This window comes from Amaranthus tricolor, chromosome 4 (assembly GCF_026212465.1).
Source record: "Amaranthus tricolor cultivar Red isolate AtriRed21 chromosome 4, ASM2621246v1, whole genome shotgun sequence".
NCBI classification, from domain to species: domain Eukaryota; kingdom Viridiplantae; phylum Streptophyta; class Magnoliopsida; order Caryophyllales; family Amaranthaceae; genus Amaranthus; species Amaranthus tricolor.
In genome coordinates, this window is record NC_080050.1 from 16,855,517 (window position 1) to 16,913,016 (window position 57,500).

The 57,500-nt window shown below is 34.6% G+C and overlaps 3 protein-coding genes across 4 annotated transcripts; all 3 read right to left on the reverse strand.

Annotated features, from left to right (window-relative positions):
* Positions 1–17,942: 17,942 nt before the first annotated feature.
* On the reverse strand, positions 17,943–37,931 carry LOC130809685 (uncharacterized). Of its 2 annotated transcripts, none has more exons than XM_057675452.1 (10): positions 37,553–37,931; positions 37,357–37,462; positions 23,548–23,608; positions 23,141–23,436; positions 20,229–20,368; positions 19,736–19,810; positions 19,325–19,415; positions 18,859–19,062; positions 18,686–18,730; positions 17,943–18,581 (listed from the first exon to the last, which is right to left on the reverse strand). In XM_057675452.1, the coding sequence occupies exons 1-10, from the start codon at positions 37,766–37,768 to the stop codon at positions 18,499–18,501; spliced, it is 1,317 nt and encodes a 438-aa protein (XP_057531435.1). In that variant the 5' UTR covers positions 37,769–37,931; the 3' UTR covers positions 17,943–18,498. The 2 variants fall into 2 exon arrangements, with proteins under 2 accessions (XP_057531435.1, XP_057531434.1); XM_057675451.1 differs by having other exon boundaries at positions 17,943–18,593; positions 37,553–37,915.
* Positions 37,932–38,774: 843 nt separating this feature from the next.
* Positions 38,775–41,026, reverse strand: LOC130810792 (uncharacterized). The gene is made up of 2 exons (XM_057676918.1): positions 40,085–41,026; positions 38,775–39,011 (listed from the first exon to the last, which is right to left on the reverse strand). The coding sequence occupies exons 1-2, from the start codon at positions 41,024–41,026 to the stop codon at positions 38,775–38,777; spliced, it is 1,179 nt and encodes a 392-aa protein (XP_057532901.1).
* Positions 41,027–43,851: 2,825 nt separating this feature from the next.
* LOC130810793 (uncharacterized) lies at positions 43,852–47,173 on the reverse strand. The gene is made up of 4 exons (XM_057676919.1): positions 46,524–47,173; positions 45,954–46,382; positions 45,557–45,681; positions 43,852–44,015 (listed from the first exon to the last, which is right to left on the reverse strand). Exons 1-4 carry the CDS (start codon positions 47,171–47,173, stop codon positions 43,852–43,854), a joined length of 1,368 nt encoding a protein of 455 aa, XP_057532902.1.
* Positions 47,174–57,500: the final 10,327 nt, after the last annotated feature.

Below are 57,500 nucleotides of genomic sequence, written 5' to 3' on the forward strand. Positions count from 1 at the left end.
TCCGCGAAATTAGGTGCAGCTGGGGTTCAGTGTCACAAGGCGGTGGAATGCCCTGTACCAACCCATATTGACGCATTATGCACTCTGGTAGATGTACTTCGACAATATCGAAGCATATGAGTGGCACAGAAGCCCTCCACGCCCCTAAATGAATCCCCGAGTGTTCGGGTACAGCTGCGTAGGCTTCCGCAGGGTATGGGTCCCACAAAAACTAAAATACATGTTATGAAAATGTAAATGATGTGTTAATTAAATTGCAATAATGTTAATGAGTACTGAAATGTTTACCTGGTTGGGTCGTAGCAGGTCTAATTGATCTCGGTAGAATCCTAGACCACTGCCGGTGTGCTTGCGCTTCCGGCATGCAAAATTCCACCTCGAACCGTATGCAACATCTGGTTCGGGTTGCGGTGGAGGAGCATTATCACCACGACCAACAGTTTTGTAAGGTTGGCCGCTAAGAGTATGCTCCCACGCCCACAGCTGAACATTTGAAATGTAATTGGTATATAATTCAACTACACCGGATTAAAGTTAAATGTTAATTTTATTACCTGTAATATTACTATTGGCCCCGCAATCTCCTTGACGTTCTTTTGGGAAGCACCACATAGTCTCCTATATAGGTATTCAAGGGCTGCTGATCCCCAGCTATACTCGCCAATGCGCTCCCACGTGTCGTCAAGTAAGGTTAAGTACAGAAGTTGTATTTGGTTATTTGTTTTATCGGCAAACAACACAGCTCCTATCAAGTATAAGAGGTAAGCCTTCACGTACCTCAAAATGGTGCCTTCATCAGCATCTCCGGGGAGTTGCGAGAAGGTCTGAACCAACCATGTGCATCGCAAATAGCTCCCTCTGATCACTTCCGGTGGAGGGCGCACTCCCAATATGTGATGCACCATGTCACGCCAGCCTGATAGCTGGCATCCGCTTGTACACACGGCACGTCCCTCTATGGGAAGCCGCGTTAGTAAGGCTACATCAAGCAATGTGATGGTAGCCTCACCGAGAGAGAGATGAAATGTATGCGTCTCCTGACGCCATCTCTCGACCAGTGCTGTGATAATGGCACGGTCGACTCTGCCGTATGCAACAAGGTGAAAGTCGTATAACCTCGCGTTAGCTCTAAGTATGGGATGATTCTATCATAGATCACCCATGGAACGGAATCTGGATGCCTGGTGCCCAGCGTTTCCGCAACAAACACCTATGAATATTGAAATATAAATAAGTTATTAGTTGTATGTTAGCAATAGTAAAATGTAAATCATAACTATCATAAACCCAACCTGGGCATCCCAAAGAGGAGTACTCCGGTGCTGATGTTGCATGGTCAAGACACTAGGATCTAGGGGTCCTGGAGCTGTTGGATTCATCTCCTCTACTGCTGTGTTCGTGTTTGTTTTAATTAATATTACTATTATGTAATAATATAAAATATATATAACATATTACCTTGAGTTACAGATTATCATTCTAGTATAATATATTTAACATATTACCTTGAGTTATAGGTTCTAGTGTTGTGACCTTCGCTCCCACAACGACGACAATTAGATCGTTTTGTTCTACCCTCATCCATTTCGTTGGCAATTCTCCTAGACTTAGGCCTCCCTTTACCCCGAATTTGATCGAGATCATGTCTAAGTTCAAAGCCCGTATATTGCGGCCATGACCTCTTATCGATCATTGGCATGAAGTACTGTTCGTATGTACTTGCATAACTTTGACTAGTATAGCACGGATCCACGAACCTCTCATATGAAAGGTGTCGTTTGATGCAAACAGCAAGTATGTGTGAACAAGGAAGGTGGTATATCTCAAGTTTGTTACATGTGCACTTCACTTGATTCAAGTCAACACGTTGAATCTTCCCCCCCTTGGACGATCCTCTAGTACCCCTCCCAGTCTTAACTTCGAATACACCACTTCTATAACCTAATGCGATTATATCATGCCAATTTGCCTTCTCCGTAATTCTATTGATAATCTTAGTGGCATGCGCTGTGTACATGTGTCCTTCAAGTAACCATGCGCTAGCACGTTCACGCCTTTGAACAAAGTAGTCGTTTACCCGATAGAAGGTGAATTCAACAAGTGTAGTCAAAGGTAAGAAACGTACACCCTTCATCACAAAGTTGAAAACTTCAGCTAGGTTCGTGTTAGTAACGTCATACCTATGACCTCCATCATGACACAATGACCACCTAGACATATCACCCACGTTATCAATCCTGAAAATTGCCTCTCGTTTTGCAGTCGCAATTGCCTTTAGACCATTCATTACCTTAACTTGTTGTCTTTGCTCAGCTGTTTTACCGAACAACTTCTTCAACTGAACATTACCCATAGCACGATTGAAGTTGCTAAGCAAATGGCGTAAGCAAAACCTGTGATAAGCATTAGGTGGTTGCCACTCCGGCTCTTCCATGGTTGCTAAAATACCAGCGTGCCTATCAGAAATAACGCATAAACCCATCCTTTGTGTGATATGCTTACGAATACAAGCCATGAACCAGGACCATGCACTTATATTCTCCTTCTCTACCAATGCAAAGGCCAACGGAAAGATTCTCTTATCACCATCTTGGGCAATGGCAGTCAATAAGGTATGACGATATTTACCATACAAGTGTGTGCCGTCAATGGCGATAAGAGGTTTACAATAATTGAAGCCTTCAATGTAAGGTTTAAAGGCCCAAAAGACGTGTTGGAAGGTCCTAATATTAGGTCTCACATATACACCCATGTCATTATCCTCCTTAAAATACCACTCAACTACTAACCCCGGGTTAGAATATTGCAAAGCTTCTAGAAAGCGGGGAAGGAGTGAGCAAGAACCTTCCCAGGTCCCGTAAATGGATAACAACGCTTGTTGCTTTGCACACCACGCTCTCTTATAATTCACATCCACACCAAAACGATCTTTAACCATCTGCCGTACGACAGATACCTTAATAGATGGGTCTTTAGAAACACAATTTCTAATAACATTGTTAATGACAGAAGATGTCAGGTGAATGTGTCCAGCCGTAACACTGTCACTACCCAATACACAAGAACCGTGCTTACCCTTATAGGTAACAATACGCCATGAAGATAAATAAGAGTTAAACGTAGCCCTAGGTTTCCACGAACAACCCCGCTTGCACTTCAAGGAAAAGACAGTTTAGTTCGAGGTCTCCGTTCTGTACTCGACATTTCTCCCAATATGATACACTCTGATAGCTTCCAACAACGATTCCTTGCTATCAAAAATCATACCCTTCTCAAACTCTCCCTGTTCGGTGTATGTGGTATCACAAGCCCAAGTCCTCCATGACTTGTCCTCCGCATACTCGTCTAAAGGTGGACAGAGGGCATAAGGTGTAGGAGGAATGATTGTAGGATTGTTGCCTAGAGTCATGTCATTTGCTAGCGCATCCTCTTCGACATCCACACCGTCCTCAGAAGGATCGTCAATGAGTCCATTACTGTCATTTCCATCATCCCAAGGTCCATCTCAGGAATTTCTCCTAAGTTAACCATTGAATCAATTGGAACTTGATTCGTAGGGGGTTGAGAAAAAACACAAGATGCAGAATAAACGGCGGGATTTAAAGTTTTCTGAGTTAATATAGACATAGGGGTAGGAGTAAGATTAGAAGCAACTACATTCCCTGATGGTACTTCTTCTACGTATAACTCCAAAGAAGGAATTTGGGTGGACTTTGAATGCTCCCACATCGCATCTATAGTGTAACAGGCTCAAATTTTTTAATCTTAATCTTTCGATTAATTATTACGAAATTTCTTTTCGAATTCCTAATCCTTTGGTTATCTAATTCAAATCACCTTTAATTCCTAAACCTTATTCCGATTTTTGTAATTTCTTCCAAATATTAAACTTAAAAATATATTTATATTCTTAAATTTCTTTATAAGGACTAAAATATTATTTTATTATTTTATACTACGAAAAGTAAAATTTTAAATATTATATTTATGATTTTATTAAAATGTTACGTTTCAATTTCGTTTCCTTAAACTAACTTTACTACTTATCATTTTAACTTTACAACTTTGATTTAATTATTTTATACTTAAAAATTAACTATATTTTTCTTATTAACTTTAAGTATAGTTTTAACTAAAGTTTTCTAAGTAAACTATCATATTTTCATAATCAAACCTTAGTCATAGTTTCCATTAATCTAAAACATTTCACTAGTATAAACTAGAACAAAAATTTGATAAACCAAAATCCTTTCTACATCAATCCATAATATTCATCACTTACACAAGCTATCACCATTTCCTTACACAAGTTAACCTTCTTCTACACTCCAAACTCTTACACATCCACTTACACACTCCAACTCTTACACATTCACTTACACACTCTAAATCATTTACACAAGTTAACCTTCTTTTTCATACAATCTTATGAACTAAAAAGTTGCCCAAAACTCATTATAAATACCCCTCCTTAGCCATGAGATCACTTGCACCCCCATAATCAAATCTTTCTACCATTCTTTCTTATATCTTCACTTCATTAACATCTTACTAACTTTATACCTTTTTTATTTGTTGAAGAATCAAATGAAGATTGAGCTTGATCTTATCACTTCTTAAGCCAATAATCATCAACTTTTAAAAAGTCAAGTATTATCTTTTGGAGCTTGGATATCATTTTCTTTTGGGTAATTGAAGATCTACTTCTTTGAAGCTTGGAACCTTGAAGACTTTCTCTTTTGGAGCTTATTTCTTTAAAGTTCTTATTTTCCTATTATTATTCTCTTACTTGGTTTAGCACCACCTTCGGAGTAAAATGGTACACATTTTCTTAACTCTCTCGTTATGTGATATTTATTTATGGTTACTTGATAATATAAAAGCATGATCAACATGATTTTATTTTAGTCATTTAAACTTTACATGGTAATATTGAAGTCATATCCAGTTTAGTGATATTTTCGTCAAAACAATAATACTTTTGGGACACTCGATACAAAAGTCATATATGGAAATTTTTGATTAATATGATAATATAGATATATATGAATTTTACTAATTAAATAAACTTATGTGTTTAAAATGATTCCATATCATCTTGGTGTTTTGATAATTTTTTTTTGATTTAAGTAATTATAAAGAATTATAAATCGGTTTATCAGTAAAATAGTCAAACAAATTTGTTAAAATGCTTAGCATTGTTTTTCTTGAAAACTCATTTCATATAGATTTTGGACCCTTAATAACTTGTCGGATTATGTTATTTTTATAGTGATGATAGATCCGTTTTACTATTTTACTGGTTATTTGATAAAATATGTTATTAAGTACTTAGAAATATTACCCTTGACTGTTATGATTATTTATGACACAATAATGACTTAGTTTAGCCTCAGGAATCTTAGTATAGCTATGAAAATTTGTTATTTAATTAATATCAATTTATTAGATACTAGTAATTTGTTTCTATTAAAAGGGTAGAATTGTCAAAAATTTGACTAGTGGAAGTTTGACTTATAAGAATGTAAACTATTTCGGTTTAGAGTCTTGTTTGATATTGCATGATATTGATTGTATGACTCTTATAGTAAGGTAACGTCGAACCATGGACCGGCATGTAAAATCCCGGCGTCCGTGTTAGCCGGCACGTAAAATGCGGTGTCAGACAGGGGGTTCGAGAAAAACCCATCCTGTGAAGTCTCGAGCATAACAGTATTGAGAGGAGTGACGACTCCCACCACAGTTAGGGTTTAGGACTACGGTCCTCACCTAACCAGACCCTTACATATATCAGTTGTCATTATTGTTGTGATCTTGTGATGTGCTATGATGGTAAAGCTATGAGGCTTAATTGAACATGATTAAATAAGCATTAAGGTTACCAAGTATTTATTAGCAGTAATGAACTTCTGCAAGTATTGAGAATGTAACTTAATAGCTTAGTAAAGGTCGATAATGAGTAATAACCTTCGATATTGTGCTTGATGATTATTCTGCAAACATGATTTAACTATCGCATCATAAGCTTGTTGAGAAAATTGTACTCGGCTTTATCGCTGACTGATTTAATCGGCTGTCATCCATATTATGGATGACAGTATTTTGCAAGAAAATTTAGCTCAGGTTTCGATCCAGGCCGCAACTTTAATTATTCTATCGAGGACTTAGCTTTAATGATTTTACTTGATGACTATATTGTACTTATGTTTTTTTTATCGTATTTAAGTAAACCTTATTTTATATTTTCTCAGTTGTAAAATTTTTTTTTTTTACTTATGTTTTGAACAATTAGTTTAAATGGTTTTTAGCAGTTCGGCGTTTTACACTTCCGCATTATTTATCTTAAATATAGTTATTAATATTAATTATGTATCGAGAGTGCCGCTCCTGCTACACGTGGTATCAGAGCTAAAGTTACTCGAATCTTGGAATTTTAGTTCCATGTGAAAGGCTCGATAGCTGACTAAAAAAAATTAAAAAAAAAAAAAAAGAATTTCAAATGATTATCAAAACTAGTCTTTTTAAAAATTCTATTTTTTTTCTATGTGCTTATGTGACTATGTGTAAAATTACGTGCCAGATTAATTAAGTTAATGTGAAAGTCAATCACATGTTTAAAAAAAATTTTTTAGGTAAGAAATGGCGTAACTTCATCTGATCACGAAGCTAGAGTTCGAGAGTTAGAAGCACAACTAGCTCGGATGGAAAGGACAAATGAGCGACTGATCACCCTCATGGAGAATCAGGCTCAAGAGGCCAATGACGACGGGAAATACTTTAAGAATATGGCATATCATCGTCCGCCGCAATACGACGGAGAAGCTGATCCGGTTCGCTTCGAGAATTGGCTCGCAGAGATGGAGAAACTTTTAGAGGTCATTAATTGTCCAGCGCACCTAAAAGTAAAGCTGGCTTCCTTCTACCTATCTGGTCCAGCAGAGTTATGGCGGCGTTCTATCAAGGCCACTATGACTGATACCTTTTGGGATGATTTCCTTATAACTCTTCGTCAACAATTCTATCCGCCATCACTCCAACGGAAAAAGGAGAATGAGTTCTTACATCTTCGTTAGGGTCTTATGACCGTGATTAGTTGTAAGTTCAATGAGCTATCTCGATTTGCTTCTGACATTGTAAGCAAAGAAAGTGTTCGTGCATCCCGCTTCTTCGAGGGTCTTAATCTTAAGATCCAAAAGGGGATTGGGAAGTATTCTGACTTCCGAGATCTCTACGACCGAGCGCTTGAGTATGAGAGGATCCTTGACAAGGAGGACAACACCAACAAAAGAAAATTTGGTGGAGGCAACAACAACAGGAACAAGAGGCCAACCAATTGGAATCGCAAGCCGTTCCAACCAACAACTTCAACAAGTGTCACAGTTTGGAAGTGTCGCTTATGTGGTAAGGATCCCCGAGGTCGTTCATGCACTGGGAAGATCATCTGCTTCAATTGCAAAAAGGAGGGTCATGTTTCCACTAACTGTCGAGAAGGGATCCAGTTGGGAGCTAGTAGTACTGGTAATTATGGAGCTCCTAGTTCTTCAGGAAATGTTCAGAGTATTGCAGCTAGGAGGACTGCCGGTTTGCACGCTATTAGCAACCATGTAGACAATCTTCATCAGGCGTTTGAGGGTAAGGTCATTTCTGGTCACTTTGTCGTAGGAGACTCTTTGGCTCATATTCTTTTTGATTCGGGAGCTGACCGATCTTTTATCTCTTCTTCTTTCCTTCATAAATCCTCTATCTCTCTTGAACCTCAAAAATTTAATCTCCAAATTCTATTACCTGACGGTTCACCATTCCTATGTGACCGTATCTTTCCTAATTTCCCTCTTAAGATTTCGGACAACCATCTACCTGCCGATTTAATAGTGTTTGAGTTGGGTACATATGATATTATTTTGGGGATGGACTGGTTGGGACGTCATCATGCGGAGATTTTGTGTAAAGAGAAGATCGTTCGGGTTAAGGCTCTAGGTGGAGAATGTTTGATTAGGAAGAATTCTGTGTTTCCCATTCAAACAATTTCTGCAGTTCAAGCCATTGAGATGATTAAACATGGAGATAAGGGATATTTGTGTTTTATTGCTTGTAATGAGGAGAAAATCAAGTTAAGTCTTGAGGAAACCCCAATTGTTTGTGATTACCCTGATGTTTTCCCTGAGGATCTACCTGGTTTACCTCCAAGGAGAGAGGTTGACTTTCATATAGATCTAATTCCTGATGCTACCCTTATCTCTAGGACTCCGTATCGTTTTGCTCCAGCTGAGTTAGCCGAATTGAAAAAGCAATTAGATGAGTTATTGGAGAAAGGTTTTATCCGACCTAGTGTGTCACCCTGGGGAGCCCCTGTTCTGTATGTGAAGAAGAAGGATGGAACGATGAGATTGTGTATTGATTATAGGGAGATTAATAAGATCACCATTAAGAACCGTTACCCTTTGCCCAGGATAGATGATTTGTTTGATCAGCTAAGAGGCGCTCAGGTGTTCTCGAAGATTGATTTAAGGTCTGGATATCATCAATTGAGGATAGCCAAGGAGGATGTTTCTAAAACAGCATTTCGGACCCGATATGAACATTATGAGTTTTTGGTGATGCCATTTGGGTTAACAAATGCACCTGCAGCTTTTATGGATTTGATGCAGAGGTATGTTCGTCCTTATTTAGATAAATTCGTGGTTGTTTTTATCGATGATATTTTGGTATATTCAAGGAGTAGGGAAGAACATGAAGAACACTTGAGAATGATTCTAGAGCTTTTGAGAAAAGAGAAATTTGTATGGGAAGTTTAGTAAGTGTGAGTTTTGGCTTGAGCAAATTTGTTTTCTAGGTCATATGGTGTCTAAGGGTGGAATTTCTGTAGATCCTGAGAAGATTAAAGCAATAACGGACTGGCCTATTCCTAGAAATGTGACTGAAGTTCGGAGCTTTTTAGGATTAGCTGGGTACTATAGGAAATATGTTGAAAACTTTTCTAAGGTTGCTCGTCCCATGTTTAAGTTGTTGAAGAAAGGGATACGATTTCAGTGGAATGAGAGGCACACAATTGCTTTCGTGGAATTAAAGAAAAGACTTACTACCGCCCCTGTTTTAGCAATGCCTGATTGTAGCAAGCCATTCGAGGTCTATTGTGATTCTTCATTCGAAGGTTTAGGTTGTGTACTTATGCATGAAGGAAAGGTTATAGCTTATGCATCGAGGCAGTTAAGGCCACATGAGGTGAATTACCCCGTGCATCACATTGAACTTGCTGCAGTGATCTTTTCTTTGAAGTTGTGGAGACATTATTTGTATGGGTTACCGTGTAAGATCTACACTGATCATCAAAATTTGAGGTATGTCTTCAACCAAAAGGAATTGAACATGCGCTAAAGGCGGTGGCTTGAGGTTATTAAGGATTATGATCTCGAAATTGTGTACCACCCTGGAAAAGCGAATAAGGTAGCTGATGCCTTGAGTAGGAGACCGAGAGTGTCTGTGAATGCCATTATGTCTGTAACATGGGAGTTGTATCGTGAGATGCAGAGTTTGGGATTAGAGATTTGTAGTCGACACGAGGTTGGTCAGTATTTGGGAGCAATGACTATACAACCCACTTTGTTTGATCGTATAATTGAGGCACAACTTGAGGATCCAGAGATTGTTGAGTTGATCCATAGAGTTGAGAAAAATGAGACTGATGCTTTTGAGTTAGGAGAAAGAGGAGAGTTGAGGTTGAACGGTAGATTGTGTGTTCCAAATCAATTTGAATTGAAGAATGAGATTCTGAAGGAAGGTCATCAAAGTTTATTTCATTTGCATCCAGGTCGAGATAAGATGATTGAGGAGATAAGAGAGATATTTTTGTGGAAAGGTCTAAGGAAAGATGTCTCTGATTTTGCGTCTAAGTGCCTAGTCTGCCAGAGGGTAAAGTTTGAGAGACAAAAGAATTCAGGGTTGCTTCAACCGTTGCCTGTCCCAGATTGGAAGTGGGACTCGATTTCTATGGACTTTGTGGTAGGGCTACCAAGGACCGAGCGAGGGAATGATGTTATTTGGGTCATTGTTGATAGATTGACCAAGGTCGCTAGATTTGTGCCAATGAAGAATACTTGGGGGGCCAAGCAATTAGCAGATGCCTATGTCCGAGAGATTGTCAGACTTCATGGTGTTCCGAGGACTATTGTTTCGGATAGGGATCCGAAGTTTTTCTCGAGGTTTTGGGAAAAGTTGCAGGAAGCTTTTGGGAGTAAGTTGTGCTTGAGTACTGCTTTTCATCCTGCAACTGATGGTCAGACTGAGAGAACTATTCAGACTTTAGAGGATCTTTTGAGATGTTGTGTGTTGGACTTTGAGGGTTCTTGGGAAGATAAATTACCGATGGTGGAGTTCGCCTACAACAACAGTTTCCAATCTAGTATTAGGATGGCACCGTATGAAGCTCTTTATGGAAGGAAGTGTCGAGTACCTTTGTGTTGGGATTTGATGGATAGGACCATTCCCGAAGTTCCAGATGTGATTCAGGAATCCATTGATGCGCTGAAGATTGTTCAACAGAACATGAGAGCAGCACAGAGCCGACAAAAGAGTTATGCTGATAATCGTCGAAAGATGTTGCAATTTGAGGTTGGCGACAAGGTTTTCCTAAAGGTTTCACCTACAAGAGGTGTCCAGCGTTTTGGAGTTCGAGGAAAGTTGAGTCCAAAATTTATTGGACCTTTTGAGATCCTAAGGAGAGTCGGGGAAGTTTCTTATGAGTTGGCTTTACCTCCAAGTTTAGCAAAAGTTCATAATGTGTTCCATGTTTCACAGTTGAGGAAGTATGTTCATGATCCGTCTCATGTTCTAGCTCACGAGCCGCTTTTGATTAAGGAGTCTTTGGTGTATGAGGAACGACCAATTAGGATCTTAGATACCCGAGTAAAAGAGTTGAGAAATTCGAGGATTCCATTGGTCAAGGTTTTGTGGTCAAACCACGGGGTTGAAGAGGCGACTTGGGAAAAAGAGGTCGACATGAGAGAGCGTTATCCTAACCTTTTTGGTAAGTCCTAGTTTCGGGACGAAACTATCTAAAGAGGGAAAGAGTTGTAACAGGCTCAAATTTCTTAATCTTAATCTTTCTATTAATTATTCCGAAATTTCTTTTCGAATTCCTAATCCTTTGGTTATCTAATTCAAATCACCTTTAATTCCTAAACCTTATTCCGATTTTTGTAATTTCTTCCAAATATTAAACTTAAAAATATATTTATATTCTTAAATTTCTTTATAAGCACTAAAATATTATTTTATTATTTTATACTACGAAAAGTAAAATTTTAAATATTATATTTATGGTTTTATTAAAACGTTACGTTTCAATTTCGTTTCCTTAAACTAACTTTACTACTTATCATTTTAACTTTACAACTTTGATTTAATTATTTTATACTTAAAGATTAACTATATTTTTCTTATTAACTTTAAGTATAGTTTTAACTAAAATTTTCTAAGTAAACTATCATATTTTCATAATCAAACCTTAATCATAGTTTCCATTAATCTAAAACATTTCACTAGTATAAACTAGAACAAAAATTTGATAAACCAAAATCCTTTCTACATCAATCCATAATGTTCATCACTTACACAAGCTATCACCATTTTCTTACACAAGTTAACCTTTTTCTACACTCCAAACTCTTACACATCCACTTACACACTCCAACTCTTACACATTCACTTACACACTCTAAATCACTTACACATGTTAACCTTCTTTTTCATACAATCTTATGAACTAAAAAGTTGCCCAAAACTCATTATAAATACCCCTCCTTAGCCATGAGATCACTTGCACCCCCATAATCAAATATTTCTACCATTCTTTCTTATATCTTCACTTCATTAACATCTTACTAACTTTATACCCTTTTTATTTGTTGAAGAATCAAATGAAGATGGAGCTTGATCTTATCACTTCTTAAGCCAATAATCATCAACTTTTAAAAAGTCAAGTATTATCTTTTGGAGCTTGGATATCATTTTCTTTTGGGTAATTGAAGATCTACTTCTTTGAAGCTTGGAACCTTGAAGACTTTCTCTTTTGGAGCTAATTTCTTTAAAGTTCTTATTTTCCTATTATTATTCTCTTACTTGGTTTAGCACCACCTTCGGAGTAAAATGGTACACATTTTCTTAACTCTCTCGTTATGTGATATTTATTTATGGTTACTTGATAATATAAAAGTATGATCAACATGATTTTATTTTAGTCATTTAAACTTTACATGGTAATATTAAAGTCATATCCAGTTTAGTGATATTTTCGTCAAAACAATAATACTTTTGGGACACTCGATAAAAAAGTCATATATGGAAATTTTTGATTATTATGATAATATAGATATATATGAATTTTACTAGTTAAATAAACTTATGTGTTTAAAATGATTCCATATCGTCTTGGTGTTTTGATAATTTTTTTTTTGATTCAAGTAATTATAAAGAATTATAAATCGGTTTATCGGTAAAATAGTCAAACAAATTTGTTAAAATGCTTAGCATTGTATTTCTTGAAAACTCATTTCATATAGATTTTGGACCCTTAATAACTTGTCGGATTATGTTATTTTTATAGTGATGATAGATCCATTTTACTATTTTACTGGTTATTTGATAAAATATGTTATTAAGTACTTAGAAATATTACCCTTGACTGTTATGATTATTTATGACACAATAATGACTTAGTTTAGCCTCAGGAATCTTAGTATAGCTACGAAAATTTGTTATTTAAATAATATCAATTTATTAGATACTAGTAATTTGTTTCTATTAAAAGGGTAGAATTATCAAAAATTTGACTAGTGGAAGTTTGACTTATAAGAATGTAAACTATTTCGGTTTAGAGTCTTGTTTGATATTGCATGATATTGATTGTATGACTCTGATAGTAAGGTAACGTCGAACCATGGACCGGCATGTAAAATCCCGGCGTCAGTGTTAGCCGGCACGTAAAATGCGGTGTCAGACAGGGGGTCTGAGAAAAACCCATCCTGTGAAGTCTCGAGCATAACAGTATTGAGAGGAGTGACGACTCCCACCACAGTTAGGGTTTAGGACTACGGTCCTCACCTAACCAGACCCTTACATATATCAGTTGTCATTATTATTGTGATCTTGTGATGTGCTATGATGGTAAAGCTATGAGGCTTAATTGAACTTGATTAAATAAGCATTAAGGTTACCAAGTATTTAGTAGCAGTAATGCACTTCTGCAAGTATTGATAATGTAACTTAATGGCTTAGTAAAGGTCGATAATGAGTAATAACCTTCTATATTGTGCTTGATGATTATTCTGTAAGCATGATTTAACTATCGCATCATAAGCTTGTTGAGAAAATTGTACTCGGCTTTATCGCTGACCGATTTAATCGGCTGTCATCCATATTATGGATGACAGTATTTTGCAGGAAAATTTAGCTCAGGTTTCGATCCAGGCCGCAACTTTAATTATTCTATCGAGGACTTAGCTTCAATGATTTTACTTGATGACTATATTGTACTTATGTTTTTTTTATCGTATTTAAGTATACCTTATTTTATATTTTCTCAGTTGTAAGATATTTTTTTTTACTTATGTTTTGAACAATTTTAGTTTAAATGGTTTTTAGCAGTTCGGCGTTTTACACTTCCGCATTATTTATCTTAAGTATAATTATTAATGTTAATTATGTATCGAGAGTGCCGCTCCTGCTACATATAGCCTCATCATCCTCAACAGGAAAGACAATAAATTCTCCACTCAAGGCATATTTAAAGCTTATATTTACGGTACTTCTAGTATGGTCCAATCCAATCTTAATTAGAACATATAAAACGTCTAAAGTGGTTCAAATCCATGTTCGAATTGCGAGCAAACAACTTACGTCTTACCCCAACATAATGAACTTTGCCATTATTTTCTCTAATACAACCATTCCAAAAACATACTATAGTCATACAAAATGATGTCATTTTCTACATTAATACAAAGAAAATCAGCATTAACATCAACTCATGCCCATACAAGTACATTATATTCATTTAATTATAAACTTTTTTGGTCTAAAAATTATTCAAATCCATAATGTAGCTAAGTTCATACATATATAATACACATAAAATCCAAATAATAAATCAATTCATAAGTTCACAAATAATATTTCTAATACCAACATCAACATTTCTAATAATATTCAAATAATTCAACAACATTACTTCAAAATCCAACATAAAGCTATATAAACAACTAAAAATTACCTTCAATGCTTATGGATTATTAAGAATAGTCTTGATTTAACAACTAGAAACCTACATTTGAAAAAAATAAACAAATTTGGTTAAAAACCTAAAAACAAAAATATACACAAAAAACACAAAAAAATTTACCTTTGAACAAGCTAGAGAATCCCACACTAATTTTGAAGTGTCAAATTGAAAGAGGGATGCAAGAATTGATAGAATGAATCAATGGTTTTAGAGGGAGAATGTCGAATGAAGTTAGGGTTTTGCGAATGGGTAGAATGCGTGAAAACAGAAACTGATCTGGAATTTGTAGAACAGGTCTGTTCGCAGTTAGTAACTGAGAACAGCAAATAAGACAAATTAGCAGTTCGCAGTTACTAACTGCGAACAGCAATTTTGTCTTATTTGCTGTTCGCAGTTACTAATTGCGAACAGCCCCAAACCATAGGTTTGAGATTTTCACGCTTACTTTTGGGATTTTTTTTAAAGTTGGTTTATTTAATAATTATTTTTTTTTTGGCTTAAGAATTTCAAATTTTCACTAAAGCACACAGATGACATTGCAGTAAAGTAATAAACAAAAATAAATTGTTTGAGTTTCTTTCATCGATTACCTTAACCTCTCCTCTTCCCCATCTTCTCTTATAAATTAAATATCATGTCATGAGAAGCCCAAGTACTCCTCAACACTAATAGTATTTCCATTACAATAATAGTAGAATTCTTAGTAATATTTAGAGCAATAGTAGTCACGACATTGGATTGACCACTTGTTGGATTAAGAGTAAGAGTTTATTCTGGTGGCTTATTCCATCTCTTTTCCTTACATCTATAGTCTCGGTTATAGTAATAATTCATAACTCTTTTGTTTATCAAGCTTTCAGATTTAATTTCATTTTCTGTTAGACATTTTCTCAAAGCTTATAATACTATGTTTTAATGAAAATAATAAATTGGGTATTTCTCTTCACTAGTTAACGAAATTTAGCAACCTTTTAAGAAAGGTATGGGATGAAGGGATTTATGTGTTCGATCCAATTCTAATGAGTTGTTCACATTGTGTGCAATGTTTTTATGCAGCATTAATGATTTTCCACCACACGACAACTTATCGAGGTATAAGAAGAAAGGGAAGAAAACATGCCCAATGTATCGATGAAATGGAACTCACGCAGATTCCTAATTGCAAACATGTATTCATGCCCTATCAAAAGATTTTCCCACATAATCCCCCTATCGTAAGAAGAAAAACACGTTCAACGGGGAGGTTGAAATGCTTGCCACTTGATTGACCATTTATTGGTTATGAGGTTTACGAGCTGGTTAAGTATGTTGAAATAGTATTTTGTAAAACATGGCACAAGCCAGGTGGCCAGGTGGTGAAGACTGACCTTGGAAGAAATAATTAATCTTTTGAAAACTTCCATATTGGAGAAAGCTATAAGTCAGACATCAACTTGACATTATGCTTAAAGAGAAAAATATATGTGATACCATACCCGAGACTCTCATAAATATTTCGGGTAAGACGAAGGATACTTTGAATATAAGATCTTTGGCCATAGTTGTGACCACATGTTAAGGTGAGTAAGAATAGAGTTGAAGAAGGCAACAATAACAAGGGAAATGATAAAGAAAAAGTTATGGGAAAAAAAGATAAGTGAAGATGCTGAAAAGAATTATTTGCCTTCAGCTACTCATTGTCTAAAGACTAGAAGTGAGTCATTAGTGAATCTTTGTATGACATTATGGTTCTCGTGGGTTACTCATCCAACATGAAAATATTTGTGTCTCTAAATGGTGACTTGGAGTTGGGAAGCATTAAATCTCACGATGTCATGCCATGATGCAAGTGTTATTACCAATTGCAATCTGTGGAATACAGTCAAAACATGTGAAATATGATATTACTGAACTATAATGCTCTCTTCCCACGCTTCCTTAAAGAAATACAATAAGCTAACTCTGACACAATAATTCAGCGATTTTTCAAAGATGACACAATGATTTTGATTTGTATGTTCGCAATACGATGAAATCTTCCAACATGTTTTTTGGGCGTTCCGACCTATCATTAAGAGATTCAAGCATTGCAAATCTCATATGGCCATCGACAACACACATTTGTTTGGTAAGTATTGTTATATGTATGGGTGTTAAAAAAAACTCGACCCGGCCTTTTGACCCGCTGACCCTCAATATAATGGCGAATTAAATTTTAAAAAAAAAAAAGAAACATCTTAACCTGCTTAAAAAGGATACTTAGTTTTTTTTTATGGTTTTCACTCTCACATAGTCACATGTGCCCTTCTTTATCAGTATTTCAAAATTCACTCTCAAGTCAACTCTCATTCTCAAAGGCATTGTTTGTGCTCTGCCTTTCAACTCTCATCTTCCTTTTTTTAGGATTTCATCTATGAAAGAAAATAGGTAGCTATAAAGGTCTTTCCTACCTGCTGTTGGGCTACTTTAACATCAGACCCACTACACGATCCACTCTCCTTCATAGGTGTATTCTTCCACGAGTCACTTTTAACTAATCACTACCCCTTGATTTCCAGCTACATTGCAATTGGGAGCATCTGAATGAATAAGAACAGAAGTAAGAAAGTTAGAAATAGGATCCCGACCATTGATGTCCTGTAAGTGCAATCCATTATGTTCATCGTTCATTTCTGAAGTGAAAATCTCATCTATACATCTAAACCCCTGGTTCTCGTGCATCGAGTTGAAATTGAAGTAGAGTTTGGAAAGATCAGCACCATAATGAACACCCCACCCCTACTCAGCAAACATCTTCTTCATGGGTTTCACTTAAAACACCATCTTTTCATTTCTCTTTCTTTTTTGATGATTCTAATTTTATTTGTATTAGTGTTTATGTGTCATATTTGATAGATTGCGGGCATACGTGAACACAAAGGAGCCATAATGGCAGTCACGTAAAAGTGAAATGGTGAATGAAATCAAAAAGGAGGCATTCAAATGAAATGGTGAAATGAAATCGATAAGCACAAGATCATCTCCAAAGTCCAAACACTTTTTCTTTTGCAAAAGTCCGATGTATATCAGGAAAAGAGACAAAAGCACTGAATTTGATGAAAATGCAGCAAACCAACATTAAAAAAAACTCTAGAAAATGCCCAAATTAAGACAGGCCACCCAAAACAATAAAGAATTGGACTGTGCTCAAAATACCAGTATCAACAAAATAAAAACTTACAAATCCAAAACACCAAAGCAACCCCACAAAAACCCCAAACCAAAACCCAAATAAATCATACCATACACAATCCAATCTAGGCAAGAATAAACCACTACAATTCAAAGGAGCAACATCCAGGGCTGATTCAAATTCTTTATTTTTACATCTTGGGTAAAACTTAAAACCTTTACTCTTACAAGTAAAACCCTATAAATGACAAAATATTCCATACTGATGATAAATAATATCGAAGACTTATTATTATTATTATTATATTATTATTATTATTTGAAATGGGTAAATTGAAAATTGGCCAAAATAGTAAAAGGAGACTTTGAATTTGTTATTCAACTAACTTTAAATTTGTTATTAAATCTTTACTTTATGCAATTTCTAGTTATTTACTTGCTTAGTTTAGTGAGTATCCAAAAAACAAAATTTAGTAACAACAAAGAAATGAAAGACAATTTTGTTTTATTAACTTTCCTTTGTTCGATGTTAGTAAAGAGCAAAGAAGATGTTGACTATTTTGATTAGCTTGTATCTTGTTCCTTGTTAGTAGCATCAAAAAATCCCTAACAATATGCTCTGACAAAAAAAATGCTTATTTTAAAAATTAATTTCTAACTTAATCTTGTATTTTAATTTTTCTACTAAAAGACTTGTTTAATTCAAAAGTTCCATACAGTGAAGCACAATGTCCATAACCAAAACTCAATTTACTCTTTAGAGTATCCTAAATCTTGAGTGAGATCCCTGTAAATTTCAGACATTTCCAATTTCTAGTATGTGAAACTATTTTGAAAGTTATCATTAACCCATAAAAGCTAATTCTCTGATATTCTGGTCCATATCACTCGATCTTTCATAATTTAGCTAAAGGGAGAATATGAAGTTACACAACATAGAGAAGTTAGCGTTGATGAACAAGCAGCGCAACAAGCGACTACAAAATTGCAGAACTTCCAGCATGATCTGAGGAAAGCCACGACCGAAATGCTTTTCCAGCCATTAGCACTGTATAACGTGACTTTGTTCTTCATCATGAATGAATTGGAGGAGCCAGCCATAACTTAACTTTCTTGTCAACTCCAGACGTTCCCAAGATGAAGGATTCTGAGTTCACTGCAAGAAAAACTGTAAACAAATGATCATCCTGATTTTATCTGATACGGGTTTCATATCAGGTGCTCTGAAGAAAACCTAAGAATTTGAATTAAGAAACATACCAACAGAAAGGGTTTTGGGTGCCCATGTAATCCATGTAATATTACCTGCGCAAGACATTTTCAGAAGTTTAGTTCAGTATTCAGAAGTTCAGTTCACAGTGACCATAAATGAAACAATCACATAAAGAAAACCACATCGCAATCTATAATTTCCCTCGAAAGAACAAACTAACCGTCATGAGCCTTTTCAGCCGTATCCAAAATCTTTCCAGTCTCGATACACAGCCATTGCAAAGTGGAACCATGAGTAGCAGCAAGTATCTTTCCATCAGGAGACAAACTAAGATGATCATAATGTAAAATTGCACCTTTTGAATCTTGAAGAGGAATTGGAAATCCTCTCAAAATCTTAGGATCCTCATCCATGTGATAACGAACTGAAAAAACATACAAGATGTATTAAATACCCACCAAAGAAAATAACTACACTATTAAAAACAAAATTTATTTATAATCCTCGATTCTTATATCCCAACTGGAACTGATGCATACAACTAAGTCGCGGAAAAGTACCCATGGCCTTACTTCAACTCTCTATTGTGAGTACTATTCATTAGAATAAAAGAGTAGACATCAAGGCATCATCAATTGCAACTTAGTAATGATTTGTAGGAAAGAAAAGGAAAGAAAACTACCCACCATTGATATTCCATACTTTAAGGGTGCCATCCTTGGATGCTGTTATCACTTGATCTGAGTTTGGAGTAAAGCATAAACAAGTTACTGCACTCTGAGAGCATGAAAGAACAAAAATAAAAAAAGGTCAGCAGCATATAGAGTGGTCTTCAAAAGGAATAATAACCAATGATTGCTAATAACGAATTGCAAAACCAGCATTAGAGATTTAGCATCCATCCACAAAACTACTCAAATCATGATGATATGTCCAACATCATATCAAGGAATCTAAATGATTGCCCACATTTTAAATGTAATTGGATCTAATCGTGCTCAAAAGGATGCAACTAATACTCCTTTTCCCCACAAAAACACAAGGATTTTAGTAAAGTCATTGAAGCAATGGGCAAAAAAGCGATAAAGAAGAGTAACCTTGTGTCCCTTGAGCTGCATGGCCTTATTTATCTCCTTAACAGAACCATCCTTCAAGTAAATGATCTCCCATATCTGCAGAAAACAAATTAGTTAGGCCTGGCCCTCAGTGGAGCATGAGATCAGAGATGATGGCATGAAAATCAAATTAGTAGAAGTCATAATGACAATGTGCTACTCAGAGACAGGAACCCCTCATAAGCAAGGAACTGAAAAGCATTCACTTAAGCGTTAAAAGGCTTGCAGATATTGCATTGAAAAGGTAGTAATACAAACTCAAAAACATCCTTCTTAGCATAATGCACTGCAAGATCAGAATAAGCCATCAACATTTTTTTTAAAGAAAAAATTAAATAAAATAAAACCTAAAGGAGCAATGCTAAACATACATTCACCTCAGATACAAGTACTAAGGCAGCAATCAAGAATTAGAATCTGGAAGTGAAAGTGTAATAGTTCATTTAAGCATCAAGCATTCTAAAGAGCCACCCACCTTCACATCAGCTGTAAATGCTGCAGCAGCCAAAAAACGTCCATTTGGAGATATGACAGCCATGTGGTTTTTCAGTTGGTTAGTATCAACAGTGCCTAATAGCCTTCCGGTTTTCCCATGCCAAAGCTTAATTTCAGTGGCTGGAAACAAATATTACCATGTAAGAGCCAACAGAAGTATAGTGAATAATGACAAAAACAAATGTATTCTTTGAGATGACAGGAGGGAAAAGAAAGATGAAGACTGTCTCTTATTATAATTATAACTTTATAATACGTTGCAAGGGAAAGGTAGTAAAAAAAGACGTAAGGCATAAAGAGAAGAAATCAGCTGAAAGGGATGAGATCCAACAAGTTGAGATGGCAAAAACTAAGAAAAAGAATACAAAATGGGGAAAATGCAGGAGAATTGAGAGAATGAATGGACATGAAAGGCAGAGGAGCAACTGGAAGTTTATTATTATTTTCTTGGACGATATGAAACAGAAAATAAGATAGCCTTCCAAATCATACACCAGTGATCTAAAATTCAACTAAGTCAACCTACTTATCACTAATAACATAATCAATCAACTACGATTTTCATTTCACATTTTCCAAACAGCATTATAATCACAAAATTCACGGATATTCTATATCACAAAATTCACAGATATTCAATTATAATTACATCACCTATAAGATTTTAAAATGCTGAGCTGAAATTTCAAAGCATAAATCGTAATAAAAATCAAAATCCTAAAAAAACAATGTTAGCTATGACGTTCTACCCTCAACTTTAAGTCCAAGTCCAAGTTCATATCCATCAAGTCCAAGCCAAGGATCCATTCAATCCATTCAATCATTCTCAAGTTAAATATTTGTTTCAAAGAGACTTTTATTTGTGTATTTGAAATTTGTGTGTTTAAAACTTACGTATGTAAGTTTTAACTTTTAAAACTATTTACGTAAACCTAAGACTCAAATATAGGTTTAGCTTAATTAGAACTTTATATGAAAGATGGAACAACGCAAGGAGCAGCAAAGGATATTTACACGTCCAAGTCAAGCAAGAGCAACCAAGTCTACTACAAGTCAAGCAAGCAAAGCTACCCAAGCTAAACATTATGAGCTGAAAGTCCAAGTACCTCAAGAGTGGGTACGAGTAGTTGGCATCCAATAGGTTATTGCAAGAAGAGATGGGAAGTTGTAAGGGAGGCGTCCAGCAGGTTATTACAAGAAGAGATGGAAAGTTACAAGAGAAGGTGGGCGGTTTAATCAACAAGTTGTGAGGGGTATGAGAGCATGTACAAGAGTCACAAAAGGTGGTTTCTTAACCTCTCAATCATGGGTTACAAGGGAAAAGTGGGGCATTTACTAATCAGCAAATGATCAATGGCTATAAAACATTGAAACCAACGTCTGGAAGTTACAAGTCAAAGGAAGTTAAGGTGCAAGTGGGAAGTTAAGCCTTGAGATCATGGAGGATTATTGTAAAAGCTTTATTATGATCAAAACTAAAACCGCATGGAGAGGGGGGTCATTTCTTGAAGTCATTGATCCACTTACAATCACAAGTCATCAGTTCTCAATCAACACTACAATTAGGATATAAATTATGATTTCCTCCTATGCTATGTACTCTTATAAATAGTTGTGTTTGTAGTCATTTTCAGCTAGTTGAAGAATTAATCTATACCTTGAACTTTGTTCTTCTTTTGTCTCTCTTGAATTCTTGGATTGGAATTTAAGTTAGAAAGTTTCTTTGCTTTGTGAGTTTGGAAACTCATGTGATCTTAGCAGCCTTTGATGCTTAGTGTGGTGTAACTGCATCATTAAGCCTTAAAGTCGCCATTTATCCTCTCTACATTCCCCTTGAATCGACCCCTACTTGAGTAGGATTGTGGTGTACCTGTAGCAACCATACTCATTTCCTTGCTTTCCCATTCAAACTCAATTCTAGCCATTTTCCCTACCATAATTCAAGTTACAAAGAAAAACCTTATGTTTGTCCAAAAACCATCCCAAGTATCACTCTTCCTTAATTTTTTCCATCTTCATATCATAGTTCAATCCACAAGATTTATCTTTTCCAAACTGCCTCACATTCATTTCCACATACAACAACCATCCTAGCCTTAATCCTACAATCCTCCTGACATTATGCCCCTAATACCCCATTCCACATCTCCTTTGATCACTCTCCTTTGCCTTAGTTTGCGTGCAACCATTAGGGACTAAGCTTGCATACAACAAGCAACAAAAAAAGAAAGATAATGTAACAAGAAAAAAATATATGGAAAAAACAAGGTTGCATTCACCTGGCTAATTCTGTAAAGATTTTCAAATTTACCGAAAAAATATTAAATGCATCGTAAAGATGAAAAAAATATCATATTTTAGATCAGTTCGAGAGATATCTCATGAATCATGATTTTGGCCAATAGTTGGCAGTCGACAACCATATCACAGCGACAATTATCACAATCACATTGAAACCAAAATTATAATCTATAGGCAACAGAGATCTGTGGGACAATTAAAGCTTTGTCTATGAGATTAGAATTTGAAAATTGAGGCACATTGGCAATATTACTGGGAGGCTTATATGAGAGCCTGATATATCTTTAAATATACTTTATTACTTCCATATTATAGTTGTACGTCAAAAATTTAACTTCACTATTTCTTTTGTTGAAAATTCTTTTTTTTTTTTGCTGTTCTTATGTGAACTGTATCTCTATCAGTCTCAAAGTTCAGACGCTTCACATTAGGTCACATAAGATGCACATATCACCTCCCTACAGCTTACTAGTTGCTAGTCCCTGTTGCAATAAAAATTGGGTAACTTTATAATAGTAGTTCTACACCATCAATTAACAGAAAAAGAAATGAAAACACAAAATACTAAGGCTATGAAAATCATATGACTACCTTCTGAACAGGAAGCTATGACAGCGCTCCCGTCAGCACTTCCATAGCTTGCAGTAGTCCCAAAGAGGTTCAATATTCCATGCTTGTCATGGACTTTGTTATGTTCCCATTTAATTTCAGGAAGAGGAAGCTTGTCTTGCTGTTTACCTCCACCAGAAGATTTTCCCTTCTCCTCTGCATACATATGAAGCGAGGCACCTGAAAGAGCTTGGCTAGCCACTACAACTGATGAATCATCCTCTAAAAATGCAACAGCTACTGGTTGGTTTCCAGCTGGCATATTAATACGCAAGAACCTGGAATTAATACATGAAAATAGTGAATTAGAAAACCCTATCTTAAAGCCTACACCATCCACCATTGTTGAAGCAACCAACAGGAAGTAATGATTACTAGTGAATACATACTTGAAGCTCTTACTAGAAATATCTTCCAGCCTGAAAACACGGACAACACCATCCATGCAAGCTGTAGAACAACAAAAGACCATTAGAGATTAAAAAAAACTGTGTCGGTTTAATTGTTTTAATTCGTTATAAACTAGTATGATGAGAGTCAATATAGATCAGATTAGATAATAGGTCTAAAATAATGTTAGATAAAATTTTAAAGTCAGTATATTTATTTAGATTTAATTTATTTTGTTAGATTTAGTAAGAAACCTATTTGCTAGACTTTAGGGATTTGATATTTGAATCTCAATTTGTAATATTAGGTCAGAAACCTGAATCCTTATTTTTTAGGAGTAGAATTAGTCTATAACCAATGAAGTTTGAATTTAAAAATTTAAACATATTTGAATATATGAACTGGTTATTTTTGGGTTAAATCTAAGTTAGAATCTAGGTTAGAAATAATATAATTTATGTTATATGTTGTTTGTTATACAGGTACTATTTACAAGAGAGGAATTATTCAAACGGTTTAAAATTTGAATTATTCTTAAATGCAAATTGCAATTTACCCATTGAAGATTTTACCAATTGACGGAAGCACCAATTCAACAAGAGATAAAAAACAACATGCATGACAACAACTCCCTCAACCATCAAGCTGATAAATCATCCGAGACAAAATTGACAAAAGTGCTTAGAATTTTAGTATTCATAAAAGTCTTGTTATTAGATTGAGTTGTAATAAAAAGAGACAATTGTATTATTTTCTTAAAGTCACATTTCGATTCCTAGACCAACAAACTTTATCTTTAAAGTTACCACGATCAAACACATCTCAGTATTGTTTTTTGAGGTTAAGCTTACATAGTCTATGTTAAGTCTAAAGTCTTTTTATTAGTCACAGGAGTTTGAGTCTGAATTGTCTGTATTTGGTAGCAGGTTGTGCTACTAAGTGTTTAGAAAGATAAAAGTATTTTCTTCTTAGTTGCTTTTAGGGATAAGCATAACTTCTCTTTAAGTGTAATAGGCTCATAAGTGATGAGAAGTATAAAAAGGTATGGAGTTGAAATCCTAAGTGTTGGATAACACTAGGCGGAGATTAACCATTAGTGGGAACTTCGTAAAAAACTCATTTGTTTTGTCTCATTTAATTTCGCATTTATATTCTGTTTTAATCAAGTCCCCGAAAAACACAAGAATTTGGAATCTTAACAAACAATTTGATAAAAAAAATCACACTTTATTCAGCCCCTTCTTCTAGAGTATATTACATAGTTTCATTAACGATTCTGCAATTGGTATCAAAGCCTTGACTCAATAATTTCAAGAGATTTAGCAAGCTATGAGAAGTGGATCCTGTGAGAGATGATTCGATGTATGGCCGTGTGTCTCCACCTCCTTATTTAAATGGTCATAAATTTGTTCACTGGAGCAACTTGATGAAAATGCTTTTCTTACATCAAGATATTCAATTTGAGATATTGTCAAATAAGGTCCCTTCATTCCAATGAAGAAAGACTCATAAGGTGTTGACGTACTTAAAGCTATAATTGAGTTACACAAACGGATGTTGAACATGTATCCAAGAATTACAGTGCTATTAATCATTCTTTAATGTGCTCTCAGTTCCATGAAATGATCGTATATCATCATGCAACTCAATGAAAGGAAAAGTAGACAAATTAAATGTCACATAAAAAGGTATCAGTCAAGTCAAGGAGATGAAGATAAGTATCTACAATAGGAAAATAGGACCAATTAACTGAGTGACGATTTATTAAAACAGCAAAACACTCTTTAAAAGATTTGAGCAAGCAACTTAACGATCTTAAGACATATCAATAAACTCTTGCAACTCAAGCTAATGTTCTTAAAAAGAGTTTTGCAGTTGGGTTCAAGACCCTATAGTCATCCTATGACTAGAAGGTTAAGACCTTAACAGATGAAAACTATTCTTTTAAAGAAAAAGCTCAGGTCTTTAAATCACTATGTACATTGTTTAGAGACTGAAAAACAAAACTTGCTTTCTAAATGTAAGACATAGCATGACTCTCTTGTAAGACTTACTCAATCAAAGATAATTTCAACAAAATGCTAAGAAATCACAAATTATCGCTTAACAAAGTGCTTTAGGCTTTGATATACCTTTACCATCTAAAAACAAAAGTACTTTTGTAAAGGCTTATGATCATTGGAGAGAACCTACTTGGGTTCATACTAAGCTTACTTGTTCATATAGTAGAAATAAACTTCGTATTATCACAAACTCTTATCCTGTAATGTTGCACGACCAAATTAAACAAATAAGATTCCAAAAAGGACTAGACCACCATATATACCCAGAATATGAACAAAAATAAAGGATTTTGTAGGACAAAGCTAAAGATCAAAAGAGGATTTTGTATAGTGGACGCTCTCAACATATGAGTGGAAAATCATCTTTATTCTCTGAACTTAAAGAACAAAATAGTTGAACAATTACATAGAAGATAAAGCAAATTGTGACATTATTGGAATTGGTAAAATTGGTAATGATTCTTTTAAATCAATTTATGGTGTCCTCTGCTAGGTGGACTTAACATTAAATCGCTAAGTATATTTCAAATATGTGATACAGGTAAAGACAAACGTGTGGTCAAGAACCTAGTGACTGGTGAGATTATACTTACTGCACCTAGAAATGATAATGTCTATCAAAAATACTAGTTTGTAATGTCTTAGGATAGTGATTGATGAATCTAGACTTTGGCACTGAAGATTTAGACATGTCAATATGCATACCATAAAGAAGCTTGCATCTGAACTGCCAACAACTTTAATTAATGAAATAGAAATTCGCAAAATTTGAATAATAGGTATGCAAACTAGAGGTTCTTTCAAATCCAAGAAAAAAGTAAGCACATCTCGACCTATTGAACTTTTACACATTGATCTACGTGGTCCTATGAGTATTAAATCACCTAAGGGAAAATAAATCCTAGTTACAGTGGATGATTATTCTCGCTTTTTACATGGATTTTTGATGTATAATCCATCATGGTCAACTTTAAAACTACGGATGTCGTGAAATCAAGTCAAGCCTGTTCGAAAATATAAGTGGAAGTATGTCCAAAGAAGTGTTTTTAACAAAACCTTCTGAAGAGTCATCTTTTGATTCTTTTATTCAAGTCTTGCTTTGACTTGTGCTACTCGACTTTGGTAAGGAGATTGAAGGTTAAAATCACTTAAAGTTCATCCATCAAAATGCAAGAAGGGATTAGTTGTTTAGAAATTAATAATTTAAATGTAGAATACTTGAAGGTTTTCAAAGCACATTCAAACTGATTTCTTGTGATCATTTATTGCTCATCCATTATGCTAATTTATCAAGGTTATAAGCTGATTTGGTGCGTGCACTAGGTGCAATTAAGAGTTTGCTTGATTGATGAGTGTTGAATTATCTTAAAGAAGCTGCAAGCAATTTGCACTACTAAAATTAAGCATAGTCACACGACACTTGCTACGGAAACTTGCTAACTAATTTCCTCGATTAATACAGCATTTATACATGGAAATTAATTACAGACTATTTCCTTAATAAAACCATTCAAAAACAAGAACAAAGGCTGAATTAAAGGCAGAATTAGGAAGGATGTAAACAGCAATATTGAGGCTGATTTCAAACGTTTTTACTCTTCCAAGCATAACTGTCGGACAACATTCTAATAAGTTATCAACAAGAGCATCAACGGCTTTCTTTTTTAAAACATATGGCTGTAAAAGCAACAGATTTATGAAGCATCAACAATGGAGAATTAATCAAATGAAATCAATGGCTGAATTTCAAGAGCGTTTATTCCTGAATTAATAGGGAATTTTTTGAGAATTAAAGGTAGTGTCTTAAGATGGAAAAACAATGCTTTTCTTTTAAGTGGTAGCAATTTTATTGTTTTTGTAGCTTGTTTCTATTTCAAGCACTTAGGATTCATTTTGTACAATGTTATTTCAGTTTTTTTTTTCGCATTTCTTAATTTTTAATTCAACCCTATATAAGGGTATTTTTGGCATGAAATAAGATCCTAAATCCTAATGATTTTCTTTGTAATTCAAGAACTTGTATTAAGTTTTATGGCACGTTTGGTAATCAATACTAAATGGTGGGAATGGTACTAGAAAGCTAGTGTAACTTTGGTAAAAATATCTCTTGAAACGTTTAACGGTCATGCTTATTTTCCATCAACAATCTCAATTTCTTCATAGAACTCATTCTAATGCATTACCATTTGAAAAAGTGGTATTAGGTGGTGATGAATATTATCAACAAAGATCTTCTCTTATGATCAAACTATCATTACCATGGAAATAACATGAATATATCATGAAAATTCAAACCAAAAATCATTCACATTCCCACCATTTAAAACTGATTACCACGTCATTAAATGTTTAGTCAGTTGTGACTTTATCTCATTGGTGATGAAATTAGAGCGTTTGTGAGCGTTTTAAATATTCTAATTTGTAGTATGAGTCGAGTGTTCCTTAAATTAACATTGCACCCTAGCAAGATTAAGCGTTCCTTTCTTGCATTATCTTATCTTTGATAATTTTGTTGAGTATTCTAGGTTTATCCTTAATTACTCTTTCTACTTAATCTTCATAAAAATTGTTTTGAACCTTAAAAACACACGACATTTTAGCTCCAAAAATAGCCTAACATATATCCACCTTTCTATCTAGAATACTCGAAGCCAAACACATTTCTTTTCTTGTCTTAAGACCATTTGGAGTCCTTTTGTTAATCTATCAATTTCCTTAAGAAATAAAAAACGAAACGGAATTTGCAAAATCATGCAAAGAAGTTCAAATCATCAAAAAAGAACACATTGTTGTTCGCAGTGATCATACAAAGAGGAGTTGTGAATCACAAGAATTGTACTCTAGAGGATTTGTCTAAAGCATTGCTTTGGAAGATTATTTGTTAGTTTTTTTTGGCTGAAGCCATAAACACGTCAAATTATATTTTAAAGATGTATTTAATTCAACCTATCTTGAAAAAGACACCTTATTAGCTTTTCAAAGGAAGAAAACCATACAATTTGTATTTCAAATCCTTCAGGTGTACCTATAATGTCCATAATAAAAAGAAAGTTTCGTGCTGAACTTAATGAACATGATGACGACGTTTTGAGTTAAAGTGTTGTAGATCTAAGATTAAACATGTATGACTCTAATAAAGTTAATTGTCCAACACAATCGTGAGAACTATTTACTTTAAAGCAAAAAAATTGTTACTTTTGAGAAAAAATTCAGAAAAAATGAAAAAAAATTAAAAAAACAATAAAAAAAGTGTTGCGTTTTACATAAAAAGGTGTTACTTTTTAACAAAAATGTGTTACTAAACCTGACAAATTTTTTACCCCAAAACGGAAATTTTAGGAAAAAAAATTAACATTTTCGAACCTCTCAAAAAGTGTTACCTTGTACACAAAAAAAATGTGTTACTTTTTGGCAAAAAAGTATAACTTTTCAAACAAATATTTTTTTCTCCATAAAAAATCCAAGAAAAATACTAACAAATTAACAAAAAAAACGTTGCTATTTACATAAAAAAAAAGTGCTACTTTTTGACAAAAAAATACTTTTAAGAGATTATGGTTCTTACGGTTCTCATTTAAGCTTGATTCTCACTTGAATTTGACCATAAGCATTGGCATAGGGGGTACTTAAGCTCATGATCTTGATGATTTTTGTCAAGAACTTACGCCTAGTTGCCTAAGTATTACATTTAGACCAATGAAATATAGTGTCTTTAAGACTTATTTCTTTTTATAAATAAAAATTTTAAATCAGCTCATGGTTTAGTTGGTTTCTATTTTAACATGCTTTTTTTCAAGTTATTTTACATGGTTTTAATTAGGTGGATTTCAAAAAGATTCCAGTTGGTATTTCCGCATTAATTACCTTTTTCAAAGTTTTATCTTAGGGAACCATTCAATTCAATGGATGAGATTAAATGTATAGGTAACTTCCCTAAGCAACCATGCCGTCCTTTTTAACCTATCTCTAAGCCCACCCTCATGATGAAAGCTACCCTTATAACTCTTGAGTAGTCAAATTAAATATTTTCGATCTTTTTCCAAAATTGTCCTTTCTTTTTTTAAACCCTTTTTCTTTATGAATTGCTTTTTCAATTAACCTTCCTTATTTTACTCTCTTTTTAATCAATCGTCATTTTCTCTAAGATTTCTTTAAAACCCGAACCACATCTTTTCTCCATGGCCCAAAAAGGAAATCAGTTTCAACCAAAGAAAATCCGAAAGCAAAAGAATGTCAACAAGAGTTGAAAAATTAATTGATTATCAACTAGAAGGAGATTCCAGCAATTCTACAAAAGTAAGAAAGCCAATAGATCATCATGTAAATAATGATCTTCAACAATTATTTCCACAAAACGCATCTCCAAAGGTTATCTTAGAAGTTTCCCTAAATCACTAATCAAGGTCTTGGTTTAGAAACCACAAAACAAGAGATACTTTTCTTAATGGCTTTTGTAATCGACCTATAAGTTCAATTGATATACTAGATTTAAAATTCTTTGAAAAATCCAAGTTCAAATGTAGTGAAAATTAAAGTCTAAATTATGGAAGTTGATTAACCACGGTATTGTTTCGTATCCCTTAACAACTCGTCTACTTAGTTTAAAGCTAGAGGTAATTACCAAATCAACTTGTCTCACCTCCTCTAACATTAAAGGAACATTCATTACCTTTAACGAACCTATGTTGGCGCAGATTTGTGATTGTACACTCTTTTGCATACCCTTTCAAAGACGTGTACAAAGAAATGTGCTGAGAAGGAATATTTTGTACCTAACTTTGATCTTCCAAAAAGCCCTACAATCCCCACACAGTGGATGTGGAGGGCAAGGTCCTAAACAACATAATCACACGGTCCCTACCAAAAATTAATCCAAGGGAGATGGTAATTGAAGAGAACTTGTGGTTAATGGACTTTGTAACCTACACTCTAGAGATAGATGTTCCTCGGCTTTTAATAGGTCATCTAGACAACTCCAATCGATTTAAGACCATGTCCTTTACCCTTTGCAATTTTTTCTGAAGTAATTTGACTACTTATGCATCGTTAGATCCTTCGGTGAGGAGAAGGTGTATGTAACCGAAGTTTTGATGATGGGGCTTAATTGAAGTTGGGTGTTGACAAGGAATAGGAAGTCTAGGTGTTAAAGACTACAAAGGTTGTTGAGGAGAATGCAAATGTGGTGATGGTGAGAGTCTCTTTATTGATCACAAGAATATGAGTATGAATTTGGCTGCAGGTTGTGTTACTAAGAGGCTGGGAAGATAAGAGTATTTTCTTCTTAGATGCTTTTAGGGATGAGCGTAATTTATCTCTAAGTGTATAGTATTCTCATTTGATTCCGCTTTTATATCATATTTTACTCAAGTCCTTGACGAACACAAATATTTATAATGCACATATACAAATTAAAAAAAGTCATACTCTATTCAGCCCTCCTTCTAGAGTATTAATCTCATAATTTCATTAATGATAAAGATAATAACAAAATGACCATCACAAACAAGTATAGCCATCAAATCTTCCTCAAATTCATGGCTCAAATTGGTTGTAGTTAGTATTTGGCTTCACCGTTAAAAAAGTGAAGGCATTTTAATATCCTATATCAATGACTATGTTCCGTAAAATAAATAACCCTATATCATAGCGTAAAAATGCGATAACGGTCACGATCGCGGTAACTAGGAGTGTGCATAAAAACCCGATCCGAAAAATTCGGTATCAGGTTTCCGAAACCAGATAATTTACCTGTTTTTTGCAAATCGGATAATCCGAATCGGGTACCTAGATTAAAATGGGATCCGGATCACATATTTTTGGAAACAGGATATCCGGTTTTCGGTTTTTTTTTTCACTTTTTTCGTAAATAAAATGATGATAGTATCTCTCAAGCTAACCTTGAGTTGAATCTTAATATAATTCTTTCTCCCGCAGATTCTTTTTCTTTTATGATTGTCCTTATTTAAACCAATGAACAATAATTTTATTCTTTAATTTTTTTAGTTTGTCATTTATGACTAGTTAAGCTAAATATTTTTAGAGAGTTAGTATTTGAATTTTATATAAACAAATATTTCATAATGAAAATAGAAATAAAAATGCGTGGTTGAACGAAGAAAAGACAAAAAAAATAATAAAAAAAAAGATTCTAATAAAACTGGGTATCCGGATCCGACCAGGATTAAACCGGGTATCCGGAATCCGGATAATTCCGGATACCCGGTTTAGTCCGAGTTGGAACCGGATCGCATTTTTAGGTATCCGAAAAACCAGATACCCGAATTTCCGAATTCAGGTCAATCTGGTATCCGGTTTGAACACCCTTAGTGGTAATGGAACGTTGATGCGGTAACGGGATAGATGCGATTATTATATCGCCTAAATATCGGTCGAAACCATAAGATCGTTTGTTTTGAAAACTTTTACAACGCGACCGATGTGATGCAATGCGGCCTTTTTTTTACTCTATAGTCTATGCGTTATATTCATTTAAGGGAAATAAGAAAAAGTGGAAAAAATATTAAAAGTAAGACAAAATGCAACTCTTTACACCTTATTTATTAGGAAGAATAAGAAATTGGTGCCTTTTTCAAATTTTTTGATAGAAAAAAATTAGGTTTCATTAGAATACAAAGAAAGCGATGGGATGGTAAAGCTTAAACTGTTTACACAACACTTTCCTCCCAAATTTTGAGGAATATAGCTGGAAAAACAATTTTTCTCTTCTTAATTTTCCACTACTTTTTACTCAAATATCTTTTCCCTACATTTCCTTACTAGTAACTAAGCAAACACGAGAAACCAGCAATTCTGCACAAAGATTAATGGGTGCAAGATTTCAAGTCCATGAGCATTTAGTTATGGTTCATACATTCAGTTAAGAGCCAAAGGGAAGCTTAGTGCTACAAATATAAATCTATACAAGAAATGGGCTAGGCAAATGATCAAATCATCTTTGAGCCTTTATTTTGTCATAATGTAGCCAAAAAAATTCCTACCCGGGTTCCACTTCCTTTGTGGCAACCATAAATTAGCTAAAGACTTAAGTTGTCAATTGTCTATTACTGTGATTTTAAGAACTTTGTAAATTAGAGAAAAATTACTAAGAGTTTGATTCTTAAGCACATTGAGAGGTAACTAGCGGATGTTTGCTCAAGTCTGATTTAGTTGGGATTCGTTAGTTAACTCAAATGAGTTAAATTAGTCTAAGTCATAGTCTTGTCAAGTCAATTGTACAGCTTAAATTAGGATGTGAATTATAAAAATTTCACCCACATAGAATAATAAATAAGATTTGAATTTATCAATTAGTAACTTCCTCAGCTAATTAATAAGTGCCATTGTTAGGTTTCAAAATGTGTATTACTATTTTTTAAGCTAGCATCATTAGGTTGACAAAAAATTGAAGTTCCTATTTCTTATTGTTCCGTATTGTTGATGACTTAAAAACACAATTAAAGAAAGTGAAGCTAGGTTCATAAATCACTTTGGTGGAGCTCATGACAAACTATATGCTCTAACCAATGTTACCTTAAACAAAATTCGATTCAAAAGGAGAAGCGAAAACTGAAATGATAAGCGTTAACTTTAGAGTCACGGAAAGGTAGGAAACGTTGGTACAATTTTATTTTACCATAGAAAAAGAGTAGAATAGATAAGAAAAGAAAATGACTAAAAATAAAAGATAAGAAAAAAGAAAAGAAAAGAGATTATGGTATTATAAATGGTTTTTGAGCTTAGGAAAAAAACAGTTGGGGAACGTAATTTTGGAAATGTTAATACAGAGTTTTAGAAACAAAGGTTCTCAAACGAGATTCAGTAGGAAGTTTTCAGTTTCTGGTAAATGACTCTAACCACGAGACTTGGGCTAGGAAACTATCTAATATATTTTTTCTTTTATTGCCTTAGTGTAACAAAAGGACTTTTCCTGCTCGGCGTTTTACATCTATTGTGGAATTCTATAATTAGTATTTCAATTTTAAACGCTTGTTTATAAGAAACTGAATAGTAAAAGTCTAATTCTAATCAGAAACATCTAAGTGAATTGTGAGGTAACTTGGGGATGTTTGTGCAAGTCACCAAGTCTAGTTAAGCTAACATCTGTTAGTTAACAACTACAAGATATAATCTTTAGAGCTCTTGTTTAGAAGTTTTTTCAAATTATTTGTTGATTCAATTTGGTGAGTGAAGCAAAGTTGTACAAATTTGATTGATTTGTTCTTGTGAGTAAAGCAAAATTATATAATATGCGTAAGTATAATTGTGACTTTGTGAGTGAAGCAATTGTACGAGTGTGCAAATGCCAATCAATATATTGGCTAAAAAAAGGTGATTTCAAGATTACCATTAGAAAAGAGAGTGCTCCTTTGCAAATTTATATAATTTTATACTCCTAAGTACTACCAAAATATCGTGGAGATTCTACCATTAAACTAGAAATTTGATAATTAATTTGCTTTCATTACCCTTCTTTTCCCTACTCCTCTATACCTTCCTTAAACCATTAAACACAAAACAAGTTTGCATTGGGTAATCATTCCTCACAAGACATACATCTCCAAAAATTCAATGTTTTACGTTTTCATTTCTTAACAAGTAAAATTTCTTGAAGGTCGGAAAATGAGTTTGATCTCCAAGTGAAATTAAACAGACAAGCTTTCATAATTACGTAAAGTAGATGCTTACATGACTGACATGTAATAATTTGATAGGTACGAAAATGAGAAAATAATCCATTTCATCAACACCAACTGATAGCTAATAGTAAATGGTAGAAATGCAAGTACAACTTAAATTTGAAAGTAAGTTTCTGAATTCGGGTTATGACCACAACTCCATCCGCAATCATTTTTAACTCTAAAAAGGAAATTTTGGAAGGATCTCGATGATATGGTGCAAAACATACAAGTGAATGAAAAGCTTCATATTGAAGGTGAGTTGAATAGGAACGTAAGGATAATACATTTTGTTGGAACTAGGGAAATAGACTTTGACTATGGAACTAGAGAAATAGAAGGATAATTCATTTTGGATTTTGCTCTCTCATGTGATTTGTTGGTTACTAACACATGGTTTAAGAAGAGAGATCAGCATATGGTGACTTTTAAAACTAAAGTAAACACAACTCATATTGACTACTATTTGCCTAAATTGTAAGGTTATCTCAAGAGAGTGCGTAGCCACTTAACACAAATTCCTTATCGTATATGTTCACCTTCAAGCAAGATCAAAGGTGAAGAAAGCCAAAGACAGAAAAAAAAAAATTTAAATGGTGGAAACTAAAAAAGGATAATAGTAAAGTTTTCGCCAAGAAAGTTGTTGAAAAATCTAATTGGGAGGTGACTTCAAATGCAAAGAATACATGGATAAAAATGAAAACTTACATCATGAGAAACAGAGAATAACTAAGGAGATTCTGGGAGAATCAGGGTACATCCGTGGTAAAAAAGGACACATAGTGGAATAAGGAGGTCAAGACAATTATCAAGGAAAATAAAAATTCTAATTTTGCATTAGGAAAATACTAGAATGAGGAAAAATTAACCACATATAAGAAAATAAAAACCAAGACAAAAATGATTGTTTGTGAGGCAAAATTAAATGCTTTTAAAGAGGTGTTTAACAAACTAGACTCTAAAGAATGAGAAAATGATATGTATAGGATGACAGAGAGGAGGGAAGCAAAAACTAATGACATAGGTGTAGTCAAGTGTATTAAGGATAAGGACAACAATAGTCTAGTTTAGGACGAGAACATCAAGGATCGACGGAAAGAATATTTTAATGAGCTATTTAATGGAGAACAAGGAAAAAATCACTCCTTTTGATGAAAATAGAGAATTTATACTAATAATAAAAAAATAAGAGGCAGAGGAGACTTTGAAGAAAATAAACCTAAAGAAAGCGATTGGTCCAGGTGGTACACCTATTGAGGTATGGAGATGCTTAGGGGTGATTAGAGTGACTTGGTTAACTAATCTTTTCAGGAAGATTTGAAGCACAAACAATATGCCTAATGACCGAAGAAGTACTCTTATGAGATAAATGAAATGTCTAAGATTTCTCAAGCTGTCAAGTAATTAAACTCATGAGCTATGAATTAGGAAAAGATTGATAGAGATATGTATGAAATATAACTCCATTTAAGAGAATCGATTGGATTTATGCCAAGTAGATCTATAACGAAAGCAAATTATCTTATGAGATAAATGATGAAGTACTATAAGACTAGAAAAAGGGACCTGCACATAGTTTTGGTTGACTTGGAAAAAGCATACGACAAGGTGCAAAGAGAAGTACATAGGTAGGTAATGACAAAGAACGGTGTTCCAAGAAATACATTTATACAATGCAATATATATATATATATATATATATATATATATATATATATATATATATATATATATATATATATATATATATATATATATATATATATGTATATATATATATATATATATATATATATATATATAGAAGTAAAGATAAATGTTAGGACATGTGGAGGGGCAACAGAGAATTTTCTAATCACAATTGGTCTTTATCAAGGTTTGGCTACAAGCCCTATTCTTTTTGCAGCATATCCTAAATGAGATAATTCGATTGATACAAAGAGACGTACCTTGGGTGCATGGTGTTTGTTGAAAATATTGTTTTGGTAGATGAGACTAGGGAGGGGATGAATGCTAAGTTAGAACGATGAAGACAAGAGTTGAAATCACGAGGTTTCAAATTATGTTGAAGCGAGACATAGTATATAGAGTGTAATTTAGCACAATTGAGAAAGCTAGAAGAGAAAGAAATCGCTCCAAGTAAATGCTTCGATTAACTTTGTTCATATTTCAGAGTAGTAGGAACATCCAACAAGAGGTGAACAGTAGAATTAAGTGTGGATAGCCAAAATGGAGAGCGGTTACTGGAATATTATGTTATCGAGGTGTGCTCTTAAAGTTAAAAGACAAGTTTAATTATACCACCATTAAACCTGCACTACTATATGGATCAGAATGTTGGGCTTTTGGAAATGATCATAGTAGAAAGATGAAAGTAGCAGAAATGTGAATACTTTGATGGATGAGTGGCGATACCTTGAACGATAAAATTTGAAACGAAGACACAAAAGGGGTTTCATAAGTTGCAAATATTAAGGAAAAGATGAAAGAAATTCGTTTAAGATGACTTGGGCATGTGCAAAGATGGGGTATTAACGAACCGGTAATGAAAATAGAAAGTTAGAGCTTATGAAACTTTATAAAAGGGCCAAATAGACCGAAAATGACTTAAATTAGGATAGGAGGGATTTAGAATTACAAATTAAGATGGTAGAGCATCGGAATGAATGAAGAATAAGAATTCATGTGGGCGATCATTGAAGCTGATGCATTAGTTCAAGTAGCCAATTCCACTCTTTTGAAATTACTCTGACATTGTCGTTGTTGTACATTTCCAACACCATGTGATACAAACTCAATAATTAATAGTTATGAGAAATAGTGAAGAAATAACATTGTGGAGAAGAGAACCGTAAACATGCGCAAATGAGAATTAAGTTTTTAACAACATTACATACATATTGTTCACCACAATTACCATTTTTCACGGAAATTATCTTCATAAGCATTATCAGTATAGATTAGTTGAGAACTGCTAACATTCCGAATCAAAATTATGCAACAATATGTCATCCATTGCTACAAAAACTAATTTCTTAATCAAATTTCAAATTCAACATAATCAATATACCTGTAGCTAAATTTTTTCCGTCTGATGAGAAACACAAACCACCAACTGAATCACCGTGACCTTTCAATGTATTAATATCCAACGGATGATGCTTCTTATTTTGCTCCTACAAAATTTCAATGACATTCTCAAGATCAAACATTAACAACGCAAAAGGAAAAATTAACACAGCTCAACAAAAACCTTAACATATCACCTTTTCAGCGGCATGAGTACGGTGCTTAAATTGCGACTTCTTCGAAGCAGGATTAGGTTTCGATGACTTCTTGGGGTTCACACCATCAAGAGGCTCAGCTTTAGCAAGTGCTTCAACTTCAGATTTCTGCTTTCGGAAGTAATTGCCGAAAACGAGAAACATGATGATGGCTCCAAGAATTGTAGATAGAAGTACGATCGGAAGTAGTGGATCCATTTTTCTGGCGGTTTACTCTAATTTGCCGAAAGGAAGGGAGAGAAAAGGGGAATGATTGTGCAAACAGAGGTTACTGGAAATGCCGCTTGGAGAATTAATGAAAATGGCGACCAACAATATGAGATGAAGGGGATTAGGAAATTTTTACCAAAATGATGTTAATTTAATTGTCGTTGAAAAGAAATTATGCTTATTCATGATTAATTAAAAAAAATTTAATTTATTAGTATTATTTTAATCAAATTAAGTCAAAAATAAATAAAGTATATGATTTTCTAAATATTAAATGATGTGAACTAGAAAATTAAAAAAACAATCAATATGAATAATATTATAGTCATGATGAAAAAGTGAAAAGTAAAAGATATAAACATTAGTTATAATAACAATGACATCATCATAGAGTTTTAGATGAAAAAATTTTATTAAGGAAGTGACACGTAAGCAATTTTAAAAAATAATAACATAACAATGTTTTGTTTTAGTAATAGTTATAAATAGATAGATTTTAATCAAATTAAGTCAAAATGATTATACCACATAAATATCAAATCACAACAAGAAGGAAAATCATTATCATAATCCCAGTTCCGCTCAGAGGCAAGGAGAATGGGAATAAAGATAGGCTAATGCCCCAGAAGGTCACGATCAATTAAGAGAGCCCTTCAACTCAATTGTCGCCTAGAGGTCGAGCAAAAATTGATTAATTTTTTAAAGACTATGCAATTTTAATTTTTATGATATTTTTCTAACAAATTTACATCTTTGAACACTTAACATATACTACATAATTGAATATTGAGGTGCAACTGAGCCAAGTCCTTTCTAGGAAAATAAAAACTAACTAGGCTACAAGCACACAAAACGACTAAGACACAGTAGGAAAAAAAGTCGGAAGAAAACTATTGAGACTCCCGTACATGTATTTGGCGTTTCTAACTACTCATATCCCAATTCAAGTCCTCCGAGAGGTGCAACTCACCCAAGTCCTTCTAATTTGTTCCATTCATGTTTTCTTAAGTTTTCCTCGACTTCTTTTACCATCGATTGTGATGCTTTTCACTCTTCTCACTGGTTTATCGCTAGCTTTCCTTTGCACATGATAAAACCACCTCAGCAACTTTGCAGAAATCGATACAACCCTGAGCCTTACTCGAATAACCTCATTTCTGATCTTATCCATTCGGGTGTTGGCGCACATCCGTCTTTCTCTCATTGGTTTTCGTAATAGGACATATAACACCTACGATTTTAACATCCTTGATTACCATTTTAAAATAAGATTATCATATTTAATTTATAGTGTATTTCGTTAGCATTTTAAAGATTGTTTTTATATTAAAACTATTAGATTAAATAAAGACTTATTTGGTTTGAATTATTTTGATAAAGCTACATTGTGTTTAATTATAAAGCTATAAAAGTAAATAACCAAAAATTTAAAATAAAGATAATATAGTATGAAATAAATTTAAGTTTAAGCTAAAAAGCATATAAAGTAATACTTTCTAAATAATTAAGGTCAATTCTGAATTTATCATTTCTCCCTTGTATAAGAGTATTAGTTGTCGTAGACTAGTAGTAGTATCACAATAATAACAATAGCAATAAGAATAAGTATTAAAAAAAAGAAAAAAAGAAATAAAATTAAAGTCATTCACGTGAATTGTAAACACAAAAACCTAAAAGTTATACCCTTATCTTCTTTCTAGAAAATAGAAAGGGATAAAACTCATTTCTTTTCTTAGAGTATCAACAATGAAGAGGATAAAAATATCCTCTTCACAATTTTATCTTTTTTTCTCCATTTGACACATCATTTTTCTCTTTCCTCCACATCATTTTTCATTATTTACATCCTCTTCCTCATTCTATTCTTTTAATTTGTCCAACATCCAAGGGTATACTTTTTCATCCTCTTTTCACTTTCTCTCTCCTACTCACATATACCCCACCACACATTCTTTTTCCTATCCAAATTTAATAATTGTAATTTGTATAATTATTGAATATAAATATTATTTACTCAATTTTTGTATAATTAATTAATTAGCGAATTATTAGTCTTGCAACCCACAAAAAAATATTCGTAATTTCATATTTTATAACTTAAAGAAACAAAGTACATATATTAATTAAATATTCGAAAAACATAGAATTTAAAAAAAACATACTACTACGTTTTTCTATTCGAAAATTAGTCTGCATAGGATCTTCCAAACTTTTCCCACATATGCTCTAACAAATCACTCTTCAAAGACATATGTACATGTCTATCACAAATCTCTTCTCTTGTAACTAAGAGTGTCATATTACAATCATCATATCGTCCGGGTGTGACAGAAAATGTTGTATACCATTTAAGTTTGATGATCTTGCTACATTTTCAGGTTGTTCTTGGGCGAACTCTTGTGGATCTTTATAATTAACATAAGTATCGCGCTCGTCTTCCACAATCATATTGTGGATAATGATACATGTCATCATAATTTTCCATAGCATTGGCACACTCCATGCTAACGTAGGTTTTCGAATTATTGCAAATCGAGCTTGTAGTACACCAAAGGCACGTTCAACATCCTTTCGTGCACTTTCTTGAAGTTGAGTGAACAACCTTTGTTTATGGGTTTGGGGAGCGGTTATGGCGTCAATAAAAGTTGCCCATTTTGGATAAATTTCATCTTTGAGATAGTACCCTTTGTTGTAGGTATTTCCATTCACGTTGAACTGGACTTGTGGTGCTCGACCGTTGAGAAGGTCGTCAAAATCCGGCGAACGCTGGAGTACATTTATGTCGTTGTAAGATCCTGGTGTTCCAAAAAAAGCATGCCAAATCCTTAAATCTCTAGAAGCAACGGCTTCTAAGATTACAGTCGCTGTTTTAGATCTTCCTTGATACATCCTTTTCCATCCAGCGGGACAATTTTTCCATTTCCAATGCATGCAATCGATGCTCCCTATCATACCTGGAAATCCTCTATCATCCCCTTCTCTAAGAAGACGTTGGAGATCTTCAGTATTTGGCTTTCGAATATATTCTGCCGAAAATTGCGCAATTATACCATCAACAAAGTGTGTAAGACACTCCTTCGACGTTGTAGCACCAAGTTTTGGATACTCATCAATTTGATCAACTGCACATCCATATGCTAACATCCTTATGGCTGCAGTGCATTTCTGAAGAGCGGTAGCGCCTTGCCACATACAAGCATCCGGATGTTGTTTGGAAAAACGATAATGTAAACTAAAGGTATCCATAATGCGAATGAATACATGTTTTCGCATACGAAACCTACGACGAAATTGACGTTCGTCGTATAGTGGTTAGTTACTGAAGTAGTCAGCTATCAAACGGTCGTTTGCTGATTCTCGATCTCTAGAAATATAAGTTCTCTTCTTTCTTGGACGTGAACCCTCATTTTCATCTCCTTCGACGGTGAAGTTAACAAAGTATCTTACTGCATCCTCTACCGCTTGTATTTCATGACTCTCTTCGAAAAAATCCATCAACATATAGTCATAGATTTCATCCTCACTTGAACTAGAAGAACTAGAATCAAGGTTCATCTCGAAATTCATTTTGTGATGATATGTAAGATTGTGATGAAGATGATATGTGAATGGAAGTATACATATTTATAGGATATGTTTCAATGCATGAAACTGATATGAAGTGACAAGTCCCTGGTAAAATACTTTAATATTGATGGGAGATGTTTCAATGCATGAACTGTTATGAAGTGACAAGTCTTGATTTGAATGACAAGTCCCTGGTGAAATATTTTCATATTGATAGGTGATATTACAATGCATGAACTGATATGAAGTGACAAGTTCTGATATGAATTAATAAGTCTCTGGTGAAATACTTTAATAAAGGGACAATAATATTAAAAGTAGATGTTATTGAAAATATAAAAAAAACTTACTTAGTACAGAAAAATTACAATGACGTTAATAAAACTGAAAAACCACTCTTAACTAAATAAAAACAATGACTAGAAAGATGGGTTTAGCCATCAACATACATATTAATATTTAAATCATTAATCAAAGATTAAACTTATTATTGAATTCGTCCCTAGCTTCCGGTACATTTCCGCTTCAACTTCATCAAGGACAAGTTTAGCCATCAACATACTTAATATCCTAAACTTTGTCGCCTCCTCCTTTTGTTTTTTTCTTTCTTCACCTCGTTCCTTTATTAGGTTTAGCATACGTTCCCCTAATTCATTTCTCTGGGAAGCACGTTCTTCAGATGATGAATTGAAAGAACCGAGGTTCACTTATGACATTGAAGAGGTAGCCGCTTCTTTTCCTTTGCGCTTTGTCTTCTTTATGCCGTCAGGTCTAGTTGGAGTAGCCGCTTCCTCAATTAGTGTATCCGGGCCTAATATTTTATTGCTATCTTCGATTTCGAAAGGTAATTGCATTATTTCAGGGCTCCATATATCAAATTTTCTCATAATATTGAAACAATGCATCAATTGAAATGGTTTACCGTTATTCGATTTTTGGTAAACTTCAAAGGCACATTTCTCCACATCTGCATCTAATTCTCCACTTTTTTGGTGGCATAATTCATAACTGTAAACCTCCACCCATTTTAAAACTTTACCGTTAATATGTTTCCAACGTTGTTGCATGGACTTTGAGGTCCGTTCACGAATTTCCCCAGAATTCTCAGCTCGCACAATCTCACAATGTTTAAAGATTTCCATCCATAACTCGGCCTTTCTTATGTTTTTGTTTCGTACTACATCTCCTCCAGCATTGATGTAGCCCGAAACAATTGCATTATCCTCAGCAACGCTCCAAGCTGCCTTTTGTGTGGTTTCTCTTTAGCTGCGACAAAGAGTTCTCGTGGATTCGCTTCAACACCAACCTCCTCTATATCATCAAGATGTCTTGTTGCCCTTAATTCCGAAGTCGGAGTAGCATTGTAAGAACCTTCATGTATCAGAAGCGGCACTCTCAATACATAATTAATATTAATAATTATACTTAAGATAAATAATGCGGAAGATTAAGATTAAGAAATTTGAGCCTGTTATAACTCTTTCCCCCTTTAGATAGTTTCATCCCGAAACTAAGACTTACCAAAAAGGTTAGGATAACGCTCTCTCATGTCGACCTCTTTTTCCCAAGTCGCCTCTTCAACCCTGTGGTTTAAGCACAAAACCTTGATCAATGGAATCCTCGAATTTCTCAACTCTTTTACTCGGGTATCTAAGATCCTGATTGGTCGTTCCTCATACACCAAAGACTCCTCAATCAAAAGCGGCTCGTGAGCTAGAACATGAGACGGATCATGAACATACTTCCTCAACTGTGAAACATGGAACACATTATGAACTTTTGCTAAACTTGGAGGTAAAGCTAACTCATAAGAAACTTCCCTGACTCTCTTCAAGATCTAAAAAGGTCCAATAAATTTCGGACTCAACTTTCCTCGAACTCCAAAACGCTGGACACCCCTCGTAGGTAAAACCTTTAGGAAAACCTTGTCGCCAACCTCAAATTGCAACATCTTTCGACGATTATCAACATAACTCTTTTGTCGGCTCTATGCTGCTCTCATGTTCTGTTGAACAATCTTCAGAACATCAATGGATTCTTGATTCACATCTGGACCTTCGGGAATGGTCCTATCCATCAAATCCCAACACAAAGGTACTCAGCACTTCCTTCCATAAAGAGCTTCATACGGTGCTATCCTAATACTAGATTGGAAACTGTTGTTGTAGGAAAAATCCACCATCGGTAATTTATCTGCCTAAGAACCTTCAAAGTCCAACACACAACATCTCAAAAGATCCTCTAAAGTCTAAATAGTTCTCTCAGTTTGACCATCAGTCGCAGGATGAAAAGCAATACTTAAGCACAACTTACTCCCAAAAGCTTCCAACTTTTCCCAAAACCTCGATAAAAACTTCGGATCCCTATCCGAAACAATAGTCCTTGACAATCTCTCGGACATAGGCATCTTCTAATTGCTTGGCCCCCCAAGTATTCTTCATCGGCACAAATCTAGCGACCTTGGTCAATCTGTCAACAATGACCCAAATAACATCATTCCCTCGCTAGGTCCTTGGTAGCCCTACCACAAAGTCCATAGAAATCGAGTCCCACTTCCAATCTGGGACAGGCAACAGTTGAAGCAACCCTGAACTCTTTTGTCTCTCAAACTTTACCCTCAGGCAGACTAGGCACTTAGACACAAAATCAGAGATGTCTTTCCTTAGACCTTTCCACCAAAATATCTCTCTTATCTCTTCAATCATCTTATCTCGACCTGGATGCAAATGAAATAAACTTTGATGACCTTCCTTCAGAATCTCATTCTTTAATTCAAATTGATTTGGAACACACAATCTACCGTTCATCCTCAACTCTCCTCTTTCTCCTAACTCAAAAGCATCAGTCTCATTTTCCTCAACTTTATGGATCAACTCAACAATCTCTGGATCCTCAAGTTGTGCCTCAATTATACGATCAAACAAAGTGGGTTGTATAGTCATTACTCCCAAATAATGACCAACCTCGTGTCGACTACAAATCTCTAATCCCAAACTCTGCATCTCACGATACAACTCCCATGGTACAGACATAATGGCATTCGCAGACACTCTCGGTCTCCTACTCAATGCATCAGCTACCTTATTTGCTTTTCCAGGGTGGTACACAATTTCAAGATCATAATCCTTAATAACCTCAAGCCACCGCCTTTGGCGCATTTTCAATTCCTTTTGGTTGAAGATATACCTCAAATTTTGATGATCAGTGTAGATCTTACACGGTAACCCATACAAATAATGTCTCCACAACTTCAAAGCAAACATCACTACAGCAAGTTCAATGTCATGCATGGGGTAATTTACCTCATGTGGCCTTAACTGCCTCGATGCATAAGCTATGACATTTCCTTCTTGCATAAGTACACATCCTAAACCTTCGAATGAAGCATCACAATAGACCTCGAATGGCTTGCTACAATCAGGCATTGCTAAAACAGGGGCGATAGTAAGTCTTTTCTTTAATTCCTCGAAAGCAATTGTGTGCCTCTCATTCCACTGAAATCGTATCCCTTTCTTCAACAGCTTAAACATGGGACAAGCAACTTTAGAAAAGTTTTCAACATATTTCCTATAGTACCCAGCTAATCCCAAAAAGCTCCGAACTTCAGTCACATTTCTAGGAATCGGCCAGTCCGTTATTGCTTTAATCTTTTTAGGATCTACAGAAATTCTACCCTTAGACACCATATGACCTAGAAAAGAAATTTCCTCAAGCCAAAACTCACACTTACTAAACTTCCCATACAATTTCTCTTTTCTCAAAAGCTCCAGAATCATTCTCAAGTATTCTTCATGTTCTTCCATACTCCTTGAATATACCAAAATATCATCGATAAAAACAACCATGAATTTATCCAAATAAGGACAAAGATACCTCTGCATCAAATCCATAAATGCTGCAGGTGCATTTGTCAACCCAAATGGCATCACCAAAAACTCATAATGTCCTTATCGGGTCCTAAATACTGTTTTAGAACATCCTCCTTGGCTATCCTCAATTGATGATATCCAGACCTTAAATCAATCTTCGAGAACACCTGAGTGCCTCTTAGCTGATCAAACAAATCATCTATCCTGGGCAAAGGGTAACGATTCTTAATGGTGATCTTATTAATCTCCTTATAATCAATACACAATCTCATCGTTCCATCCTTCTTCTTCACAAACAGAACAGGGGCTCTCTAGGGTGACACACTAGGTCGGATAAAACCTTTCTCCAATAACTCATCCAATTGCTTTTTCAAATCGGCTAACTCAGCTGGAGCGAAACGCTTCGGAGTCTTTGAGATAGGGGTAGCATCAGGAATTAGATCAATATGAAAATTAACCTCTCTCCTTGGAGGTAAACCAGGTAGATCCATAGGGAAAACATCAGGGTAATCACAAACAATTGGGGTTCCTCAAGACTTAACTTGATTTTCTCCTCACTACTAGCATTTAAACACAAATATTCCTTATCTCCATGTTTAATCATCTCAATGGCTTGAACTGCAGAAATGGTCTGAATGGGAAACACATAATTCTTCCTAATCAAACATTCTCCACCTGGAGCCTTAACCCGAACGATCTTCTCTTTACACAAAATCTCCGCATGATGACATCCCAACCAGTCCATTCCCAAAATAATATCATATGTACCCAACTCAAACACTATTAAATCGGAAGGTAGATGGTTGTCCGAAATCTCAAGAGGGAAATTAAGAACGATACGGAAACATAGAAATGGTGAACCGTCAGGTAATAGAATTTGGAGATTATATTTTTGAGGTTCAAGAGAGATAGAGGATTTCTGAAGGAAAGAAGTAGAGATAAAAGATCGGTCAGCTCCTGAATCAAAAAGAATATGAGCCAAAGAATCTCCAACGACAAAGTGACCAGAAATGACCTTACCCTCAAACGCCTGATGAAGATTGTCTACATGGTTGCTAATAGCGTGCAAACCCGTAGTCCTCCTAGCTGCAATACTCTGAACATTTCCCGAAGAACTAAGAGCTCCATAATTACCAATACTACTAGCTCCCAACTGGATCCCTTCTCTGCAGTTAGTGGAAACATGACCCTCCTTTTTACATTTGAAGCAGATGATCTTCCCAGTGCATGAACGACCTCGGTGATCCTTACCACATAAGCGACACTTCCAAACTGTGATTCTTGTTGAAGTTGTTGGTTGGAACGACTTGCGATCCCAATTGGTCGGCCTCTTGTTCCTGTTGTTGTTGCCTCCACCAAATTTTCTTTTGTTGGTGTTGTCCTCCTTGTCAAGCATCCTCTCATACTCAAGCGCTCGGTCGTAGAGATCTCGGAAGTCATAATACTTTTCGATCCCCTTTTGGATCTTAAGATTAAGACCCTCAAAGAAGCGAGATGCACGAACACTTTCTTTGCTTACGATGTCAGAAGCAAATCGAGACAGCTCACTGAAATTACAACTGTACTCAATCACGGTCATAAGACCTTGACGAAGATGTAAGAACTCATTCTCCTTTTTCCGTTGGAGTGATGGTGGATAGAATTGTTGACGAAGAGTTATAAGGAAATCATCCCAAAAGGTATCAGTCATAGTGGCCTTGACAGAACACCACCATAACTCTGCTGGACCAAATAGGTAGAAGAAAGCCAGCTTTACTTTTAGGTGCGCTGGACAGTTAATGACCTCTAAAAGTTTCTCCATCTCTGCGAGCCAATTCTCGAAGCGAACTGGATCAGCTTCTCCGTCGTATTGCGGCGGACGATGATATGCCATATTCTTAAAGTATTTCCCGTCGTCATTGGCCTCTTGAGCTTGATTCTCCATGAAGGTGATCAGTCGCTCATTTGTCCTTTCCATCCGAGCTAGTTGTGCTTTAACTTTCACATTAACTTAATTAATCTGGCACGTAATTTTACACATAGTCACATAAGCACATAGAAAACATATAGAATTTTTAGGAAGACTTGTGTTGAAAATCATTTGAAATTCTTTATTTTATTTTATTTTTTTTAAGTCGGCTATCGAGCCTTTCCATGGAACTAAAATTCAAAGATTCGAGTAACTTTAGCTTTGATACCACGTGTAGCAGGAGCGGCACTCTCGATACATAATTAACATTAATAATTATACTTAACATAAATAATGCGGAAGATTAAGATTAAGAAATTTGTGCCTGTTACACTTCACCACCCGGTGAATGTTCTATTTGTTGAGTAAAATGTTTGGAAACAGGAAATGATGAATTATTTTCAAAAGATTGTTGAAAAGGTGGATACATTGGTCTAGGTTGAGAACCAAACCATTGTAAAGCAGCTTAAAATTGAGGATTATTGATGATATTTGGATCAAAAGGGGGTGTATTTGAGTTATTTTGAGGGTCTGGGTAGTATGGAAAGTTGATATTTCTTCCATAATTCGGATTATTTGGATCCATAATTAAAGATATGATAATGTGAATGAAATTATCAACAAGAAAATGAGTTTAGATGGGTAGTATGGAAGAGAGAGAGAAAACCAAAAAATTAAAGTGTGTGAAATATAGGCAAATTTAGGTTCATTTTATAGAGAAAAAATCGCATACAGTGGATCATCAACCTGCGCCGTGCCACCTCATCACCGGCCAGTACCGAACCACTGCTCACCAGGCCACTCAGGCTTGTCGACCTGACCTCGCCGTGTCAGCAAATCTGGTCGTGAGTGGCTCCTTACTCGACCATTACACAACTAATGAAGAGAAGAAGAGGATATGAAGAAATTTGCAATGAAAAAAAGATTGAAGGATTGTATGCTTGAGCTACACCCCACCAAATAAAACCTTATTGAACTTAATTTAAACTATACGTAATAGAATTTGTTATTAGTTGTGGAATTCTAGTTGTTAAAAGATTGATATTGTTGGTTCAAAGTGAGTAATGATGATTGAGATTATTGTCAATTTGATTCCAATTTTTGTTTTATTGGGGAAGTTTGAGAAAAATAAAAAAAAAATTAGTTCAATTGTTCATGACATGATTTATTGTATACTGAAGTATACAATAGGATTTTGAATTTATTCTTAAACACAAATAGATTCGTTAAGTGTTGTTAGCTTTAGAATTGATATGAATTGAAGTATAGAAGTCTTTTGCTATTGTTAGTTAATTGAAAGGTCATGTGATATTCAAATTATTCTAAGAATGAATATCGAATAAATGTGATTAATACCGAATTTTTTTTGGGGATCGAAAGGATGAAACTGAATTGGAATTGGAATTTGTAATTAATAATGTTAAGTTTGATTAGAACATAAATATGACTTTGATTATGAATAGGTACTTTGGATTAGATTGGTTCAAGAATGAGAATATGGATTTGAATTGGTATTGATGAGTGGTATGAAAGGAGAATACGAAAATAAGTTTCAATAGAAAAGTGGCTTCGAGAAATCAGTGATGGACTCAATAAGTTAAATTTGTTAGGGTATTCAAGTTGAATAGAATTTTATGGGAATAAATATTTATTGGAGTTGAGCAAATAAGTATGAAATGTTATTATGTATTTAATATAATTTTGCAATAGGTGTTTAACTTGGGATCGATAATATGAGGTTGAATTGGAACTTAAAAAGTAGATTGATATGGTAAGTGCCTTTTGTTGGGTAAATAATGTGCGGTGTTTATGATGGTCATCTTTTCCTAATTAGAGCTTCTGAGATGATCTTGTTAGTTTAAGGGTTATTATATGATTTGTTAATTGATCTTATTTAGTTGAGAATTATGTAATTAAATTAGTAGGTTTGAATATGCGTTGATGTGGCTAGTGGGAATTAAGAGTCATCTTTTAGTTTGAGATTACGAGTTGGCTTTACTTAGTTTGAATAATGAGATTGATTGTCGGTTAAAATGAAGTAAACTAAAAAGTTAGACATATGGTTAGAATTGTGTTACGTTGTCGAAATGATTACATATTATATGTTAAGTGACTATGTTAAATAAAGGTTATGCCTACATTGTTCATAAGTATCATTTTATTTAGGAGTATCAAGAACCAAAAAGAGGTGGATGCTTGAGATAAAGGGGAATGTTTGGTTTAACTAAATAAATAAGAGAGAAATTTCCCTAAATAATGCAATTGTACAAAGTATTTCCCATTTTGCTTGAAATGAAAAACTAATTCCCACATTACCGTCCACGTAGGATAGCTTTGAGAATTTTTTTTTTTTAAATATAACCGCTACATGAAGTAGCGGTTTTATTCATGCATCTGGAATAAAACGCCATCTGAGATGGCGGTTTTGTAGTGGAAATTTTTTTTTTTTTTAAAAAAAATATATGTTAAGTAAACCGCCACTTGAAGTGGCGGTTTGGTAGCAGTACAAAGCAGCCACAGTGTCGTGAGTTTTCATTCATTCCACTCCATTCTTAGTTGCTGCCGGTTTTGCTAAAAAAAAAAAAATTCTTCACTCTCATTTACTTCAAATTTACAATTCCTCTCATTCAACTAAGCTAATCAACTACATTCCCATTTTCTCCTTGTGTACTAGTTCATTTTCATCCTCATTTAAGGTATGAATAAAACCCTAATTTTTGTTCAATATGCAAATTGTTTTTTTTGTTCATTATTGTTTGAATTGAAGTTATAAAAACGTTAATTGTTTGTTACATTCTATTGTTTTCATGATTTAAGCTTACGTTTTACACATTTGTAGTTGAATTTTAGGATTTGTTTTGTATGCATATAAAGTGTTTGATGAAATGCTTCAATGAAAGTTTATTACTTTGTAGGGTTAGTTTAATGGTTTTTGTATATATTCATGGTATTTTTAGCTTTTATATTTGAAATGAACATTATAATAAGTGTTCTAATGCGAGGGAAGTCATGATATTTTTATGATTTTTATAACACTTATGGCGATGAAAAACACGTAACAGCGATCATGGCGATGCCGAGCCCAGTTGATCCATCAGTGCTTACGCTTCAGGCGACACACAGGAGCGTAGCTGCGTGGGAGGGCTCCACTGCCCAATTGGTTACTCGTCAGCACTACCAGGCGAGTACGTTACGGTGGGAGGTGGATGACAGGGTATTAGACGTAGTCGAGCTAGCTGGTTTTAGATACATTCACCGGTTGTTAGGCGAGGGCTTAGAGCTCGATCGAGCTCTTATCACTGCATTGGTGGAGAGGTGGAGGCCGGAGACACATACCTTCCACCTCACAGTTGGCGAGGCAACGATCACGTTGCAAGATGTGGCAGTTATCATGGGACTGCCGGTTGAAGGACAAGCAGTCATTGGTCATGGGGAGGGAAATTGGCCAGCATTAGTACATGAGCTGCTAGGGGTTTGGCCGGAAAACCCTCAAGACCCCTCACAGCCGAAGATCATCGTTGGATCGTCATTGAAGCTGACTTGGCTTCGACAGCATTTTAGCGCGCTTGAGGATGATGCAGATGATGTGACGGTTGACAGACATGCCCGAGCTTACATTTTGTACCTGTTTGGATGCATCTTGTTTCCGGACAAGAGTGGCGACTCGGTACAGTTGATCTATCTCCCTCTACTGGGAGACTTGGAGCGCGTAGATGAGTACAGTTGGGGAAGTGCTACCCTAGCGTATCTGTATCGTAACTTATGTCGAGCATCTCGTAAGGGTGCCAAGGACATGGGTGGATGCTTGATGTTGTTACAGATATGGTCATGGGAGCACATTCATATAGGGAGGACCATTATTCGGACGGTTCGACCGGATGGGCAACATGATCAGGAAGATGACGCGGATGATTTTGAACCGATATTAGGGTCACAGCATCGGCGCGGGATGGATCCTTTGGCAGTAAGGTAGCAACACTCAATTCACTATTCAAATTCATAATTTCACTATTTTATGATAGATGAAAATGTTAATCAATGTTTATTTGTTTACAGCTGGCTTCGCATATATCTTTCGAGATCCCACTCCCCACATACTCTCGTCTACTACAGGGACGCACTAGATCGACAACGGGACGATCAGGTTAGTAACATTTACTATTTGTATTAGTTATGAATAAATTGTATACATTACTAAGCATATTGATTTCTATTACAGATGACATGACAGCCTTACACAGCGGCTAAGATGGAAGCTCTACCGCACATATGTACATCGGGCCACGAGATTTGGAGATTGCGTTGTCCTCTTATTTGCTTTGACATCGTCGAGCTACATCTCCCGGATCGTGTCATGCGTCAATTCGGTTTGGAGCAGGTAATTCCGCAAGCCTGTGACACCCAACGTCAAATACATGCGATCGATCGGAGGACTGGGGACAAGAACTACCTCGTACGACATAGATCGCATGTAGATGCGTGGAACGACCGAGCATCTACATTGGTTGGAGGAGATAACTTCACAGGTCATAGCTCTGCTATGTACATGAGTTGGTACAGGCGCATCTCCATATTACGCCTAACGAACACTGCATTTGCGCAGCCAGGATCACATTACCATCCGACATCTACGTTACTGGTACGTTTTCTTTCAACACTCATAACAAATAGTAATAGTTTTAAGTAACTGTTTTAACAATATAATGATAACAAACAGGCTGAGCGCATCCGATCGGTGTTGATACAATGTAATGACACGATTCAAGGGGCCGCTACATCGCCAGTTGACGTGGGCTATCGGCTATGTTCTCAGACCTTAGGCTCCATTAATGCGTCGTTGACCGATGCATTGAGTCAAGCGGGTTATGAGTACCTCATACCGACTCCACCCGTCATTGGCGACGTAGATGACACATTTCACACTCCTTCTCCAAGGAGTTCAGCCCATCGAGGTAGCTCTTCCGGAGGATCCAGTTCTCAGTCCACAAGAGGCCGCCAGCGTTCATCTACTCAGGGTCGGTCTTCCAGATCGCCATCGACATCCGCTACTATGTCGCCGTTCGTTCCCCCGTCTTCCATCAACACTCCTCCGCCACATCCATCGCCTCCGCAAAGGATTATCACATATCAGCGTGCTAGTCAACGACGAGCTCTTACTCTTAATGTCATTGCGGAGGTTGACGAGTTCACACCATCATCATCCACCGGTGCGCAAAACAAAAGGGGCCGGGAGTTGTAGTTTAACAAACTTTGTATATTCTTATATTATTTTAACTTCTTGTATATTCTTGTATGATTTTAACTTTGTATGTTCATGATTGTAATATATCTTCGCATTATTTTCATAATTAATTTTTTCAAATCAAGCTGGTTCGTAATTGATTAATATGGAATAGATGGTATTGAACTAGTTTAATGCAGGTTACGTTCACTATTTAGGGGAAATGAAAGAAAAAAAAATTGTTGCAGGCCACCAGCAAACCGCCACATGAAGTGGCGGTTTACCAGGGATCAAACCGCCACATGAGATGGCGGTTTGCCTTGACCAAACCGCCACTTCATGTGGCGTTTTTGTGCTTTATGTAAACCGCCATTTCAAGTGGCGGTTTGGTCTGAAAAAAAAAAAAAAAAAAAAGACTTTTCCACGTGGACGGTATTCTGGGAAATTCTTTCCCAAATTAGGTAAAGTGGGAAATTTTTTTTTTTAAACATTATTCTGGGAAATGACTCTAAATAAGATATAGGAATTGTTGTATTAAAGTTTGAACATAAAGTTGTTGTTTCATAAAATCAAATTTAAGCAAAGCTTATTAAGTAGTAAGCGCATATATCTTTTTTTAAATTCAAGATTTCGATTTCATTGAGAAACCGTATTTGACTGAGCTTGTCATCTTGCTGTCATTGAAATGGTTGGATTTCCTACTCAACTCTTTAATAGTTACGAAAAAGGATTACAAAGGTATGTATTTCACTTCAGCTGAGATTGGTTTGAATATAGGGAAATGATCTTCCGTATGTATAAAGTTTTTTTTTCGAACCTTGAAATCATAGAATAGTTACAGAAAAGATATAGATAGTTTAATGTTTTGAAACAGTTGAGATTACCTATGTGGTGTTACAAGGAATTGGAACCTTGTCGGGATTATCTCGACACTATAGAATAGTTGGGGGTCGTTGATCAGTACCTCGGACTTAGATCTTCTAATATGGTTTGGCCGTTTGTGGGGTGTGCACGCTAGAAATCTTTGTCTAATAGTTATCTGGAGGGCCTAGCTAGCCCGATGGAAAAGAAAGTTCATTCCATTCCATAGATTTATGGTTTGAAGACTTTGAAAAGAAAAGTTTTAGTAAAGAAAATAGATAAGAAAATTCTATCCATAAATTGATGATTTTTAGACTTTGAAAGAAAATATTTTGGCAAAGAAAGTGAAAAGGTATTTGATTTATAAAGACTGAAAACAAAGGATAAAGAAAAAGGTTTTATAATGCATTTATATAGTATTGTGTTTGCAAAATAAAATAATTTGTAGGATATAATTAATACATCCTACCAGATGTGTATTTGGACTATAGTATGGAATCTAGCACAGTCTGTTTGACTGCAGGTAAAATAGGTTAGAATTAGGGAAAAGAGCAATGTCACTCATTTTGTATAAATATAGTTATAATGTTTCCTTTTCTCCATAGTTTTATGTACTAAAAAATTAAGCTATATAAATGTGTACTCAGCATAAACTGACTATATGGTTGTGCTCTTTGAACTTGTCCTGATGGGGAACAGATTTTGACAAGATTGAGATTGACGAAGTCAACGTCAACTAAAAGTGTAAAGATTAGTAATCAACAAAGTAATCTCAACTAATCATATAAAAGAATGTAAGTAAAAGAAATCTTTTATTCAAATTATTTTTGCACTTATTTTGAATTATTAGAGAAAAGATTTGTAACACCCCGTATATTTATCGGGTTAGAAAAAATGTAATAAAATAAAACAAATTAAATGAATAAGTATTATTAAATTATATTATTTACATGGACAATTGTAATTAACAGTAATGTGTTTTATCGCGTACGTTGTTATTGCGTAGTGTGGCTTTTTCAAAAAAAAAATAAATAAAATAATAATAATAATAATACTAATAATAATAATTAAAAATAAATAAATAAAAATTAGGGGAAGGGAAGGGGTGGCTGGTTGGAAGGAGTAGGGGAGGAGTCTTGTAACTCCTCTCATAAGTGTGCATTATGGCACATTAAGTTTATTTCTTAATTGCCTATCAATCCTATAAGCATCATTTGAATTCTCCACCTTTCTAATCTTTCAAGTGAACATAAAAATTCAGAAAATTTCTTCCCTTTGCTTTCATGTTTCGGCATCTCAAAGTAAAAAAAAATTGTTGTTCCATCCAATCTTTTGATCAAAGAGGTAAGTTTAGTTGAATTGTTAATTATAGATTTTATATACAAGATTTCTAAGATGAATTATATTTTATATATGATGATATCCTATGACTTTTAGGAGGATTGAGTATTTTTTTATATATGTAATTTTCTCTTATAATCCTTTAATAAACTTTAATTTGTTAAAAGGATTAAGTTATGTTTCTTTCAAAAAAAAAAAAAAAACTTCTTGATCTATATTCTTTAACAAAGTTTAAATTTGTTATAAGAATTAAGAATTAAGTTTATATTGATATTTAACTAAATTTCTTTTATGATCTACATTTCTCTAACTAAATTTCAATTTGTTAGTATAAATTTAAATCGTATGGATCAAGTAATGTAGTCATCCAAGAATTTATAAATCCTTTAGCAAAATTTGATTTGCTTGAAGGATTGTGTTGATATATATGTCTTGATTTAAAAGGGTGATTTGGTTTTATGATTCTCTACAAAATTTTAATTTGTTAAGAGAATGAAGTATTTAATTTAATTATCATAATTTATGAAATTTTAAATTTCTTGAAGGATCTTGTGGATGGGCATGTTTCTTTTTATTTTATGGCTTTTATGCTTTGTTGATGGGGTTTTGTGTATTAATGTATGTGTGGAAATATCAAGTGGTTGTGGATAGAAAAATTTATCTTGTTTGTTTTATCTTAGTAGTTGTGAAATTGGTTTTGTTAGATTTATTTTGATCATGAGATTAAAAGAGTTAATAATTTGAATAATATATATATATATATATATATATATATATATATATATATATATATATATATATATATATACATATATATATATACATATATATATATATACATATATATATATATATATATATATATATATATATATATATATATATATATATCTATATATATATATATATATATATATATATATATATATATATATATATGTATATATATATATAAATATATATAAAATAATAATAGTAATAATAATATAATAGGAGTTTCGGACAGCAGTCGCTGCCTCGGTATTGGCGCCGATCCGGAAACGTTAGTCGTGTTCCGTTGTTGTTTTATGTACCCGATGCGTTAAAAACTCGTTAAACGCTTAAAATAATTAAAAATAGTAATTGGATGTTAGAAATTATGAAATTTGGTACCCAAAGTAATTGCGTTCCGGACGCAGTGGCGAACTCGGATTTTACATTTGAATTTTCTAAACTGTCCGAATTGACCATTTAATTTTCTGGTTAAATTCGAATTTTTGGAACCAGTAAGATTTGGGTGAAATTATTTAAAATTATTAATTCCTAATAGTGTCTTAATAGTATGGAGTGGATTAGATGTGTAAACACGTTCTAATACGTGATTTTGTGTGTGTATGGTGTCTAGGACCTCGATTCATAAGAGGGTGAAATTCCTGTCGTGATTGAACTTCGTTTTGTTGGCAGCGCTTCAAGGTACACGCTTAGACCATACTGTTTATGTGGTTGTGCAAGTAGTGTTGTTTCATTTCTAATCGAGGCATTGTAAATCACATAAAGATTAGACATCTCAAATAATTTGAAAGAAGTTAACTTGGAAGTTGAGGATTGATGTGTTTGTTACCAAAAGGGGTTAACGTTTTGGTTTGAGTTATTATAAGTGTTCCCATGGCAGTTTTGGATCATTACGGTCACCATGGAGTTATGATACTTTACCTTTGACGACTCGCACAGAACGGGCAACATCTTAGGTCGGTGGTTGCCTTGGGATTAGCTCTCCCAAGTATATTCCTCCAAAAAGGATTTTTATTAACACTTGAACGACCCGAACAGGACGGGCTACGTTACAAGTTGGAATTATCTAGTAATGAATGTATTAGAGCCTGTGCATGCTAGGATGAACACATTGCTTGTATTCAACCTGTTTGACATTTGTATGAAGTCTCTGACGTGTACTGGATTGTTCTTTGAAACCTGCTATGTGTTGTCACACGACGACTAGTAGGTTGATTGCAGGTGGGGACTGGAATGAGGGCTCGACTTAGATTTCGTAATCACCAAGACATGTTTCCTTTTTGTAATAAGATTATGAGTAGAAATAACTCCGAATTATGTAACAAGAGATTGTGTTGGTTTCTTTTCGCTTTCGTCCATTTTCTTTAGTTTATCTAGAGGCCATTAGGCTCTCGAGTTGTACGTAAGAACTTTCGCTGACTTGTTTCTTTCGCTTTGGCACTGTTTTCTACTTTAATTATACTTCTTTATCGATGGAACATTGACGATCCTAGAGGAGACTTTTCTCTATAGTCCGAAGAGTGAACTGGAATTCATATGAATTTCCGAGTCACTTAAACCGGGCCGTTACAACTGGTATCAGAGCCAGCGTTCCTTAGATAATAAAGCAATAAACAACCTCCAATTCACTACTAATGTCCCATTTGGTTTTTATATTATATCTAATGCACTTATGCAATCTTTAATTTCTCTAATTATACATAATTAAAATTTATAAAAAGTTGATATAAATAATCTTTGCATTGAGATGAATCAAACAAGATCCCAATTGACTATGTTTTAACTTATAGATTAATAATAAAATACAAGTTAAGAGTAAGAGATGAATAGTGATCAAAAAGCAAATGGGACATTAGTAGTGAATTGGAGGGAGTATGTTTTAAGTCGTTTCAAATGATTTTTTTTATAATGTAATTTCTTTACACCTTTCAAAGGTTGTAAACTCTGATATTTAAAAATTCTTTGATAGATGCCTATTAGATAATATAACCAGTTGAGTGATTGATTATATTATCAACGTAATAGCCTAATATTAGCGTTAAGCTTTTGTATTAGTTTAAATTAATCTTGTTTAGTCAGGTGTTTATATTTCGGTTGTTTCAGAACAACATTCCATCCCATACAACAAGGCGGGCCTTACTG

Bases quoted from the DNA above. Each gene is read 5' to 3' on its own strand.
- LOC130809685 (XM_057675451.1), bottom strand. From the start codon at position 37,768: ATGGATCCACTACTTCCGATCGTACTTCTATCTACAATTCTTGGAGCC. The intron at 18,731-18,858 runs GTTAGTTTGTTC...TGTCTTGCGCAG, and splicing joins GGCTGAAAAGGCTCATGACG to GTAATATTACATGGATTACA. The intron at 18,594-18,685 runs GTATGTTTCTTA...ATTTGTTTACAG, and splicing joins ACCCAAAACCCTTTCTGTTG to TTTTTCTTGCAGTGAACTCA.
- LOC130810792 (XM_057676918.1), bottom strand. From the start codon at position 41,026: ATGGATACCTTTAGTTTACATTATCGTTTTTCCAAACAACATCCGGAT. The intron at 39,012-40,084 runs GTAATATGACAC...TTAAAATCGTAG, and splicing joins ACCCGGACGATATGATGATT to GTGTTATATGTCCTATTACG.
- LOC130810793 (XM_057676919.1), bottom strand. From the start codon at position 47,173: ATGGAAAGGACAAATGAGCGACTGATCACCTTCATGGAGAATCAAGCT. The intron at 46,383-46,523 runs GTCGTTCCAACC...CACTAACTGCAG, and splicing joins CCGACCAATTGGGATCGCAA to AGAAGGGATCCAGTTGGGAG. The intron at 45,682-45,953 runs GTTGGGATGTCA...TTTACCTCCAAG, and splicing joins ATTATTTTGGGAATGGACTG to GAGAGAGGTTAATTTTCATA.